General features: G+C 37.2%; 1 protein-coding gene across 1 annotated transcript; it reads right to left on the bottom strand.

Moving 5' to 3' along the window:
• Window positions 1-21,652: 21,652 nt before the first annotated feature.
• Window positions 21,653-29,748, bottom strand: LOC130871371 (mitochondrial import receptor subunit TOM20 homolog). Its single transcript, XM_057764739.1, has 2 exons — window positions 29,665-29,748; window positions 21,653-22,007 (listed from the first exon to the last, which is right to left on the bottom strand). The coding sequence occupies exons 1-2, from the start codon at window positions 29,746-29,748 to the stop codon at window positions 21,657-21,659; spliced, it is 435 nt and encodes a 144-aa protein (XP_057620722.1). The 3' UTR covers window positions 21,653-21,656.
• Window positions 29,749-72,089: the final 42,341 nt, after the last annotated feature.

Raw genomic sequence — 72,089 nt, 5'->3', positions numbered from 1 at the left:
AGCTACAGTAATGAAAACAGCATGGTACTGGCATAAAAACAGAGCAGTTGACCAATGGAATCATATAGAAGACCCGGATTTTAACCCACAAACCTATGAACAACTAATTTTCGATAAAGGAGCTAAAAGTATACAATGGAAGAAAGAAAGCATCTTCAACAAATGGTGCTGGCACAATTGGATGTCAACCTGTAGAAGAATGAAAATAGACCCATATCTATCACCATGCACAAAACTCAAGTCCAAATGGATCAAAGACCTCAATATCAATCTGAACACACTGAATTGATAGAAGAGAAAATGGGAAGTACCCTACAACATATGGGTACAGGAGATCGCTTCCTATGTATAACCCCAGCAGCACAGACATTAAGGGCAACATTGAATAAATGGGACCTCCTGAAACTGAGAAGCTTCTGTAAAGCAAAGGACACTGTCATTAAGACAAAAAGGCAGCCTACTGACTGGGAGAAGATCTTCACCAACCCCGCTACAGACAAAGGTCTGATCTCCAAAATATATAAAGAACTCAAGAAACTAGACTTTAAAAGGATAATTAACCCAATTAAAAAATGGGGCACTGAACTGAACAGAGAATTCTCACCAGAAGAAGTTCAAATGGCCAAAAGATACTTAAGGTCATGCTCAAACTCCTTAGCGATCAGAGAAATGCAAATCAAAACAACTTTGAGATATCATCTTACACCTGTCAGAATGGCTAAAATCAAAAACACCAAGGATAGCCTTTGCTGGAGAGGTTGTGGAGAAAGGGGTACCCTCATCCATTGCTGGTGGGACTGCAAACTTGTGCAATCACTTTGGAAATCAGTGTGGCGGTTTCTCAGAAAAATTGGGATCAACCTACCCCTGGACCCAGCAATACCACTCTTGGGAATATACCCAAGAGATGCCCTAGCATATGACAAAAGCATTTGTCCAACTATGTTCATAGCAGCATTATTTGTAATAGCCAGAACCTGGAAGCAACCTAGATGCCCTTCAATAGAAGAATGGATGAAGAAAGTGTGGAATATATATACATTAGAGTACTACTCTGCGGTAAAAAACAATGACTTCTCGAATTTTGCATGCAAATGGATGGAAATAGAAAATACGATCCTGAGCGAGGTAACCCAGACCCAAAAAGAAGATCATGGGATGTACTCACTCATAATTGGTTTCTAGCCATGGATAGGGGCCACTGAGTCTATAATTTGTGATCCTAAAGAAGCTAAACAAGAGGGTAAACCCAAGGAAAAACATATAGATATCCTCCCAGCTATGGGAAATAGACAAGATTGATGGGCAAAAAATGGGAATCTTGGGGGGTGGGGTGGGATGGGGATGAGGGGAGATGGGGAGAGAAAAGTGTGAAGGAGAGGATGAGGGGAACTGGGGGAATCGGGGTGATTGGAGGTAAAGGAAGGTTGGATGGGGGAGCAGGGAAACTCATACCTTAGTTAAGGGAGCCACCTAAGGGTTGGCAAGAGACTAGAACCTGGAATGGCTACCAGAAGCCCAGGGCAATGTCCCCAGTTAGTTCATTGGGGCACCTGAGGATAGGGAACCTGAAATGAACCTATCCTATAATCATACTGATGAATATCTTGCACATCGCCATAGGACCTTCATCTAGCGATGGATGGAGATAGAGACAGAGACCCACACTGGAGCACCGGACTGAGCTCCCAAGGTTATAATGAGGAGCAGAAGGAGAGAGAACATGAACAAGGAAGTCAGGACCATTAGGGGTGCACCCAACCACTGAGACAGGGGGGCCGATCTATTGGGAGCTCACCAAGGCCAGCTGGACTGCTACTGAAAAAATCATGGGATAAAACCGGACTCTCTTAATGTGGTGGACAATGAGAGCTGACGAGAGGCCAATGAGAATGGCACAGGAACTTTCATCTGGCGATGGATCGAGAGAGAGACAGAGACCCAATTTGGATCAACCGTATGAGCTCTTAAGGTCCAAATGAGGAGCAGAAGGAGGGAGAACATGAGCAAGGAAATCAGGACCACGAGGGGTGCACCTACCCACTGTGACAGTGGAACTGATCTATTGGGAGCTCTCCAAGGCCAGCTGGACTGGGACTGAATAAGCATGGGTTGAAACTGGACTCTCTGAACAAGGCGGACAATGAAGGCTGATGAGAAGCCAAGGACAATGGCACTAGGTTTCGATCCTAATACATGAACTGGCTTTGTGGGAGTGTAGCCTGTTTGGATGCTCACCTTCCTGGACCTAGATAGAAGTGGGAGGACCTTGATCTTCATGTAGAGCAGGGAATTTGGACTGCTCTTCAGTATCGAGAGGGAGGGGGAGTGGACTAGGGGGAGGAGAAGTGGAGTGGGGATAGGGGGAGGGGAGCAGGGGGAGGGGGCAATATGTGGGAGGAGGGGGAGGGAAATGGGAAACGGGGAGCAGTTGGAAATTTTAAGTAAAAAAGAATAAAAAAAATATTTAAGACAAAAAAAATGTTATAAAATAAAAAAATAAATAAAATAAAATAAATTGGGAGAGAATAACAACTTCCAGGGAAAAGCATTGTGGTACCTCTGTAATGACGAGCAATCTGTTCACTCTCTGAAGACTGTATTTTGACTAATATTTTGAGAAGTGTAGCATGAATCACCTGTTTAGAACCATTGAAGAGGAAATAAGGAAGCTCTGAGTGAATGGCAAAGCAATGAATAAGGATGTATTACACTGCAGGAAGCTATCAATATTTGTTTGTTATGTTGGTGTGAGGAATAAATTGGTTCGCTAATTTGTATTCTCCACAGTTAATTCCAGTGTTCCTGCATGAGCGTTTTTGTTCCACAATGAGGGTTGCACAGCTGCTTAATGTTGCCATCAAGAATTCAGAAAGTCATGGTTCCTTGGAGATGGAAAGGCAGTGTAAACTATGACGTCTACTTACAAATCATGAAAGCTTGCAAAGTCCTGCAAGACTTCCCTAAATTCTTTCTCTTCTTCACATCTCCTGATCTGGATTGAGTTAATATCTCTTCTATTAAAAACAAAGCTTGTGCAGTGTGGAATCCAAGTAATTACTAGCTTACGTGGTCAAAGTACTGTTTTCTTTGTAGGTTGCCTCCAACAGCTTTTGCTTAACTCAGTTTGTTCTAGGAGTGATTTTCAGCACAATTAAATGCAGAAGTAAAACAGGGTCCATATGAAGTAATCCTATGGATAGATCACTCTCAGATAACTCTCAGTGTTAACAATATAGTTTGTATATCTACATATGTTCATTATGTATTTTAAAAATATATATTTTACTTTGATCTTAAAAAGCAGTAAAAACTATCATCGATTTATTAGGGAAATGTCATACATTCTGCCTTCTGTTCTGATTTTGTACCTAATAGGTATGATCTCATCTTTCTGTCTCTAAATTTGAGAGGAAAATTCACTCATTACTCCTTTTGAAATTATGATAAGGAAGTCACAAACTGGATTTGATTTGCTGAACTCTCCTCAAATATGGTTGAAATTTTCCCAGTCTGGTATCATGGAAGGTTCCAGATGTGGTCTTCTTAAGTAATTGTAATCCTTTGTATTGATATTAGTTTAAAGTCTGAGCTTTATTGTTAAAGGTAAAATTCTTTGTGTCAATATGAATTTTCTTCTCTCAAACACATGTTAAGAGAAAAAATCCTTCCTTGAGTTCTGAGAGATTTTATCTTCTTAAATGTTACATTTATCCAATAAATTGCATGCTTTAAGAATATATTGTTTCTCACAATTGTGTTTAACCTACAAATAAGAATACATGTCTCCTAATAGTCACATCATTTTTAAGAGTATATAATTGCATTTAAAAATATCAGATATCAATTAGGAATATAAATGTAACCAAGTTGCATTTTTATTGCATTGCAACCTTGAAACATCTCATCATTTGACAACACCTAAATAAGTAGAAAGTACTTAAACATTTTGTGGGTTTGACATAACTACTAATATTTGCAGAAACATAAATACTGCATATATCAGAATTTGGATTCACTGGTTGTTTAATATTGCCACTGAAACTGTATATGAAAATTTTAAGATCTATAAAGAGAGGTCAAAGTTTAAGCATGCGTACTGATCTTTCGGAGGACCAAAATTGGTTTCCCAACACCCTTATTGGGTAGCTTACAATGTCTGTACATCCATCTCAAAGGGAACCACTGTGTGCTAGACTTTATGAGCACCTGAATTCACAGGCATACAGACACACAGACAGACTGATGCAGGAACACACATTTACATATACACGTGAAGATATTCATGCATGCACACACATTAAAATTCTTTAAGAAAGTGTGTCTGTACATTTTAGGACAGAAAGCATTTTTTCTTTGCCATATACTTTATTCAAAATATATATTTCAATCATCATTTTCCTTGAATTAACTTTATTAAAATACATAGCTCAACTCTCTTATCATTTGATTTTCAAGAGCGAGAGGTAATAAAAAGAGCATTTTGTTCTGTAAATTGAGTTAAAATTAGGGCACACTTTGTTTTGGTATTTTCTAAACTGTGCCATTAGGTTTTAAAACCACAAGTCTTATTTATTTCCTAGAGACTTAGTTTATTTTACATTCATGCTTATGAAAATAAGGAAGCATATATTTTTGTGCTGAATCAGGTTTCTAGTGCTTCAGTATCATTTCATCCTCTAATTTCTACTTTGCAGTACTAAGAATTTAATTCCTTATTTACTTTGAAGGACTAAAGTTACATGTCCTAGAGAATTAAACAGCAGATACAAATGATACTATATAATTAAATGAGAAATAACATTTTCTCTAGGAGAATGTCTATGATGAAAACTTGTTGGGCACACAAGAGATTTAATAATCCTTCTTTTCATTAATGTTAGTTAGAAATTTACATTGTAACAATATAACTTTAAAAAGTATTTTACATCCTGCATGATCATAAAATACAAATTGATTGTCCTTATGTTGCCCACTGTTAGCTTATGAACCAATACTGTAGTTGTTCATGAAAGAGACTGGCAAATGGTACAATTGTCCAGGCTGCATTCTGCCTGCATCCCTAGGTTTGCTTAGGCATTTTTTCAGTACTTCAGAGTTTCAGTTGTATACTCTGTAGGGAATGTTCCAAATGTTCATGAGCTTAAAGAGGAGAATGTGTTTAAAAGGGCATTGGATTTATATGTGTACATCAGCAACTCTGTGTCAGGAAGGCAGGGTTATGGGAGTTGAGGTCATGTTTAAATTTGGCATACATTTGAGATCCCAACAATAGAGGGATCATTTGCAGGTGTTGAAAGAAAGAATCTATGGTTCTTCAATCTTTAGCTTCTGTATATAATTTAGCAAAGTATGCCCACTTGCCTAAGAGTATAGTATACTTGCCAAAGGAAGTATAGAGAATCATTGTCTTAGTTAGGATTTCTATTCCTGTGAAGAGACTTCATGGCCATGGCAAGTCTTATAAAGGAAAACATTTCATTGGGCTGACTTAACAGTTTCAGATATAGTCCATTATTATCATGGAGGGAAACATGGTGGTAAACAGGCACTAATGGTGTTAGAGAAGGAGCTGAGAGGTATACATCTTTATCCTTAGGCAGCAGAATGAGACTGTGTACTTCACCAGTCATGGACATATAATACCTCAAAGCTCACCCCAACAGTGATACACTTCTTCCAACAAGACCATACCGATTACATCAGGGCCACACCTCCTAATAATGCAGCTCCTTATGGACCAAACAGTCAAACACATAAACACATTGGGGCCAATCTTATTCAAACCATCACAAGCACTCAATTTATTCTTGTAAAAAATGTAGTGTAAGACTAAAGACAGAGTTTTCAAAATGACAGAAACTAGGAATTATTTGGAAAATAGTGGATTATAAATTAAGAACCAGTTTTTCTTTCTTTTTTTTTTTTTTGCTATTGCAAATAAAGCTAAAATGAACACAGTTGAGAGAGTGCCATGTGGTAGAATGGGGAATCCTTTAGGTATGTGCCCAAGAGTAAAATATCTTGAGTTAGACCAATTCTCAATTGTCTAAGAAACTGCCTAAAAGACTTCTAAATTAGGTGTACAAGTTTGTACTACCTCCAGCAGTGGAGTATTCCCCTTGCTTTACATCCTCTCCAGCACGAACTGTCTCTTGTGTTTTTTTTTTAATCATATCCATTCTTACAGGTGTAAGATGGAATTTCAGAGTTATTTGAATTTATATTTTGCTAATGTCTATGGGTGTTGAACATTTCTTTAACTGTTTCTTGGCCATTTGTGATTGTTCTACTGAGAACTATCTGTTTAGATGTGTATTCAGTTTTTAACTGGATTATTAGGACTGTTGATTTCTAGTTTTTTTGAGTTCTATATATATTTTGGAAATTATCTTTCTGTCAAATGGTGTTGAAGAAGATATTTTCCCATTCTTTAGGCTACCACATTTTGCTATTGAATGTGTCCTTTACTTTATGGAAGGTTTTCAGTTTCATAAAGTTCCATTTATTAATTGTCAATTTGAGTGTCTACCCAATTGGTATTCTGTTCAGGAAGGTGTCTCCTATGCCAACTTCCCACTTTCTCTTCTATCAGGTTTGGTATATCTAGATTTATGTTGATGTCTTTGATCCATTTGGGTTTGAGTTTTGTGCAGAGATAAATAAAGATCTATTTGCATTCCTCTACATGCTAACATCTAGTTGTACCCACACCATTTGTTGAAGATTCTCTTTTTCTATTGTATAACTTTGGTTTCTTTGTCAAAATTCAAGTATCCACAGGTGTGTGGGTTTACATCTGCAATTTATATTCATTTCCATTGTTCCACCGGTCTGTTTGTATGTCAATATCATGTGGTTTTCTATTACTATAGCTCTGTAGGAGATCTTGAAATCAGGGATCATGATATCTCTGAAAGATCTTTTATTGCACAGGATTGTTTTAACTATCATATTGAAAGTTTATATGCCATCTTTTGTTGATATCCATGGGAGATATGGCTTTTTCTGAATATAAATGGAGGAGAAATTGATGGGATAAGAAGAATGGAGGTAGAGAAAGTGACTGAGAGGAGAGGGGGAAGGAGAAACTGCAGCTGAGAGAAGAAGAAGAAGAAGAAGAAGAAGAAGAAGAAGAAGAAGAAGAAGAAGAAGAAGAAGAAGAAGAAGAAGAAGAAGAAGTTGTCTAAAGTTTCCTGCCTGGTTCCCACAATTGTTAAGTTCCAAAGGAATCACATAGAGGTCTACATTAGTTATAAACTGATTGTCCCATTAGTTCAGACTTCTTATTAACTCTTATAACTTACATTAGCCCATTATTCTTGTCTATGCTAAACACATGCCTTAGTACCGTTTTTGGTGAGGCAGTCACATCTTACTTGTTGTGTGGCTGGATCAGGACTGCATCCTCTTTCCAGAATTCTCCTGTTCTCATTGACCTGCCTATATTTCCTACCTGGCCAATCAGCATTTATTTAAAATATAATTGACAGAATACAGACCATTGTCCCACACCAGAAGAAGTTAAGAACCACATATAATTTTTCATAAATTAATATCTCTTTTCACAACTCAAATGATTATAAATAGGTGATCTTGCTCAGAAAACTTACTTATGAAAGAAACTTACAATGAAAGAATAGTAAAAATATTAAAAGACATTTACCAAGTCCAACTAACATGTATATTACTATATTATTCTTGCTTTTCAAATTCATTGGCAAGATAGATTGATGTAGGAGGGTCTTCTGTCTATTTGTTACTTTCATTGGTCAAATAAAGAAACTGTCTTGGCCTTTTTATAGGCCAGCCCTTAGGTGGGTGGATTAGACCAAAGAGAATGCTGGGAGAAAGAAGCAGAGTCAGGCAGAGGCCGTTGAAGCTCTGGCCCGACATGAACATAGGTTAGAATATTCCCAGTAAGCCACAACCCCGTGGTGACATACATATTATAAGAAATGGGTTGAATCAATATATAAGAGCTAGCCAATAAGAGGTTGGATCTAATGGGCCAGGCAGTGTTTAAAAAAAATACAGTTTCTATGTAATTATTTTGGGTAAAATGAGCCAGGTGGTGAGATGCAGCTTGCTGCTCCTTATACAATAGATAGTTATTTAACACCTGTTGTATTCCAGACATTACGCTTGACCTGACATTAAAATAGTGGCTGAACTTATGGCTTATCTACTGAGGTCTAAGACAACAGAATTCCACATCTTGTAATAATCTGTGCATGAGGAAATTGTGTAATTATCTGGGGAATGAGGATTCTAAGGGAGGAAATAACAAACAAAGGTTTTGAAGCTAGGATAAACTGACATTTGCAGCAATATTTTAATCGAATATAATTATGTGAGCACAAAGATACAATAATAGAATAGAATGAAGTTACACAGAATCTTTCCAGTGTTAGAAATAAAATTATGTTCATTTTTCATTCTTCATTAATTTTGTAACTAATTTATTTTATTTTTTATTCTTCATCTTTCTATGGTTGCTTAATACTTTGTTTTAAATTTTCCTTATTTACTTACTATAGGCATTAGGGTAAGTTTCTTGTGATGTTGCATAAGCTATCCTCAAATTTCCCAGATAGTAGAATTACAGGTTTTTGCCACCACAAGTCTTTTATTATAGCACATCCATATTGAAATGAAATTAGATTTGCTTATAATTATAAAAATATATACATAGATGGGATGATTACTTTATTAGGAATTTTTCATTATACAATGATTTTGTATGTTTTTATCAGATGGCGTGCTATAAAATCTTTATTTAATATCTCTTATGTAACACATTTAGGCTGTGTTTTCTTCATAAGATTGATTTTATTTAAAATTTAAGTTGCATTCTGTGTATTTACAATATAGAATACTATTTTATGGGAAGTGTATAAATAATAAATCAGAAAATTGATGCTTGCACACAGTCACCTCTTTTTTATTTGTAAAGATTTATTTACCTTTAATTGTGTGTTCATGAGTGCACTCACATTTATGTGTATGTGTGATTGTGTGTGTGTGTATACCACATGAGTGCAATACCTATAAAGCCATAAAATGGTGTTAGACTTCACTGGAACTAGAGTTACGGGCAGCTTTGAGGCAAATAACCTCATATTGACAGGAGAGATAAGAGCACATCCCTACCATGAAAGCAGAGACAGTGTTCACTTGCAAAACTGTTGAAGGATCCCAAAAATAAGTTCTCCCTGAAGAAAGTACATTCTGTTGTAGTATTGAGAGGATTGTGTTAAATGGGCTTGTATAATTCTTCTATATTTAGGTGCTCATCTCACTTTATTACCTGTGTTTGTCTTTCAAATCGTTTACGTTTCCCTGCCTCAGGGTACATTTCGAGTGATCTTGACTTCACGTTTTCTAATTAAATAGTTCTGGGTTTTCTTCAGGAATTCTTTTCAGAGAGACTGCCACACCTATAGAACCCTAATGCTTTTTCAATTATATCTGTTGTATGCCCAGAAGGGTATTTTACCTGGAGACACGAAGGCTGTGTATCAGGACTATTAGTAAACAATCATTTCCACTAGATATCCTATGCTTGTTTGTTAATTTGAAACTGTATCATTGACCTTTCTGACTGTGTTACAAGTTGTCATATTTAAATTTCTTACTCTATTGCTCCTGTAGGGTGAAAATTGTAGGATCCTACACAATTCATTTAGATTAAAAAAAAAACTGAACTACTTTAATGTGATGTATATTTGTGTCCTCAAGCCTTTTTCCTTGAGTTTTTGTTCTCCCAACCACAACAACAAAGTGTCAGCAGGGCTTCCGGTCAGACTCTAACCTTTTCTGAGCACCCATCGGACTTCAAAAGCATGAAAAGGTATCTTTTGTTTTTGAAGTTGGGCAGAGAATGCACGCAAACACATTTTGGGAGAATGCCATTTACAAAGAGCCATTTGCTACTAAGCAGTTTCAAATTTTGCTTTATTTCTCTCTCTATTCTTTCTTTTCTTTTTTTTTTTTGCAGGATAAAGAAGTTATTTATTTGATTCAAAAATAAAATATGAAAGTCAGGTCAATTATTCTTTAGTAATTTGGTTTAAGCTGCCACATACGGGATAAAAATAAAAACAAGACAAAAATCAAGATTGTTATTAACAGTTATAATAGATCATTAATAATTCTCAAATTTCAAAATTTCTTAAATTAATATGTTGGCTTTCCTTTTTATATTCAGTTTCATCTTTATGGTCACTTTAATTATTTTTTTAAAATTATTTTTATTCTTTTTTTAATTAAAATTTCTACCTGTCCCCGTTCCCCATTTCCCTCCCCCTCCTCCCAAATATTGCCCCTCCCCCCACCCCCTTTCCCTATCCCCACTCCTCTTCTCCTCCCCCCACTCCATTCCCCTTTCCTCTCCATACTGAAGAGCAGTACAAATTCCCTGCCCTATGGGAAGACCAAGGTCCTCCCACTTCTATCTAGGTCCAGGAAAGTGAGCATCCAAACAGGCTAAGCTCCCACAAAGCCAGTTCATGTATTAGGATCAAAACCTAGTGCCATTGTCCTTGGCTTCTCATCAGCCTTCATTGACCGCCATGTTCAGAGAGTCCAGGTTCAACCCATGCTTATTCAGTCCCAGTCCAGCTGGCCTTGGTGGGCTCCCAATAAATCAGTTCCAATGTCACAGTGGGTGGGTGCACCCCTCGCGGTCCTGACTTCCTTGCTCATGTTCTCCCTCCTTCTGCTCCTCATTTGGACCTTAAGAGCTCAGACCCTTGCTCCAAATTGAGTCTCTGTCTCTATCTTGATCCATTGCCAGATGCAGGTTCTAAGGTGATATGTAAGATATTCATCAGTATTTTCTATTTCCGTCAGGCAAATGGACGGAAATAGAAAACACTATCCTGAGTGAGGTGAGCCAGACCCACAAAGAGGAACATGGGATGTACTCACTCATATTTGGTTTCTAGCCATGAATAGGGGACGTTGAGCCTATTATGCGTGGTCCTAGAGAAGCTAATTAAGAAGGTGAACCCAAAGAAAAACATTTAGTCGATGAAAGGAGACAGAGACAAAGACCCACATTGGAGCACCGGACTGAAATCTCAAGGTCCAAATCATGAGCAGGAGACAGAGCACGAGCAAGGACCGCGAGGCGTGCACCCACACACTGAGACAATGGGGATGTTCTGTCAGGAACTCACCAAGGCCAGCTGGCCTGGGTCTGAAAAAGCATGGGATAAAACCGGACATGCTGAACATAATGGACAATGAGGACTACTGAGAACTCAAGAACAATGGCAATGGGTTTTTGATCCTACTGCACATACTGGCTTTGTGGGAGCCTAGGCAGTTTGGATGCTCACCTTACTAGACCTGGATGGAGGTGGGTGGTCCTTGGACTTCCCACAGGGCAGGGAACCCGGATTACTCTTAGGGATGATGAGGGAGGAGGACTTGTTGAGGGAGGGGGAGGGAAATGGGAGGTGGTGGTGGGGAGAAGGCAGAAATCTTTAATAAATAAATAAACAATAAAAAGAAAAAAAATTAAAAAAAAATAAAAAGAAATAAAAAAAAAGAAAAGTGAAAAAAAAGATATTCATCAGTATAGGATAGGATCATTTCAGGTTCCCTCTTCTCAGTTGCCCAAGGTACCAGCTGGGGACATCTCCCTGGACACCTGCAAGCCCCTCTAGAGTCAAGTCTCTTGCCAACCCTAAGATGGCTCCCTTAGTTAGGATATATACTTCGCTGCTCCCGTATCCATACTTTCTTTTTTAACTAAAGGAAAAAATACGTGGTTTTAGTTTTCTCTTTCTGTATTCTTTTGTTTTTTTGTAAGCCATTACAGGGACTTTTAAAGTTTTGTTTTTGAGCATTTGTTGTGATATTTTTTAGTCTACCAGGTTTCCAAGCAGCAGCACTGCTGTGCTCCTAAGAGTGGTTGTAAATGAGACACACTCAGGAATGTTTGTTTAACTGTCCTGTCTTCATTTAGAATCTGTGTGGCAGCTCTCTGAGAAGCCTTCTGTAACGCATAAGGAAGCACACACATGAGGAAAAACAAACTTGCTACCAGGGAAGGTGACAGAGAAAAGAACAGCTGGCTAAGAAGAGTCCTGTGTTGTGGTGAAGACAGAACTATGGGAATAAAATGGCTTGAAGGGGAAGGAAGAAAATAATACTAACCTTTAATACCCTGGAGGTACACAGTGAAAGAGGCACCTGGAAACACCCTGTATACAGTCTCCCTAACAGGAACACAGTTTACAAAATCATAGAAAAGCAGAATTAAATGGAAATAGTAGGTTGACAAACATTTCTTGATTTCTTTTACAAATACTTAATGAAAGGGAAAGTATCAGTTCAGGACCCACAGGAAAGACCATATTCTCAGCACAAAGGAGATTTAATTTCTCCAGAGGAACAGAAGACAGGGCATAAGAGACAAACACAGAAGGTAGAGGACAAGGGAGAAGAGGAAGGGAACAAGAGAAAGGGAACAGGCATGCTTGTCCCAGAGGGAGAAAAGACTACCTCTGGATAGAGAGGAGACAGACATGGCCCACAGGAAAATGGCAGTTTATAAATGTACAAGAGGAAACCTCGTGTTAGGGTAAGGTGTTTAATTACAATTGGGAAGGTTAATTATGTGAGCCAAAGGAGATTTTGATTGCTGGACTTCAATCCTCAAATAACTGGAACTTGATAGTCTCAGGAGGAGAAAGTGAGCAATCAAGGGAATAGAGCTTGATGACTACCTTTTCGAATGTAATCTAACGGATTTTAGTAAGGCAGAGGAATTGGAAGATGGATAAGGCTTAATAGAATCATGCCTGCCATGCTTGTGGTGGCCAGAGTTACTTCATTCCAATCTTTTTGTTTTATTACTTGGTCATTGGGTGTTGGGTAAGTGGGCTTATTTATTTATTTATTTTTTCTGGATGCTCCTGGTTGACTCTGGGATGTCAATATTAGGGAACTCAAAGACGCTGGGTTGCTGGTCAAGGACAGCGGTTTCAGGCTTTGTCAGTCTAGTCGCAGATTATGTGGAACCATATGAAGCTAAGGCATTGTAGTCTGTGAAGCTGGAAGAAGATGTAGATTCTGAGGAAACAGTTGGGTTGGCTCTGGAATTGCTGGAGCAGGCTGTAGTTGATTTGAAATATATTGCAACATATAAATGAGGGACAGAAGTAGTTAAGGAGTTTAGAAAAATTACCTTGGATGTACATTTGAAACTCTCAGATTCATGATTCTGGTAGTTGGGAACAGGAGTCCCAAGGTTAGGGAAAGGGGAAGGAATCCCACCCTTAGAAATGGCCAATAGGAGAAATTGAACACCAAAAGATCACATAATCCAATTAAAAAAATGGAGTACAGACCTAAACAGAGAACTCTCGTCTGAGGAATCTAAAATGACTGAAAGACACTTAAGGAAATGTCCAACATCCTTAGTCATCAGAGAAATGCAAATCAAAATAACTCTGAGATTCCATCTTTTACCTGACAAATGGCCAAGATCAAAAACGCTGATGAAAACTTATGCTGGAGAGCTTGTAGGTAAAAGGGAACACTTCTGCATTGCTGTTGGAAATGCAAGCTGGTACAACCCCTTTGGAAGTCATTGTGGTGATTTCTCAGAAAAGTAGGAAACAACCTCCCTCAAGACTAATACCACTTTTGGGTATATATCCGAAGGATGCTCAATCGTGCCATAAGAATATATGCTCAACTATGTTCATAGCAGCTTTGTTTGTCATAACCAAACCTGGAAACAACCTAAATGCCCCTCGACCAAAGAATGGATAAGGAAAATGTGGTGCATTTATCCAATGGAGTACTACACAACAGAAAAAAAAATAATAACATCTTGAATTTTGCAGGAAAATGGATAGAGCTAGAAAACATCATTTTGGGTGGGGTTAGCCAGACCCAGAAAGACAATTATTACATGTACTCACTCATAGATGTTTTTTAAACATAAAGCAAAGTAAGCCAGCCTACAAACCACAATCCCAGAGAAATTAGACAAGAATGTGGAGACTAAGAGAGACATACATAGATCTAATCTACATGGGAAGTAGAAAGTAGAAAAAGAGAAGATCTCCTGAGTAAATAGGGAACATGGGGACCTTGGAGGATGATTGAAGAGGGGAGGGGAGAAGCAGGGAGGGAAGCAGAGAAAATGTAGAGCCCAATAAATATTAATAAAAAATGAACAAAAAAGAAATGGACAATAGGTTGGCCAAGCAGTGGTGGCACACACCTTTAATCTCAGCACATGAAAGGGAGCAGCAGGTGGACCTCTGTGAGTTTCTGGCCAACTTGGTTTACAAATTGTTCCATTGACAATTAGAACTACTACACAGAAAAACCGTGTCAAGAAGAAGAAGAAGAAGAAAAAGAAGAAGAAGAGGAGGAGGAGGAGGAGGAGGAGGGGGAGGAGGAGGAGGAGGAAGAGGAGGAGGAGGAGGAGGGGAGGAGGAGGAGAAGGAGAAAAAAGAAAGAAAGAAAGAAAGAAAGAAAGAAGAAAAAGAAAGGAAGGAAAGAAGGAAGAGAAAGAAGGAAAGAAAGAGAAAGAAAGAAAGAAAGAAAGAAAGAAAGAAAGAAAGAAAGAAAGAAAGAAAGAGACAATAGGACAATAGGCCATAAAATGAAAACTTAGGCTGTTGGTTGGCAGGTGTATTTATCTAGAGTCTGTATGAGAGTCCTTGAGAGAAGCCAGGATAATTGATATTGGCTATATAATATTAATTGAAAGTAGGATCAGGTTGTGGTGAGTAGAATATTTTATATTTGTAATTCATTTATATCAGAATAGTCTTTCTTTGGATGTTTATGTAGGTTATGAACTTGAAATACTTTAGGCACATGGATGACTAGGGTGCCTCTTGGAAAATAGTGAGAGGGACGTTCTATAACAGTGTCTGCTATGAACATAGTTGGTATTTAAGGGTTTATAAGTGAAGGAAATTGGTTATGAGGGTAGAGGTAAGGAGTAGAGATAGGCAAGGTGATTAAAATTCGATATTTTTGGATTAACATGAATTTAAAATAGGTGAATTGGAGAGGAGAGTTGAGATTTGGCAGATGAGAGCCAGTAAACATCTGAAGCTGAAAAAAATTAGGAATGAGACTGTGTCAGATTGGCTACAGAAATGGGAAGGATTATAAATGAGGAGGTTGTCTATATACTGAAGCAGACAGAAGAGCAAAGTTGGGGACATGGTGAGGCAGGCAATATCTGTAAGAGTGTCTGACAAAAAATGTGGAAAGACTCTCTGAATCCCTGGGGAAAAACAGTTCAGGTGAGTTGTCCAGATTTTTAAAGATCAGGATCCATCTATGTAAAGATAAAATGGTCCTGGGTGTGGACACACAGAAGTATAGAGAAGAAAGTGTTTTTAAGATTTAGGAAGGAAAAGTGAGTGGTGTTGTTAGGGATAATGGAAAGGATAACCTAAAGGAACAACAGTTAATGGGGCAAAGGCAAAGGTCCTGGATTAGGTGGACAGTTTCATTTGGTTTTTTGACTGTTTGTTTGGGTGTATTGTAGGATGAAGAGGTAGGACATATAAAAGATGGGTTTGAGGTCCAGGCAGTGAATAGTTAAGGGTAGAGAATATTGGGGTTTGGAAATGTAGGGAGAAGAGATTTTGTGTATGATAGAGAGGGTTTATGATGAGCAGGGAGAGAAAGGAAGATGATGTCACATACAGTGGGATGGACTAGAGAGGTGGGCAGGTAATAAGAGAGTGAGAGAGTGTACAAATGGAGTCTGAGGAGAGGCAGAGGAGGAACACAGGAATGTCCTGGGTGCTGTTGTTGGGGATATGTCAATTCTGGAGAGGCATAGGACATGAGGGAGAGAGGAGGATTAACCTTGAAAGGAGCAAGTTAAGGAAGGAGTCTGGAGGACTCTGGATGTCTAGTTGTGTATTCTGACTATTGGTGAGGGAGAAGGGTGGGTCAGACACCAACGGCAACACAGAAAGAAGGAAAGACATATAAAGTAACTTTTCATATAACTTAAATTGCTTTCTCATACCTACACATCATTTTCTTATACCTTCATGACTTACTTAAACTTTTATATCTTCAGAGCTTAACACATCCTGTCCTAACCTTTGATCTGTCTCAGATCTGCATGCCTGTTCTTGATTTACATGACTTACTTGTCTGTTTTCATTACTTTCGGCAACTTAATTCTTTCTTAGTGTGAAGCCTGTCAGCAAAGTAAACTGTACATATGAAGTGGATCGAGTGTTTGTTGTTGTTAAAGCTACACACCTCAGAGATCTGTGAAGGATACATTTGAGTAGTAAATATAATTTAAATGATTTTTGTGTCAATTAAAATGACAGAGGCTGGCCAGGCAGTGGTGGCACACGCCTTTAATCCCAGCACTTGGGAGGCAGAGGCAGGCGGATCTCTGTGAGTTCGAGACCAGCCTGATCTACAAGAGCTAGTTCCAGGACAGGCTCCAAAACCACAGAGAAACCCTGTCTCGAAAAACCAAAAAAAAAAAAAAAAAAAAAAAAATGACAGAGGCTTATCTAGATTGTCATTTGAGGTTAACTTGGTATACTGGAGAGGCAGTAGTCCATCTTCAGTCAGACAACAGCAGGCCTTTGGTTGCCAGACTTAGGCCTGAGGAATTTTTTCTATAAAGGAAGAACTTGGGATAACTGACATTGCTTTGATGAGGCCAAGTCCACAGTTTGTGCAGGTTCCTGGCAGCAGACGAGGCAAGGGGCAATTCCTCTCAGTGGTCAGCATTGCCGCAGTCCAGGCAGGGTTGTTGGTGCAGCATTTCATCTGTTTACTTTGGAGGCCATAAATATTCTTGTTAGGAGGCTGCCTCACTTTATTTGTGGAAAGTCTTACTGAGCATTTTAAAAGCCATATTAATCAGATCTCTGAGCAGTGTGAGGACCAAGTCTTTATTAAGTATACCTGATTTTAGGCATAACCTTAAAAACACATACAGGAGACAAAATAAATCTTATTTCTGTAATTAATCTAGACAACAAACACTTTCGTATTTTCAGAAACAATTGTATGTCCCTAAATGTGACTTGTATATGTCACATGCATAAGTTTTACCCAGTGTTGTGTGATGCCCCTGATTTCAAACTTTATTTCCCCTTTCTGATATCAAATGACAATACTGCATTAGGTGACAATAGTAACCCAGAATAGGCTCTCTTTATTGTAAAACTGTGTGTATATGTACATGTGTATGTGTGTTTGTGTGTATGTTTATGTGTGTACATGCATATATACTTACCTGTATGTCCATATTATAAAGCTATAATATGCGTACATTTGCTTACATATAAGAACAGGTCTGTGTTGACATACCCTTACATATGTATATTGTGTTAATGAGACAAATAAAATATATATGAGCATCCATATTTATATTTTTTAAATATTCATTTATACAGTTTTAAACATTTTAATATAATTTATCGTTTACAAAAAAATCTCAATCATTCAATTTTACCAGTAAAGACTCAGGAACCAAACACTGGGGCGAAAGTCTGCTACCTCAAAAGCAGAGAAAACACCCTGCCAATCTTCCTCCTAAGACAAAGTTCAAGCAACCTTCTTATCTTTCTCCACCATCTCCAAACCACCCTTCTAAACCTCAATGTCCCTCTTTGTACTTACTGTGCATATCTATAACTCCTCACTCCCTCTTATTCTCTACCTTTTTCTCATAGTAATCTTATGTTCACGTCCCGTCAACTAGTTTCTGCCTCTACCTCTTGTCCTATGATTGACTTTATTTAGTCCTGTTTTCAATATTCAAGCAGAAAGCTCTTGAATTAAAGGTGTGTACTAAGGCTTAGCCACACAGCTAGAAACAAGTTTTCCAGTAAATTATGCAATCTGGGGGATAGCGGTGTAATCAAATATCCTACACCAATATTTCTGTTTTGCTTTCTTATTAGTCAAACTTTTTAGTTCTATAAGTTATGAATATACCAGAGGACAGTAAGAAGGAAAATATTGCTGTATAGGCATGTTACCTGTGACATTATCGGTCTCATTTAGTATGTAGCTTGAACTGACTGACGGTTTTATTTGAAATATAAATCATAGACCTGTTATTTCCTTAAAAGGGTTGTATGTGTCTTAGTTTGAGACATACATGCTTTGTCTATTTGACACTGTGGCTGTTCTCTAGTCTTATTACAATGATTCTCTTTCATTTCCCCTTTCCTCTTCTTTCATGTCTTATCTAAAAACAGTTTGGGAGCCAGTAATAGGAATTTAAAAAATTGCCTTTGTCTTACTTTTAAAATTAATCTCCTGATGATTGCCTGGTATAATGCCTATCAAGAAGAAGGAAGACTTTCTATTGTTGCCAAAAACAACAGGGCAATCAAATCCCATCTTGCCTAAATGTTCTACTTTGAGGCATAGTCTTTTTCACTCCTATCACCTAGTAATTTCAGTCTCTGGTTATTAATGAGCCACAGCTCTGTTTCCTGATTTCATGGTCTCTCTTTGTGTGTGTGTGAGTGTGTGTGTGTGTTTATAGTTTAGCCTCTGAATGAATCTTTGCATTTTAGGATAGGTAATGAGTAAATACTGTCATAGTAGATCATGTATTAGGTATATTTTTGTTGTAATGATACAGCATAACATAAAGGAATTTAGGTATGAAATTTAATTTGGTCTTAAATTTTCAGAGTAAGAATCCATCATGGTGGTGATGCATGGCAGACAGTGGCAGGTACAGAGGCCAAATCAGAAAGCTCAGGACTCAAATGTAGTAACTATGAAGGAGATGGAGGGGGAAGGAGAGGAGGGGAGGGAGAAAGAGAGAACTAAAAGTGGGTGAAGTTTTTAATTTCAAAGTCCACCTGTTTGGTGTATTTCCTCCAACTGGTCTATACCACCTAAACCTCCCAAAAATCATCACCATCAGGTAAGGAAGTCTTTAAACACTTAAGCCTATAGATTCCCCATTCAACCCACCACAGGTTTCTTGACACATGAAGGAGTAGTGGAAATCATTGAATTCACTAGTAACATGTATTGTATAGCAAAGGTTTATGAGAATAAAGAGAACACAGACTCATAGTCAAAATATTTGAGTTTAATGGTTCTAAGATTTTCTAGTTCCTAAAAGAAGCTTCTGTTCTTTAACTGAATTATTGATTATATATGTACATATGCATTGGTACATATTAGATACACAATATATGTTGTATATCATAAGTCAATAGGGATAAAGTGATCTAAGATGACATAACAATATCTACGTTAGCTGTTTATTAGAATAGTGACTAAAATAATTGTTCTTTTCTTAATGTTTACTTTCCTTCATATAAAGATGATTTTCTAGGGATTTGTGTGTGCTGTCTCAAATATCATTTTACCTTTTACTAAGTTAGTGGATCCGACTGCTCTGTGGAATCTCATAAGAGAGTGAGTGACTTTGACCTCATTACCAGAATGACCCATGTCTAACTCTGCTGGTAACTGCTTTCACTATAGTTACTCAGTCTCATTATTCTGAGCTAATCTTCAGTGTAAGAAGATGAAAACCAGTTCCTATTTATATGACATCAGCATGGTATCATGCTACAACTTAAATTTATATGCCTGTTGTTTATGAGTGTCTCTTCAAATTGAGATCTGCTTGGTTTCATTTTCAGCCCTCTTGGTGTTCAGATTAGGCACAATGAGGCACTTTTTGAAAGTAGGACACATAAAAACATTTTTATGAATGGAAAAGTGAATGAGTTAGCATAAAAGGCAACTTCCTTCAGAGTTGAACACAATGAACAACCATTTGTTTCCTGTGTGTGCTGTTGACTGGACACCTTTTTGTTCTTGTTTTTAGAAACCAAAAGGTAAGAGAGAAAATAATGCATTGTGGAAAGTTCTCTGTCTATCCAACTGTGAGCTGCTGATAAGTCATGGTATTGTCATAAAGACAGAGGCATGACTGCACATGTGTGATTTACGCACCCCTTCTTATGCTTTTTTCTACCATCTGCACAGGAGCAGGAAGCTGAACCACATGCCTCGATTTATTTAACGACCATATTTAACTCCCATATTGTTCCCAGGATGCAATAAAAGTATATTAATGATTACAAGGAAAGCATTAATAAGGGAAGTAGTCAGAGCTTGTAGGTTCAGCCAAAATGAACTTCCTACCCATGCCTGCTTCTGTTAATACAGATTTGATTCAGGTTAAGTTTTCATTACCTTATTCCATTTGGAAGGTTGTAGGAATACTAATGAAAGCAAAGGAGTATGATAATGGGCCACATGCAAAATATAATGCTGAGAGGTTTTCAGTAGTTCCTCATGGAATTGTAATAATGCAATAAACACTGATCAGATATTAGTAATAAATATGCAGATGATTTATTCTCGAAAATACCCATTTTTTCACAGGTGAGGAGAGTTTATTTAATTATTTCTGCTGAGTGAGTTGTGTACAGAAATGCTGATTTCAGTGCTTATGTGCTCCATGGGAATGAGGCAGGCAGGTTCAAGTGCAAACAAAACAAATAATCACGCTGTAGGATTCTGTGGATGGTAGAGAGTTTCCTTTGTTTGCTTGAATGCTAATTTACATGCCTGAGCTTAAAGCTATTAGAACAGAACTTCCTTTTTCAAATAGAGCGCGATTATAATATATCATGTTGTACTGTCAGTGAGCCTCTGAAATGGAATTATGTCTCTTTGGGCTCATTCTCATGACTGAATTTTAGTGGATTATGTGAATTCTTGAGTTGGATTGCGAAGACTTGCATTCTAAAGAAATAAATGAATATTTAATGAGTCCAAGCCATGCATAAAGCATCCTGTTAGGCACTTTGGAACATTTAAAGGACACAGTAAGATGCTTAAGATTTAGATGACTGGAGATATAAACCCTCATCTGAAGAATTAGCAAAAATGAAATATTTGAAGTTGATTCTGTATTTGAATAGAGGGTTACCCATTCACATAGTGGCTTAGACAGTTGTCTAAATTATTTTGAACTTCAGTTTTCTGTATTCATTACAGGAAGACACATGAAGATGACAAACTTATGGGTTTAATAGCACAACAATACATTTTATGGTACAATCAGCTAAAATATATATTGTACTTAAAATTGCCCTTCCTGTTCTTGTGTGATTTTATGTGTGTGTGTGTGTGTGTGTGTGTGTGTGTGTGACATGGGAGGTATGTCATGTTACATGCGTGAAGATCAGAAGAGAGGTTGTAGGGGTCTGTTCTCTCTTCTAAAATGTGGGTGCCTGGGATTGAAATCAGATAATCTTGGGGGCAAGTGCCCCTCTTGTGATCTCTTGCTGTCCTACAGAAGATCTCATACAACCAATATTTACTCCTCTAAAGTGGATGTCTAAGGAAGGTAAGCAGACTTTGGAAAGTACCTCAAGAGCCTTAGCAGTGAGTCAGATCTTGTTCTCTTTATATCTGATTTCATTCCCATAAAATAGGAAACAGTGATAGCACAAGTCAAGCATTTTTCATGAAGAGAACTTCCAAGTTGATCATATTTGTTCTGCTGTATTACATCAGTGAGGATGTACTCCACTCTATCACACTTTCATATATGAATATTAACTAATTTTATATCTAACCCAATGTCAGGAGTAGGTTTTTAAAAAAGGACTTAGATATCTGGCTCATTCCACATCATCTTCAGCCAAGCTCTGAACACTTACAATTCTCTGACTAATGGTTGGAAGCTTGGTCAGAAGCATCTGGAACACTGGTGGTGGGAGAGTCTGCTGTAACACTTGCAGCAGCTTCTGAGGCTGCCCACACACAGCAATAGCATTTGTCAGGTGGTCTACACTGTTCTCGTAGTCACCTTGTGCTAATAACTCTTCACCATGCTGTATCTCCTCAAGGAAGAACTTCTGAACAGCTTCAGCATCCTTTAAGTCAGATAACTTTGAAAGCCCAGCTTTCTCCTTAGCAAGCTTTTGCTTCTTTCTTCGTTCTCGCAGCCTGTTCTTGAAGTTGGGGACTTCCTACGTATAACCCCAGCAGCACAGACATTAAGAACATCACTGAATAAATGGGACCTCCTGAGACTGAGAAGCTTCTGTAAAGCAAAGGACACTGTCACTAAGACAAAAATGGAACCCACTGACTGGGAGAAGATCTTCACCAACCCTGCAACTGACAAAGGTCTGATCTCCAAAATATATAAAGAACTCAAGAAACTAGACTGTAAAAGGCTAATCAACCCAATTATAAAATGGGGCACTGAGCTGAACAGAGAATTCTCAACAGAAGAATTTCAAATGGCCAAAAAACACTTAAGGTCATGCTTAACTTCCTTAGCAATCAGGGAAATGCAAATCAAGACAACTTTAAGATACCATCTTACACCTGTCAGAATGGCTAAAATAAAAAGCACCAATGATAGCCTTTGCTGGAGAGGTTGTGGAGAAAGGGGTACACTCATCCATTGCTGGTGGAAATGCAAACTTGTGCAACCACTTTGGAAAGCAGTGTGGCAGTTCCTCAGGAAATTCGGGATCAACCTACCTCTGGACCCAGCAATACCACTCTTGGGAATATACCCAAGAGATGCCTTATCATACAACAAAAGTATATGCTCAACTATGTTCATAGCACCATTGTTTGTAATAGCCAGAACCTGGAAACAACCGAGATGCCCTTCAATGGAAGAATGGATGAAGAAAGTATGGAATATATACATATTAGAGTACTACTCAGCAGTAAAAAACAATGACTTCTTTGAATTTTGCATGCAAATGGACGGAAATAGAAAACACTATCCTGAGTGAGGTGAGCCAGACCCAAAAAGAGGAACATGGGATGTACTCACTCATATTTGGTTTCTAGCCATAAATAAAGGACATTGAGCCTATAATTCGTGATCCTAGAGAAGCTAAATAAGAAGGTGAACCCAAAGAAAAACATATAGGCATCCTCCTGAACAGTAACCTTCATCAGGCAATGAAAGGAGACAGATACAAAGACCCACATTGGAGCACCGGACTGAAATCTCAAGGTCCAAATCAGGAGCAGAAGGAGAGAGAGCACGAGCAAGGAACTCAGGACCGCGAGGGGGGCACCCACACACTGAGACAATGGGGATGTTCTATCAGGAACTCTCCAAGGCCAGCTGGCCTGTGTCAGAAAAAGCATGGGATAAAACCAGACTTGCTGAACATAGCGAACAATGAGGACTACTGAGAACTCAAGAACAATGGCAATGGGTTTTTGATCCTACTGCATGTACTGGCTTTGTGGGAGCCTAGGCAGTTTGGATACTCCTGCTACTAGACCGGGATGGAGGTGGATGGTCTTTGGACTTCCCACAGGGCAGGGAACCCTGATTGCTCTTAGGGCTGACGAGGGAGGGGGACTTGATTGGGGGAGGGAAATGGGAGGTGGGGTTGGGGAGGAGGCAGAATTCTTTAATAAATAAATAAGAAAAAAATAAAAAAAAAAAATAAAAAAGGACTTAGAGCCGAGGGGTGGTGGCACATGCCTTTAATCCCAGCACTCGGGAGGTAGAGGCTGGCAGATCTCTGTGAGTTCAAGGCCAGCCTGGTCTACAAGAGCTAGTTCCAGCACAGGAACCAAAAAGCTACGGAGAGACCCTGTCTCGAAAATCCAAAAAAAAAAGAAAAAAAAAAGGACTTAGAGAATATTAGTTTTACACATTTGTTTTCCATTTATGAGTCAACATTGCTTAAATTTTGGTTTCTCTGTAGCTTTGGAACTTGTCCTGGAACTAGCACTTGTCGACCAGGTTGGCCTCAAACTCACAGAGATCCACCTGCCTCTGCCTCCTGAGTGTTGGATTGAAGGCATGTGCCAACACCACCCAGCCTAAATTTTGGATCTATATTTCAGCTTGTAGCTCACATCGACATTTATATTTTTGTGTTGCACCTCTTCTGAGTACCTTCCTAGTAAATCGTTCTGACAAGGTTGAATCCACCTCTTATGTAACTCTAAATTATTCTACTTACCAAACATCCCTCTTGTCTCTTGATCATTGTAAATCTGATCCTCTTCAGTGACTTCTTACATCATGGGCTGATGGAGGAAGGCCATTGGCTAATATAGAAACTGTCTTGGCCCATTTGATAGGCCAGCTTTAGGTGGGTGGAGTAAACAGAACAGAATGCTCAGAGGAAGAAGAAGTGAGCTCAGCCTCGATAGCTTTCCTCTCTGGGGCAGACATGATGAAGCTCCGACCCAGGATGGACATGGGCTAGAATCTTCCTGGTAAGCGCACCTTGGTGCTACACACATTAATAGAAATGGACCAGGCAGTGTTTAAATGAATACAGTTTCTGTGTTGTTATTTTGGGGCAGAACACAGCCCATTTCTCCTACAACAATGGGCAACTAGACAAGGCAGACACAAGGCTTTGCTATTCTCAATCTCTACTCACCTGTCTCCCAAGGTTAAGGGAACACCATGCCCTGAAATTGCTGTCCTTGTAATATGGGATAATTCCAGCTCCATCATTCACTTTCTGGTTATATCTATTCTATGTTATCTATCTTCTGCTAAGAGCTGTGAAGGTACCATATAGTGCTTATATTCTATTTTATCTATTAGCCTCTATACTATAACTAAATATAATGCTGCAAATGCACTTCTGTTCTATTTTCTACTGAGAAGAATTAATATTTCAAACCTACTTAGCCTTCCTCAGTAAATTACTAATGATTTTTTTTTGTTTTTTTGTTTTTGGTTTTTTAGACAGGGTTTCACTGTAGTTATCAAGCCTGCCCTGGAACTAGTTCTTGTAGACAAGGCTGGCCTCAAACTCTCAGGGATCCCCCTGCCTCTGCCTCCTAAGTGCTGCGATTAAAAGTATGTGCCACCATCACCCGGCTAATTTACCAAAGATTTTAAGGAAAGATAAAAGTAAAAATTTTAGTGGTGTTGATGAACTCCATATGCTCTGACCACATCTGTGTGTGTACACTGAATGCATGTTGTTTCCCCTGTTCTTCCACATTTCAGCCAAACTCATGTTTGGGCTCTGCATGAGCTGTTTTTATCTATTACTGAGTTTTCTCAGCTGTGCCCGTTTTCTACACTTGTTTTAATATCTTAGTATTTTCACCTAATTATCTCCTGGTTACTAAGTAGATTTCATTTTATTTCTTAATTTCTAAAAGAAACCCCTTGCCAGATGAACTTTTCATCTTTTATGATTTCAAAATACCAAAAGGATCATATTCAAATGAAACAACAACAGAAATGCAACAATTCATCTATTTAATTCAATTATGCATTCAGTTAAGTTCCATTAATGCATACTAACACATTTTTACTCATTATGGGATTCTGACAGATCATATATTAAGTCATTTGTAATCAACTTATATAAGCATCTTTGAAGAATTATTGGAGCATGAATTCTTTTTTTTTTATTGAAAAGAAAATTTCCGCCTCCTCCCCGCCTCCCATTTCCCTCCCCTTCCTCCCGCCCCTCTCCCCCTCCCCCCACTCCTCTTCTCCACCCTCTCCAGGCCCAGGAGCAGTCAGGGTTCCCTGCCCTGTGGAAAGTCCAAGGTCCTCCCCCCCTCCATCCAGATCTAGGAAGTTGAACATCCAAACTGTCTAGGCTCCCACAAAGCCAGAACCCGAAGTAGGATCAAAACCCCATGCCATTGTCCTTGGCCTCTGGTCAGCTCTCATTGTCTGCCATGTTCAGAGAGTCCGGTTTTATCCCATGCTTTTTCAGTCACAGTCCAGCTGGCCTTGGTGAGCTCTCAATAGATTGGCCCCACTGTCTCAGTGGGTGGGTGCACCCCTCGTGGTCCTGACTTCGTTGTACATGTTCTCCCTCCTTCTGCTCCTCATTAGGACCTTGGGAGCTCAGTCCGGTGCTCCAGTGTGGGTCTCTGTCTCTATCTCCATCCATTGCTAGATGAAGGTTCTATGGTGATATGCAAGATATTCATCAGTATGGCTATAGGATATGTTCATTTCAGGTTCCCTATCCTCAGGTGCCCAAGGAACTAACTGGGGACATTGCCCTGGGCATCTGGTAGCCACCCCAAGTTCAAGTCTCTTGCCAACCCTTAGGTGGTTCCCTTAACTAAGATATGAGTTTCCCTGCTCCCCTATCCAACATTCCTATATCCCCAATCATCCCGTTTCCCCAAGTTCCCCTCATCCTCTCCTTCACACTTTTCTCTCTCCATCTCCCCTTACCCCCATTACACCCTACCCCCAAGATTCCAATTTTTTGCCCTGCAATCTTGTCTATTTCCCATAGCCAGGAGGATAACTATATGTTTTTCCTTGGGTTTGCCCTCTTGTTTAGCTTCTTTAGGACCACAAATTATAGACTCAGTGGCCCCCTATCCATGGCTAGAAACCAATTATGAGTGAGTACATCCCATGATCTTCTTTTTGGGTCTGGGTTACCTCACTCAGGATAGTATTTTCTATTTCCATCCATTTGCATGCAAAATTCGAGAAGTCATTCTTTTTTACTGCAGAGTAGTACTCTAATGTGTATATATTCCACACTTTCTTCATCCATTCTTCCATTGAAGGACACCTAGGATGCTTCCAGGTTCTGGCTATTACAAATAATGCTGCTATGAACATAGTTGAACAAACGCTTTTGTCATATGATAAGGAATCTCTTGGGTATATTCCCAAGAGTGGTATTGCTGGGTCCAGGGATATGTTGATCCCAATTTTTCTGAGCAACCGCCACACTGATTTCCAAAGTGGTTGCACAAGTTTGCTCTCCCACCAGCAAGATTGGATACGAAAACAGGATCCAACATTCTGCTGTTTGCAAGAAACACACCTCAACCACAAAGACAGACACCTACTCAGAGTAAAGGGTTGGGATAAGGCTTATCAAGTAAATGGACCTAAGAAACAAGCAGGTGTGGCCATACTAATTTCTAACAAAGTTGACTTCAAACTTAAATCAATCAGAAGAGATGGAGAGGGACATTTTCTACTCATAACAGGAACAATTCATCAGGATGAAGTCTCAATCCTGAATATCTATGCCCCTAATATAAAAGCACCCACGTATGTAAAATGAATTCTTAAAAATCAAAATATTGCTATTTATTTCAAATTAGTAGTTAAAAACGGGTTTCTAATACATTAACGAATGATGAGAAAATAATCTAAAAATGAAAGTACAAAGCTTGTACTCAATAGGAAAAAGATTTCAAAGCATTTTTATAAAATAAACATATGTGAAAATTTCAGCAATGCAAAGTACAAAAGACATTATAAAGATAGTGTGCTACTGGTGATAGTAGCTCTAAAAGACTGATCAAGAATGAGAATAGCTTAAAAATTTAAGCCTCAATTTTCAGAAGCAAAATACTAAAAAACTGTTTTCAACATCCTAAAATTCTTTCAGTAGTTCTGTATCTATGTTAAAGCAGACATTTTTTGCATAACTGTTATGACAAAAATTTCAGTCCTGCATATTTTATTTTTCATCTTTTTACTGAAAATAGGTATCTTTCCTCACTTTCTCTACTCCTCCCAGTTTCTCCTCATATCACCTTCCATCTAGAAGACACCCTGTCTCTCTCTATTAGGAAAAAAAGCATGGTTCTATGGGATAATTAGCAGAAAATAAGATAAAAATATTAGCACATTGAATTGAGTGAAACAAGCAAACAGAAGGAAAAAAACCCAAGAGAGGCATAAGAAACAATGACCCACTAATTTGCATACTCAAGAATCCCACTAAAAACTAAACTGGAAGCCATAATACAGGCAAAAATGGAGTATATGATAAAAAGAAGAATAAAATTATGAAAAATAAAAATTAAAAGATAAAATTTTTAAAAAGTAGTCATTGTTTTTTACTGCTGAGTAGTACTCTAATATGTATATATTCCATACTTTCTTCATCCATTCTTCCATTGAAGGACATCTAGGTTGTTTCCAGGTTCTGGCTATTACAAACAATGCTGCTATGAACATAGTTGAGCATATACTTTTGTTGTATGATAAGGAGAGCTCTCTGTCCCTAAGTAGCCCCTTACTCTATACCTATCCTTTATGGTTCTGATTGTAGCTTAGTTATCAGTATCTCTTCAAAACTTAAATCTTACATATAAGCAAATACATCCCATATTTCTTTCTATATTACCTCACTAAGTATTATTTTTCTAATTACATCAATTTATCTGTGAATATCATTATTTCATTTTTAATGAGTGAGTCATAGTTCATTGTGTAAATGTAACATATATTTTATACAATTTTCTGTTTAGAGATATCTATTTGTTTCCAGTTTCTATTATGCTCAATTGTAAATAGAGCAGCAGTGAACATGCTTAAGTAAGTAAGTATCTCTGTTGTAGGATGAAGCAATCATTGAGTACATGCCCAAGAGTGATACAGCTCAGGGTTGAGGTAAATCGATTCCAATCTTCTAGAGGAACAGCAACAATGATTTACACAGTTATTGTATGTGCAAGGTTGCACTCCCACCAGAGATACATGAGTGTTCTTTTATTCTACCTCCTTGGTAGGATGAGCTGTCACTTCTTTTATTGATTTTGGCCATTGTAATAGGTGTAAGATAAAATCTCAAAGTAGTTTTTATATGAATTTCCCTGATGACTAAGATGTTGAACATTGCTGTAAGTGTTTCTCAGCCATTTGAGCTTCCTCTTTTGAGAATTCTCTGCTCTTGTTTTTCAAAGTGCCTCAAATTAGAAAGGTCAACAGCATGGAAGTGCAATATAGAAGTAGGTGATGCATATGGAAACATCTCCAGGGCTCAACCCCCCAAAACAAGACCTTTAAAGAAATCAATGAGGATGAGAGAAACAGAGAATTTAAAATTAATGACTCCAAAATATACTCGAACATCAGAGAGAGTATAATTTAAAGTAAAATTATGAAATGTATACTTAGAATGAGCTCCTGAGATAGTGAGTGATCATACATCCACTGCTGCAGACTTCTTTAAGATCTGATTCTGCTATAGAAGCCAGTCTGACTCTGGCCCTAGAATTTCAAGAGCAACTTACACATCATCTGACATCTGTAAACCTCTCACATCTCAGGCAGACACTAGAACAAAGCTGTACCACACATTCCATGCAAGTCAATGTCTGCTCAGTCTTTCTTCCTTCTCTTTGCTTTCCCAGGTGTTGATCTATAAAAACCAAACACCTTGTACCTCAACCCTATGTCAACATGTGTTTCCTAAGGTCTCCACCTGTGCTGTGAGAAGAAGGAAGTGTAGCTTCAAGAAGAAATTTAATAATAATAGCACAGACATAAATAAAGCTTTCTGATGAGCAGGTAGTATTTATATGAGTTCTATTTTGTATCTTCCATAGGTATAAAAATGTCATTTCAGGAAACAGTCTCAGCGAACACATTTCTTCTGTTGAGTGACTTCTCCAGGTGAAAGCACGTATCTGAAGATTTTTGATGAGTGATAAACTATAACTCTCTAGTGTTCCTGAGGATAAAGTCCTAGAAAATAATAAAAAGAAAACCACAATGTAAATGGATTTTTCTTTGGGCTGTCAGCTTGCAAAAATTGACATGGAGTCTTATTATTAATTATGAAAGCTCAACCTTAGCTTAAGGTTGTTTCTAAATAGCTCTTGCAACTGAAATTGACCCATATTTTTTTAGCCTGTGTTCTTCCATGTACTCTTTACCTCGTCTCCATTATTCCCATTCTGGTTATTCTGTATCTGAATGACAACTCTGCTTTTTTTCTTTCCAGAGTTCTCTGTCCACATGTCTCATTTGCACCTCCTGCCCAGTTATTGATCATTTAACTTTTTCTTTTTTTTTAAATTTATTTATTTATTTTTATTCTTTTTTAATTAAAATTTCCACCTGTTCCCCGTTTCCCATTTCCCTCTCCCTCCTCCCACATATTGCCCCCTCCCCCCACTCCCCTCCCCCTTTCCCCACTCCTCTTCTCCTCCCCCCACTCCATTCCCCCTCCCTCTCGATACTGAAGAGCAGTCCAAATTCCCTGCCCTGCGGGAAGACCAAGGTCCTCCCACTTCTATCTAGGTCCAGGAAGGTGAGCATCCAAACAGGTTAAGCTCCCACAAAGCCAGTTCATGTATTAGGATCGAAACCTAGTGCCATTGTCCTTGGCTTCTCATCAGCCTTCATTGACCGCCATGTTCAGAGAGTCCAGGTTCAACTCATGCTTATTCAGTCCCAGTCCAGCTGGCCTTGGTGGGCTGCCAATAGATCAGTTCCACTGTCACAGTGGGTGGGTGCACCTCTCGTGGTCCTGATTTCCTTGCTCATGTTCTCCCTCCTTCTGCTCCTCATTTGGACCTTAAGAGCTCAGACCGTTGCTCCAAATTGGGTCTCTGTCTCTATCTCGATCCATCGCCAGATGCAGGTTCTAAGGTGATATGCAAGATATTCATCAGTATAGGATAGGGTCATTTCAGGTTCCCTCTCCTCAGTTGCCCAAGGTACCAGCTGGGGACATCTCCCTGGACACCTGCGAGCCCCTCTAGAGTCAAGTCCTTGCCAACCCTAAGATGGCTCCCTTAGTTAGGATATATACTTCGCTGCTCCCGTATCCACCCTTCCTATATCCCAACCATATAATTTGTGATCCTAGAAAAGCTAAATAAGAAAGTGAACCCAAATAAAAACGTATAGTCATCTGCCTGGATAGGGGAAGTAGACAAAATTGCCGGGCAAAAACTGGGAACTTGCGGGTGAGGTGGCATGGGGCTAAGGGGAAATGGGGTGAGAAACATGAGAAGGGGAGGATGGGAGGAGCTTGGGGTAATGGGATGGTTGGGACATTTAGTTTTTTCTTAAACAGATAACAGTGACACAACTTTACACAGTGTAAAGCGATATTCTATAGCACAGAAGCATTGCCTTCTGTCTCTGAGCAAGGATTCCTTTCATGTTGTCTGCTTGCCAAATATGAACAGAGTTAAGGCCATGTCCCCAGTATTGGCTGATGCTTAAGTAAGGAAGATGGGTGGTGGTGGTGGCATAGCAAGTGTTCTGTTGAGACTACTTAGAAAAGGCCTGGGTATTGAATGTATTTGACTTGAAGATTCAGTATATAGCATATTAATAAAAGAAAATCAATTACTGCATTGATATATTTGATTCTTTGACTCTACTGTATAGTGCAACAAAGAAACATTTGAATATATTCTTAGCCTAGTTAAAAACAAAACCATGTTTAAAAGGAGCCAGTGACATGGTTGATTGGTAGTGTGCTTTCCTATGATAGCAAGGATCAAAAATCAATCAGTGCTGGAAAAACACAAAATAGATTTGCACTAATAAATCCCTAGTCAGTTGTGTTGGCTACTTCTGTGCGATCTTGAAACAAGATAGAGTCATTTTGAAGATGAACCTCAAATGAAAAAATGATGCTACAATATTAGCATATGGGAAAGAATGTGTTCTTTTCCTTTTTGATCATGAATGTGGACAGACCCAGCTCACTGTGGGCAGTGTTACTGTTATCATTGGGCTATGATTCTACATCACAAAAAATAGTAGGCTGAACAAGCCATGAGATGCAAGCCAGTAAGCAACATTCTTCCATGGCTTCTCAATTAGTTTCTATCCCCATGTTTCTACCTTGAGTTTCTGGCCTGACTTTCCTGGATGATGGAATATAAGCCATAAGATGAAATAAATTCTTTCCTCCCCAACTTGCTTTTGCTCATGGTGTTTTATCACAGCAATAAAAATTCCAACTAAGACATAGGCATACAATTCAATCCCTGTAGTGGTGATGACCATATGATCATTTATAAGAGGTTTATACTCATATTAAAACATCTGAGCAGATGGTTTATTTTACACTGTGTATTTGTATGCTTTATAGTATGAAATGAAGCTAAAACAACTTGAACAAGATATGCAGCCAAAGAATAAATAGCTATGTATGAAGATATATCTTTTGGTGGTATGATAATTGCATATATTATATGTATGTAGCATACATATATGTACATATATATGATTTTATTAATTTATGTGAGAGAAGTGATAAACATTTACAACTATTTTTTAAAAGCACATCCCTAAAAAGTACAGTTTTATTTTTAAAGGTAAAGTTGAAGAACAACAGATTGAATGTGTCAGAATGTGTCAAGTCTGCCTGAGTAGTAATGATTCTTCTGTCTTGTTTTTCATGTTCTGCCTTAGTTAGCCTTGGGTTCTGCTTAAATCTATTGTTCTCTAAATCTGAAGATGACTGTTTATACTCTTGGTACAATATGCTTTACTCTTTTATGCCATTCAGTAATAATACTTATTAAACATTTGAATAAACATTTCTTCAATTTTCACAAGTATCTTATTTACTTTTCTATTGTTGTGACATAACATTGTAACTAAGGCAACTTATTTAAAAAGCAATTAATTTGGGTATTATGGATTCAGGGTGTTAGCATCAATGACCATCATGGAAGCAGCCAGGCAAAAAGGCATGTTGCAGGAACAGTAGCTGAGAGTTTACATATGATCCATAAGCAACAAAGAGAATATGCTTACTAGGAATTGCCTGGACTTTTGGAAACCCAAAGCCTACCCCTAGTTAAATAACACTTACAACATGGACATATCTCCTAACCCTTTACAAATATTTCCACCAACTAGTGACCAAACATTTAAATATATAAGCATATGGTGTGTATTCTTGTTCAAACCAACACGAAATGTTCTAAAATTTTAATTTTATTCTGTAGGAATAGGAGGTTTCTATGGCTACCTTTCAATATCAATTCTTCTATTTCCCTATCTGGATGAAAAAGAATGTCTAGTAACCAATATGTATGCAATATTGATTTGAAGGTATATGTTAGGAAGTCAATAATAGCTATAAATATATATATATACATATATATGTGTGTATAATATACATAATACAATTATATTGTATATTAAAACCAATACATATGTATTTGTATTGGACCCAGACATTTTTTGTATGATAGTCCCTGGTTTTCCAATATGGAGGCATTGATCTTTCTTTGAACCCACTTAAAGAACCTTATTTCATCTCATTTATCTTAATTTACCCTTCTGGTCTTAGTAACAACCACTAAACACTATTTATCTTGCTTTGTTTCATATTTGCTCAACAGTTATCTTCTGCCATGAGTCTTCTCCATCCACTTCTTATTTATTAAGCAGTAGATGTATGACATTATTTGGTTTCATTCTTTCCAATTCAATTCAACAGTGTTAGCTTCAAATCATCCTTCTTCATAGAGTCTGAGCCATCTTCATCCTAGACCATTCCCTCTCTCTCTCACTTGTGTACATTAGCTGTGATCAAATAATAAGATTCAATTTCTTTTACCTTCTATGCATTCAGAAATCATCTGCTATTATTTGCTTCTGGTCCCTTTATAGTTATTTATCTTGATTTCATTTCTCTCCCTAGAAATCATGGTACTAATTACACATCCTACCCCTTAGAAATAAACCATTTCTCATCAAAATTTAGGCACCCATTAATGAATTCTCTAATTGATTATTAGTTTCATTTGATGTAACTGTATCTTTCAATCACAAAAGATAAATTTAAAAAATTCCCATATTATAAATTGGAGACCAAACAAAGAGACCAAGATTACACTTGGATTGGATATTGGTGTATTTTAAATGTATGCTTTTTCTGAACAATTCTCTGTAAGTGACTGAGTGACTGTCAACAATATTTTGTAGCATCTGATTAACACATAGCCCTTAAAAGAAACATGTCTGACTATTTAATGAGGGTCTTAAAAGGGATCCTATTTCTCATTTTAGCTGTTCCTTTCAATTAAAAGCACCTAAAAAACAAGATCCAGATTTGTGAATCCTGTCTGCCCCTCTGATAGTTTAGTATATTGTGCCCAATTCCAGGAACTGTTTAAATTTAAACCAATTATAGGTAAAAGGAGTGCTAGTGTTTTTGCTGAATGAAAATAAGTTGTATTCCTTTAATCAATAGTGTTTAGATTTCCTTGTTGGTAATTTATCCCCAAACCAGTTATAGCTCTAGTTCATCATAACATTTGGGGATTTACATTTTAAAGAATGTGTTTAGTACTAGCATTTCAAAGGGTTTATATATTTCATACAAAACAACATTTGCTTAAATCTTTTTCTCTCCTGGTGTTCTGCTTAAAATTCAGTTAGGTATTTAAATCATTTTTATGACTCAGTGTTTTCCAATAGTATCTTATAATTAGAACATCTTAGAATGTCGCTGGAGATTCTACCAAACAACCTAGGTTTTCTAAAGTAGATGCCAAATGTAAATAGATTCATTTATATAAACTCTAAATTTTGTTTTGCATGTAATATAGAACCACTTGGTTTAGATATTAGATGTCTACAATTCCCTTTCTGACTTTATACTTGATATTATCCGAGCTCTCACAAGTGTAATAGCATGTTACCATTCTCACTGTGTAGACATGGAAGTTGTGTTCACCGGAAATGGAGAGCCTCTGCTCATCTCTATGATTCTATAGGCAACCAGTTAACACTGCAGTGGTAAACATTTCTGACTCACAGAATTTTCTTGAATGCTTTTAATTTCATGACACAGGGAATGAATCATGAGCACAGCCTCTTCTGATGCCCCTTTACTTGACCAATACATAAAATTGCAGCGGTATCAACAATCACATATTAACATGAAAAAAAATCTTTCAAATGTCCTTGAAGTTATACTTCCATCCTTTTGTCTGACAACATCTGTCCTCTCCTGTCCTTTTTCATATAATATAACCAAGCAAAAAACACTAGAGGAAAGATAGCTGGCTTTCTTAGAGAAGTGTGTCATTTTTAATGATTCACAGTCCACTCTGCCTCTTATATGGTATTATTCAGAGTGTAGAGTGTGCTATATTTCATCAAAATCTTCAGTGGTGTCCACATTTATAACTATCATCTGTATATATTATGTTTCCCACAGGGACTGTATTCATAGAGAATACAATGCCAGGTTTACAGTGCCTTTCAAGGACCTGACTTGAAGGCCTAGGTGCATTCTCCCATCATATAGTTAATTGTGTATCTTATATGAAGAAATATATACCATGGTTCTCATAATGATATAAAATATGAAATATAGGAAAGGGGTTATGCAATATTGCAATTAAATTCAGCATCAGGACAATTCAAGATGTATGGCAGAAAGAACAAAATGAAGACCACACAGAGTGAAAATTTTCCAGTGATATTTAAACAACTCTCTTTGATTTTTCAGAGTATCTTGATATAGTTTATGAATAAAACTATGAAAAATCCAGTTTAAAATATTTTTTAAGATTCAAATACTTGTTGGGATGTTGGTGGAGAGTGCTTGCTCATTTTCTGGCTGCCCAGACACGAATAATCACACAAAAACTATATTAATTACAACACTTTTTGGTCAATGGCTTAAATGTCTTTCTATCTAGCTCTTATATCTTAAATTATCCCATTTCTACTATCTGTGTATCACCACAAGGATGTGACCTACCAGTAGGTTTCCAGCATCTGTCTCCTTCAGCAGCTGCATGGCATCTATTTTTACCCTGCCTACAACTCTATATATCTCTAGCCTGACTATATTCTGCTCTCCTACAGGCCAAAGTAGCTTTATTCATTAATCAGTAATAGCAATACATATACAGAACAAATCCCACATCATTTAAAGACTACTATTTTTTTAATATGCTAAGATGATTAAAACTGTCATCCCACATATAAATGTTAGTTCAGTCAACTTTATATCAACTCTTGGTATGAATGCAAGTGAGACCTCTGGTATATATTTGATGTTTTGTGGTATCTCTAATTTATTATAGTTTTCTTTTCATTGGAGTTCCTCACATATTTATGTTTGGCTTCTATTATTATATTATTGAATTAAATATTAATTACATATAACTTTTATTATGATACAATATTTCTCATATGAGCTATAATGATTGGTTATATAATATTTTTAATTCACATATCCTAAATCATATTATAACCATATTTTTAACCTGAACTATGGTAGTTTTAGTGGGTTTTATAAAATGTTTTGTAGAGATGAATGCCTATTATTCTAGTACAAATATTTACATTTATAAATCTTTGTTCATTGGATAGTGTGTGTTTAAGCAAGATTACCACAAAATATAACCATAGTGATATTTTTTGGTATGTTTTCTCAGTGTTCAGTTTTGTATTACATGACTTTAATTGTATTATATATGTAAATATAGGACAAGCTTCAGTTTATCTATGACAGATTTGATTGTACTTCTATTTCAAGCGAAGAATCTATTTAAGAGCAGTAAACACAATTGATACTTGAAAGGTCTCAAATACTATGGTTAGTATTATATTTATCTTTGAGAGACACTCATATTTTTATAATATTTAGCAGTCTTAACCTAGACTTCATAGGAAAATTATCAAAAATTATTTCTAAATGCTCATTTAGAAATGACTTAAACAGAGTGTATGAAAGTCAGTGATAGGGACATCAGTTTTAATATTTTGTCTTGTCCTTGATAAGTTAGGCACACACATCAAAGTTTTCCTATTCAATTTTGAAGCAATAGTCTATATTACTATTAGCCTTTGTTATGATTATATAATCATGATCATTGTTGTAATTATTATAATTATTGCTGACATTCTTATCAACAGGGGTATTACTGTTAAGTGATAGTATCACAAATAAGAGAAATTCTCACAATATAAGAGGATCAGTGCCACCTGAATTGTTACCCTTGTGTCATCTTAGTGAACCTGTCATATAAGATCACATGATGTTTCTATATGGTGACATATTTGATTGCTCAGAATTACTCTTTTGGTTTGTTCAAATATAGCCTTGTAGAAGAATACTTTTTCACTGAACTTTGGAAATAAGTGCATTGTCATAAAAAATAAGAGAGTCATGAACACATGTTGGGTAAATTCTAGCTAACAGAATGAAGAATTTTGTTAGAATAAGTATTTTCTATTTATTGTAGAAGGAACATTTGTAGTGCTTACTTGGCTTTTTAATAAACTAAGAAACTTTTAGTAAAAAAAATCACAGGAACTTCTTTAATTTCTAATTCTAGTTCTTTATCACTCCTAAATCAGCAGTTTCCTTTCTACAATTTAGCAACTCATGAAAACCTATAAACTTCTAATGAAGTATATTTTTTCCTAGTGAATTTCAGCTTTTTCTCCTTTATGAATTGTATTATCTTGTTAATTATCTTTAAAAATCTTGGTTCATTGATTATTTGAATAATTTCTCAATTTGTCCATTATCAATTCTTAATGCACAAATATTATTTCTGGTTTTCTAACTGAAGATTTTTCTAGTCAATGTCAGCAAGGATTTAACTTGCCAAATAGACTTACTTCCTTGAGACGGTGAAATGTATCTTTTTAGAAATAGCTAATTTTTAATTAATTAACTAATTAATCAGTCAACTAACTGTGTGTGTTTGTGTGTGTGTGTGATGTGCTGGTTACCAGAGTGGGTCAAATCTTTCTCTCAGAAATCTTGCTATCTAAAGTAGAGAAGTAACATCCTATGTACTGTAATTTTCTTTCAATTGCTTTTTACTTATCAATAAACTGGAATCCTAAAATAATACTTACTTTTCCAGCATCTAACGCAAAGGTAAATGCTTCACAGGCTGTAGTCAAAATGTAGCTGTGAGGGGCAGTCTCATCTGTAGGCTAGAGTAGGCTAAGTGCTCGGTTAGACTCAGTTCTTTGTTGATTGTCAGATTGAGGATATCAGTGTATCATTGGCTGTGGATGAAGGCTTCCATCTGTTGTTTTTTTCATGTGTCCATCCATAGAGAAAGAAAAAAATTGCAACCTATCTCACTCTAATAAGAGTGAACAGTGAGAAAGAACGAGTCAGAAATCCATAGGGAGGTCTGTGTCTATTCATGTCCTAATCTTGGAAGTCACCTTTGATCCTCTTTGATGTATTCTAGACTCCAGAGGAAATTCAAGTCTGACTTACTCTCAATGGAAAATTTACACAGGGCTTTCATCTCTTTGTATTTTACAGAAGTGTCAGTATGAGATCAACTAAAAATAAAAAGTAGAGAATAATTTGTGCCATGAATTTTGAAGAGGTAGAAGTAGTATTTCAGTTTATGTTGAGTGATGTGATTTCTTGAGTCAGTTAGGAAGACCAGACATTTCTCATTACATAATGTGCTTCTTGTGGCAATATGAATAAGTAGTGCATTTTCTGGGTGGTTTCATTGGTCAGTTTATCATCATATGGCATGAAGATAACCAGATTATTCTTGCTGATCCAGCTGGTATCATTTTAGAAATCTGGATATAAAGATTTATAACTTTTATAATGAAAAATTGACAAATCTATTGTGTTTTGTTCCAAAAGGTTACTACCTGTATCCTCCCAGTTTTTTCACTGTACAACCATCCTTGAAAAGGTAACATAGAACAAAAGGCAGTGTGTCTCATCAGTAAGACACATCGAAGATTAAAGATCAAGAAAGTACTTAGCAAGAGCGGCAGAACCCCGGCCCGCACGGACGGAAGCGGTGGATGGGTGATAGTCCAGGCATGAAATTGTGAAGCCCACACTGAGAGCAGTTCGCCCCAATACAATTAAATCAAGTAGGTTTTTTGGGGCCTGGCCTGTAGAGAGGGAGGCCTTTTATAGGCGAGGTCCACGGGCTAACGGGGAGCCGGGTCCTGTCCCCGAAGACCCTCCTGAGTGGGGAGAGTGTTCTGGGCCCTCACTGGGACACAGGAAAGGGAGCAGGAGAATTCTCAGACCCCCTTCACCCCCCTGGTAAGCCTGCGAAGGCTGATAACCTCTGCTGGGGCTGCTTCTCCTCTGCTGCGACCTCTCTGTTTCTGGCACATCCCAGCTTGTACCCAGGGCCCTCTTCCATTGCCCCTCCCTTCTTCGGGGCTGTGGGATCACCCAGTATAGCCTGTTTGGGCACTGGGTTGGGAGCTCGGGGCAGAGGACAGCGGGAGTTTCTCTGTTTTGGTGGCTGGCCTACAGAGGGGTAGCCTTTTTGTGAACGAGGTCCTGGGCAAACGGGGAGCCTGGTCCTGGTCCTGAAGATCCTTCTGACTGGTGAGAGTGATCTTGGCCCATGGTGGGAGCCAGGAAACAGAGCGAGGGCACTTTGTAAGCGGGGCCCTTGGCCAGCAGGGAAACCTGTTCTTGACTTAAAAGACCCATTAGATAACATTGTTAGGAGGAGATGGGCAGGCACCAAGGCAAGAATTCACCCAACAATATGAAAAACAACATGAAAACACCGGAACCCAATGATCTTACAACAGAAGGACTTGAATACCCTAACACAGAAGAAGTGGAAAAAATTGACTTTATGAAAGCAATAGAGTCCCTTAAACAACATGTAAAAAACACCCTTATAGAAATGGATGAGAAGTATAACAGAAAGTTTGATGAAATGAGTAAATACGTAAATAATGCCATGGGAAACCAAGAAAAAACGATCAAACAGGTAATGGAAACAGTTCAAGAATTGAAAATGGAAATTGAAGCAAGGAAGAAAACACAAAATGAGGACCAGTTGGATATGGAAAATCTAGGTCAACGAGCAGAGGCTACAGAAACAAGCATAATCAACAGACTACAAGAGATAGAAGAAAGAATCTCAGATTCTGAAGACAACATAGAGAAAATAAACGCACTGATCAAAGAAAACAGCAAAACCAACAAAGTTTTGTCGCAAAACATTCAGGAAATATGGGACACAATAAAAAGACCAAACCCAAGAATAATAGGGATACAAGAAGGAGAAGAGTCACAACTCAAAGGTCCAGAAAATATTTTTAACAAAATTATGGAAGTAAACTTTCCCAACATAAAGAAAGATTTCCTTTGAATATTCAAGAAGCATACAGAACACCAAACAGACTGGATCAAAGAAAAACATCCCCTCACCATATTATAATCAAAACACAAAATATACAGATTAAAGAAAGAATATTAAGAGCTGCAAAGGAAAAAGGGCAAGTTACTTATAAAGGTAAACCAATCAGACTTACACCTGACTTCTCTATGGAAACCATGAAAGCCAGAAGGTCCTGGATAGAGGTACTGCAGAAACTAAGAGACCTTGGATGCAAACCCAAACTACTATACCCAGCCAAGCTATCATTCACTATCAATGGAGAAAACAAGACATTCCAGGATAAGAACAAATTTAAACAAGACGTACCCACAAATCCATCCCTACAGAAAGTAATAGAAGGAAAATCACAACACAAGGAATCCAACATAGCCAACAATGCCTACAATAACTCAGGCATCTAGCGACCCTTCAACAGTACGACTCAAAGAAGGGAGACACACAAACTCTACTACAAAAAACAATAGGAATAACCAGAGTAATCAACCACTGGTCATTAATACCTCTTAATATTAATGGTCTCAATTCACCTATAAAAAGACACAGACTAAAAGATTGGATACAAAAACAGGATCCAACATTCTGCTGTTTACAAGAAACATATCTCAACCACAAAGACAGGCATCTACTCAGAGTAAAGGGATGGGAAAAGGTTTTTCAAGCAAATTGTCCTAAGAAAAAAGCAGGTGTGGCCATACTAATTTCTAACAAAATGGACTTCAAACTAAAATCAATCAGAAGATCGAGATGGACACTTTATACTCATAACAGGAACAATTCATCAGGATGAAGTCTCAATCCTGAATATCTACGCCCCTAATATAAAAGCACCCACTTATGTAAAAGAAATATTACTAAAACTCAAGGCAGACATCAAACCACACACACTAGTAGTAGGAGACTTCAACACACCTCTCTCACCAATGGACAGTTCAATCAGACAGAAACCTAATAGAGACTTAAGAGAATTGTTGGAGGTAATGAAGCAAATGGACTTAACAGACATCTATAGAACACTCCACCCAAATAGGAAAGAATATACCTTCTTCTCTGCAGCTCATGGAACCTTCTCGAAAATTGACCACATACTCGGTAACAAAGGAAACCTCCACAGATACAAAAAAATTTCAGTGTCCACCTGTGTCTTATCAGATCACCACGGATTAAAGTTAGAAGGCAACAACAATGCTACCCCCAAAAAGCTGACAAACTCATGGAAACTGAACAGTCAACTACTGAACCACACCTGGGTCAAGGAAGAAATTAAGAAATTAAAGTCTTCCTTGAATTTAATGAAAATAAAGAGACAACATACTCAAACCTATGGGACAAGATGAAAGCAGTGCACAGAGGAAAGTTCATAGCACTAAGTGCCCACTTAAAGAAAACGGAGAAAGCATACATTGGGGACTTAACAGCACACCTGAAAACTCTAGAAAAAAAAGAAGCAGAAGCACCCAGGAGGAGTAGAAGACTGGAAATATTCAAACTGAGGGCGGAAATCAACAAAATAGAAACACAGAAAACAGTCCAAAGAATCAATGAAACAAAAAGTTGGTTCTTAGAGAAAATCAACAAGATCGACAAACCCCTATCCAAACTAATCAAACGACAGAGAGAGAACACGCAAATAAATAAGATCAGAAATGAAAAGGGGGACATAATCACAGACACAGAGGAAATTCAGAGAATCATTAGCTCTTACTACAAAAGGCTGTATGCCACAAAACTGGAAAATGCAAAAGAAATGGACATTTTTTTTAAGATAAGTACCACATACCAAAGCTAAACCAAGAACAGGTGGACGATCTAAACAGACCAGTTAGTCGCGAAGAATTAGAAACGGTTATCAAAAATCTCCCTTCCAAAAAAAGCCCAGGACCAGATGGTTTCAATGCAGAATTCTACTAGACCTTCCAAGAAGAGCTAATACCTATACTTCTTAATGTATTTCACAATATAGAAACAGAAGAGTCATTGCCAGTTCCTTTTATGAAGCTGCAGTTACCCTGATACCAAAACCACACAAAGACCCAACCAAGAAAGAGAATTACAGGCCTATCTCACTCATGAACATTGATGCAAAAGTCCTCAATAAAATACTGGCAAACCGAATCCAAGAACACATCAGAAAAATTATTCATTATGATCAAGTAGGCTTCATCCCAGAGATGCAGGTCTGGTTCAACATATGCAAATCTATCAATGTAATCCACCATATAAATAAACTGAAAGAAAAAAACCATATGATCATTTCATTAGATGCTGAAAAAGCATTCAAAGAAATTCAACACCCCTTTATGATGAAGGTCTTGGAGAGATTAGGGATAAAAGGATCATACTTAAATATAATAAAAGCTATTTACAGCAAGCCAACAGCCAACATTAAATTAAACGGAGAAAAACTCAAAGCCATCCCACTAAAATCAGGAACACGACAAGGATGTCCACTCTCTCCATACCTCTTCAATATAGTGCTTGAAGTTCTAGCAATAGCGATAAGACAACATAAGGGGATCAAGGGGATTCATATTGGAAAGGAATAAGTTAAGCTTTTGTTATTTGCAGATGATATAATAGTATACATAAGCGACCCAAAAAACTCTACCAAAGAACTCCTACAGCTGATAAACACCTTTGGGAATGTGGCAGGATACAAGATCAACTCCAAAAAATCAATTGCCTTCCTATACACAAAGGATAAGAAAGCAGAGACGGAAATCAGAGAAGCATCACCTTTCACGATAGCCACAAATAGCATAAAATATCTTGGGGTAACTCTAACCAAGGAAGTGAAAGATCTATTTGACAATAACTTTAAGTCTTTGAAGAAAGAAATCGATGAGGACACCAGAAAATGGAAGGATCTCCCTTGTTCTTGGATTGGGAGGATCAACATAGTAAAAATGGCAATTCTATCAAAAGCAATCTATAGATTCAATGCAATCCCCATCAAAATCCCATCAAAATTCTTCACAGATCTGGAGAAGACAATAATCAACTTTATATGGAAAAATAAAAAACCCAGGATAGCCAAAACAATCTTATACAATAAAGGATTTTCTGGAGGCATTACCATCCCTGACTTCAAACTCTATTACAGAGCTACAGTATTGAAAACAGCTTGGTATTGGCATAGAAACAGAGAAGTCGACCAATGGAATCGAATAGAAGACCATAGCTTTAACCCACAAACCTATGAACACCTGATTTTTGATAAAGGAGCTAAACGTATACAATGGAAAAAAGAGAGCATCTTTAACAAATGGAGCTGGCAAAACTGGATGTCAGCCTGTAGAAGAATGAAAATAGATCCATATCTATCACCACACTCAAAACTCAAGTCCAAATGGATTAAATACCTCAATATCAGTCTGAACACACTGAACCTGATAGAAGAGAAAGTGGGAAGTACTCTACAACACATGGGCACAGGAGAACACTTCCTACTTACAACCCCAGCAGCACAGACATTAAGGGCATCATTGAATAAATGGGACCTCCTGAGACTGAGAAGCTTCTGTAAAGCAAAGGACACTGTCACTAAGACAAAAAAGCAACCCACTGACTGGGAGAAGATCTTCACCAACCCCGCAAATGACAAAGGTCTGATCTCCAAAATATATAGAGAACTCAAGAAAGTAGACCGTAAAGGGCTAATCAACCCAATTATAAAATGGGGCACTGAGCTGAACAGAGAATTCTCAACAGAAGAAGTTCAAATGGCCAAAAGACATTTAAGGTCATGCTCAACTTCCTTAGCAATCAGGGAAATGCAAATCAAGACAACTTTAAGATATCATCTTACACCTGTCAAAATGACTAAAATCAAAAACACCAATGATAGCCTTTGCTGGAGAGGTTGTGGAGAAAGGGGTACACTCATCCATTGCTGGTGGGAATGCAAACTTGTGCAACCACTTTGGAAAACAGTGTGGCGGTTTCTCAGGAATTTCGGGATCCACCTACCCCTGGACCCAGCAATACCACTCTTGGGAATATACCCTAGAGATGTCCTATCATACAACAAAAGTATATGCTCAACTATGTTCATAGCAGCATTGTTTGCAATAGCCAGAACCTCGAAACAACCTAGATGCCCTTCAATGGAAGAATGGATGCAGAAAGTATGGAATATATACATATTAGAGTACTACTCAGCAGTAAAAAACAATGACTTCCTGAACTTTGCAGTCAAATGGAAGGAAATAGAAAACACTATCCTGAGTGAGGTGAGCCAGACCCAAAAAGAGGAACATGGGATGTACTAACTCATATTTGGTTTCTAGCCATGAATAGGGTATGTTGAGCCTATTATGCGTGATACTAGAGAAGCTAATTAAGAAGGTGAACCCAAAGAAAAACATTTAGTCGATGAAAGGAGACAGAGACTAAGACCCACATTGGAGCACCGGACTGGAATATCAAGGTCCAAATCAAGAGCAGGAGACAGAGCACGAGCAAGTAACTTAGGACTGCGAGGGGTGCACCCACACACTGAGACAATGGGGATGTTCTATCAGGAACTCACCAAGGCCAGCTGGCCTGGGTCTGAAAAAGCATGGGATAAAACCGGACATGCTGAACATAATGGACAATGAGGACTACTGAGAACTCAAGAACAATGGCAATGGGTTTTTGATCCTACTGCACGTACTGGCTTTGTGGGAGCCTAGGCAGTTTGGATGCTCACCTTACTAGACCTGGATGGAGGTGGGTGGTCCTTGGACTTCCCACAGGGCAGGGAACCCGGATTACTCTTAGGGATGATGAGGGTGGGGGAGTTGATGGGGGAGGGGGAGGGAAATGGGTGGTGGGGAGAAGGCAGAAATCTTTAATAAATAAATAAATAAATAAAACATTACATAAAAAAGAAAGTACTTAGCAAAATAAAAGCTTCTTACCCCAGACAGTTTTCAAAGTAGATCTTAAAACTTTCATTTTTTCCACAAAATTTGCAACTTACAGATTTTAACATTGTATTTCATATGTCCCCCAGAAATGCATGGTTCACTGAAGTTACTATGACTTTTACTGTAATCAAGGGTACAGAGAAACTGAGGAACTGGACTGCTTTAGGGACTGAGAAATATTTATTGTGGAATCAATGTGACAATGCTATCTTTCTTTGTGGGTGGCATAAAATGATAGAAAAATCAAACAGATTTGTGTGGCAATCAACAGGGTAGAGATCTTTGAGATATCATGGCTGTCCAGATTGCTCATGATAGTTTGTAAATAAAGACCCACCTTTAGGTTTCTTTTTACCCAGTCTGCAGTGCTAAAAGAATAAAGTTCTTTTGTCAAGGACATTGTCCCTAGCAAGGCCTTTTTGTAGGAGGAGCGCTGCTTTGGACCTCACAGTTATCTTAAGAGAAAGTACTAAGAAAGAAATCTTTAATTGAACTTCTTTTGATCATATTTAAATATACTCTTAGCCTCTTCTAACCAGTTGTTTACCCTTATCATTTACCCTTGGTTCAACACCTCCAAAGCAATTCTCCAAGGCCTTTTATCCTTTTTTTTTTTTCCAAGACAGGGTTTCTCGGTTGCTTTGGAGCCTGTCCTGGAACTAGCTCCGTAGACCAGGCTGTTCTCGAACTCACAGAGATAAGGCCTTTTATCCTTGTTCAGATATTTCTCTTCAAGTTATAAGAAACATGATGTCAAACTTAAGAATCATTGTGTATCTTTCCTCCTTTTAAGTTATAATCTAAACTCATTTTTTGACATTGTAGTGTGCTTCTTGAGTTTTTGTATGTACACTTCTCTCACATAGCACACCCCAACAGTTGTTTCCCTTATTTCTTTGCCTCCCAATTGCTCTCTCTCCACCTCCCTCCTCTGCCATATCCACTACCTTTCCATTTCCCATCACAAAAGAGCAGACTTCTAAGGGATATCACCCAAACACAACATAAACAAGTTACAATAATACTAGGCACAAATCCACATTGATATGTTGGCTTGATAGTTTGGCTAAGGCAACCTAGTAGGAGAGAAAGCCTCCCAAAAACACACAACAGAATCAGCCACAGCCCCCATTCCCACCACTAGGAGTCCCACAAGAGCAACAAGGTAACAATCCTAACAAATGTGCAGAAGACTTAGCAGAGAGTCACACAAGCTCCATGATTGCCTATTCAATCTCCATGAGCCCCTATGAGTCTGTTTATTTGATTCTGTAGGCCATGTTCTCCAAGTGTCCTCAAGCCCTCTGATTCCCACAATTCCCCCTACTTCCATAGGGTTCCCTGAGCTCTAAGGAGAAGGACCCAATGAAGACACCAATTTGAGCTCTCTCTCTGCTTAATGGTTGGTTGTGAGTCTATTGTAGATAGAAGGTTTTGTGGCTGTGTTGGTATCCCAGTGTAACCACCAGAAGCTGCCTGGTTACAGAAGATGGCTGGTTTTGGTTCCAAATCCTTCATTATTTGATGTCCTTACTAAGGTTACCTTGTAGCATCCTGGTAGTTTCTACTGTGCCAGATTTCCACATTGTTCCCCAACACCTTGAAATTTGAGTTGTCTTTCTCGGTACTCTCTCTCTGCTCTGCTTCATCCCACCTGGCTCCTCCTGCTCTCATTCTTACCCAACAAAGTCCATCTACAAAATATATTCTATTTCCTACTTCCAGAAAATATGCATTGTTTACCTTACAGCCCTCCTTGTTACTTAAATTCTCTGCTCTGTGAATTGTAGCATTATTATCATCAATTTAAGAGCAAATATCCAATTATAGGTAAGAACATATGATGTCTATCTTTCTGGGTATGCATCAACTCAGTCAGTATTATTTTTTTCTAGTTCCACTTATTTGTTTGCATATTTCATGATTTCTTTTCTTTCTTTTTGTTTTTCTTTGACAGTTGAGTAAAAGTCCACTGTGACATGTAACACAATTTTTTTTTATCCATTATTTGGTTGATGAACTTGTGGGATATTTCCAGTTTCTGGCTATCATTAATAATACTATTATGAACATAGTTGAGCACATGTCTTAGTATTAGGATAGAGTGTCCTTTGGATACCCAAAGAGGTATATCTGGGTCTCAAGGTGGATTGATTCCAGTTTTCTGAGGAAACACTATACTAATTTCCACAGTAGTTGTATATGCTTACACTCCTACCAAGAATGGAGGAGTGTTATCCTTGCTCCACATCCTCTCCAGCTTGAGCTGTCACTTGTTTTACTAATCTTAGGTGTAGCAGACTTTCTTGGCCAGTAAATCCCCAAATCATGACTCGGAGACTTATTCTTAGTTATGAAAGCTCAGCCATATAGCTTAGGCTAGTTTTTCACTATAGTATAAATTAGCCCATTTATATTAATCTATGTTCTGCCAGGTGTCTCATTAGTATTACCTGCCCTTCTGCATATTCTGTTCCTTCAAGTCTGGCTCCTGACTCCCAACCCCCTCTTTCTTCTTCCCAGAGCTCTCTATACCCAGAAATTTTGCATATCTCTATTAGCAGTTTAGCTTTTCATTAAACTCAAAACAGAGACATATCTTTACACACATAACCAAATATCTCACATCTCTTAATCTTTCTGAAATGTGTAAGTTGGAATTCTAAAGTAGTTATGATTTCTATTTCCCTGATGCCTAAGGATGTTAAATATTTCTTTAATTTCTTAACCACTTGAGATTCTGCTATTGAGAATTGTCTGTTTACATCTATAACCCATTTTTATTTGTAATATTTTATTTTTTGATGTATAGTTTCCTGAGTTCTTTATATATTTTAGATATTGGCCTCCATTAGATGTGAAGTAAGTGAAAGTACATTCCCACTATATAGGCTCCTGTTTTGTCCTATTGACAGTGTCCTTTGCCTTACAGAAGATTTCCAGTATTATGCAATTCTGTTTATTAATCATTAATATTAGTGCCTGTACTATGGATGTTCTTTTCAGGAAGTTGTCTTCTGTGCCAATGTGTTCAAGGCTTCACCACTTTCTCTTCTATCAGTTTTAATGCATTTGATTTTCTCTTCATGTCTTTGATCCACTTGTGTAGAGTGATAAGTTTGGATCTCTTTGCATTTTTCTATGTACAGACATCCAGTTAGATTGGCATGATTTTGGGCATGTTTTTATCCAATTGCAACTTTCTGGCTTTTTTTAAAATCAGAAGTCAGCTTTACAGAGATGTGTGAATTTATGTCTGGGCCTTTGATTCAATTCCATGGATCGACATGTTGTGTACATGTCAAACCATGCAGTTTTGAATTACTGTAGCTCTGTAATACAGTTTGAAATTAGAGATGATAATACCTCTGGAAGTTCCTTTATTGTTCAGGATAGCTTTAAAAATGCTGTTGTTTTATATAAAATTTAATATTGTTCTTTCATGGTCTAAAAAGAACTGTGTTGGATTTTTAATGGAATTGTGTTGAATCTGTATATTCCTTTTGGTGGGATGGCCAAAATACTTTTTAGAATTTAATGAAAATGAATACACAACATACCCAAATTTATGGGACAAATGAAAGCAGTGCAAAGAAGAAAATTCATAGCACTGAGTACTTATATTAACACATTGGAGATCTCTCATATTAGCAACCTATCAAGCTCTAGAATAAAAAGAACTAAGGAGACCCAAGAGGTGTAGATGCGAGGAAATGATCAAACCAGGGAGGCAAATCAATTGATTAGAAATAAAGAGAACAATACAAAGAATTAATGAAACAAAGAATTGTTTGTTTGAGAAAATCAAGAGAATAAAACCCTATTCAAACTGAGAAACAGAGAGAAAATATCTAATTTAGCAAAATCAGAAATGAGTAAGACATAACAACAGACATCAATAAAATATGGGGAACCATTAGGACTGTGCTCCACAAACCTGTAAATCTGTAGGAAATGGATAATTTCCTCTTTAGACACTACTTACCAAAGATTGATCAAGATAAGATATGCAACATAAATAGACCTATGAGCTATAAGGAAATAGAAAGAGTCATTTAAGATTTCTTATTAAAAGAAAACTCAGGCCAGACAGTTTTAACTATAATTATTATCTACCAGACTTTTAATACAGAGCTAACACCAATACTCCTCAAATTATTTCACAAAACAGAAACAGAAGGAACATTGCCAAATTAATTTTATGGAGCCACAGTGATGCTGATACCCAAATCATTCAACAACTGAAGAAAAAAGAGAATTACAGACCAATTTCCATTAGGAGTATAGATACAAAAAATCTCAATAAAATTCTTGCAAATTGAAAATTAGAACAAATAAAAAAATCATCCCCCATGATCAAGTAGGTCCTTTTTGGTTGCAGTTATGGTTCAACATACAAAGTTATATCAATCCAACATATTAACAAACTGAAAGAAAAAAAAGCACATGATCATCTTATTATGTGCTTTTTCTTTTAAATCACACCCAAATCTCAAAATTCTTGAAAGAATTAAATGTATATTAGTTTAAGGCCTGAGTTTTCACAGAGAGGCATCTTGTAGAAAGAGGATTAGAAAATTGGAAATTATGGATTGTATTTTTTAATCCTCTTTTTTATTTTGTAAACTAGGTATAATCTTTCAAATATATTTTAAATAGTTATGTCTTACATTAAATCAATCGTAGCCTCTTCCATTGCTTCTGATCATACATATTTTAGATATTTATTATGTGATCATTTAAGACATACTTTCCAAACAAAATATCTCCATGTGAATTATTTTATATTTTAAACAAATAATACATGTTTAGTTTATTTTAACACCCGATTCTGTGTTACACCCTTGGTACAGTTCGCGCGCCACTGTACCGTATGCGGGTCGGGCAAGGGCCTGGAGATTGAAAGAGCACACAAAGAGACCTGGGTCATTCGAAAGGAGATCAGCCAAATGACATTTATTCAGACTTGGGGAAGTCCTTAAGTGCCTAACTGCTGCACAAGGACCTCTGCCCAGGCAGGTGGGAAATTACCATACCAACAATGGAGTCAATGCCCTACAGCTAATCACCAGGCAGGGCAGGGAGAGCACAGGAACAAACAAGATGCTTAGTTAGCTGACCAGAAACTGTCCTCAAGATGCACCCCAGGAACAAGGGTAGACCTGGGCCCTACAGTTTATCATTGTATACTAATCACTAAACTTCAGCAAATATAAGAACTTTGGCTACAGGCATTGCAATAGGTTAACTCACTATAAAACTTTTTGTCAGTGCACACACAATGCATTAGGTTTATGAAATTTATTCTTTAAAGTATCATGTTAATTCAATTTTGATATTAACAAAATAGATTCTATCAAATTTAGTAGAATCTATGTAATTTTGTAAATTCAAATATGTAATTCTCCATTGGTGTACTGATACAATAGGAATATTTGTATGCATTTTTGTATACACATACTTTTCTTGAAGGCTGGATATTTAGGTAATACATAATTGTTATAATATAGATTCTAGAAAAATGATTAAAATTCATTTAACTTCATAAATGAATTGATTATGAAATAATAGATTCACATTACATGAACTTTTAGAAATGCTTATTTTAGCCAATTTTTAAGCACTGTAGGTAATAAATAAGAAGTATAAAGTGAACTGGCACAAGAAATATGCTAAAGAATAACATATTTTCAAAGGTGAATCATGCTTCTGAAGAAATGGGATGAAAATAGCACACTTTTTTAACCTGTTCACAAAGATTTTATCCACAAAATGTCAAAGCACATATTTCAAGAATATATATTAACCATGCTCCAATAATTTAATGATTATCACAAGAAAAAATTGGACACATGTGTGTTAATCTAATGCAATAGGGTTCAAATTATGAGGTGTCTCAAAATTACTGACACATTCATTAAATCACATATTGCTAGGATTCACACCTAGAATTCTTGATGTAGATGGTGTGATAGCTTATAGATATTCTAACCTTAACAAAACTAAATTTCATTGTTTACAATTCGTTTTCTAATATGTTCATTTAGGACTGATCGCATGGAAAATAGAATGAAGGACTGCCATTTTTCATTACCCCTTCCCAATTTTAAAGAATCAATGAAGCATTAATAGGATTGCTTTTGCCTTAGAGTGTTAAAAGGGTAGAATTTCAGTATTTCTTCTTTAAATTTGTTGGATAAATAAGGACAATGCCAAATAGTTATACTAGAGGATGACTTTATAGAACCATGGGAGCAAATGAACACCTAAGACTCCAGATTTGTATAGCGGTGATGAGAAATTAATAAGTGTGATACGAAATCCACAAAGATTCAATAAAACAGTTTTAAAAACATAAAAGATCAAAAAATTTAAAAATGTTTTAGAAAATAAGGTGTCCGTTATTTGGTTAAATGATAATTTCACAAGAATACCTTCATTAGACACACAGCTTATGGTTCACTTTCTCTTGGACATTCCAATTTCATTAAATACTACAAATGAAATGTTAGTCAAGTCTGATGGTGCATACCTGAAGTCCAAATACTCAGGCACATCTCAGTCAGTTTGAGGCCATACTACTCAAAATAGTGAGATTCTCTCTCTCTCTCTCTCTCTCTCTCTCTCTCCCCCTCATGTGTGTGTGTGTGTGTGTGTATACGCGTGCACGCACACACACACACATATACACCAACAAAGAAAAGAAGAAAGAAAAGAAGAAAATGTGTATAAATAAGAATATCATATCGATGGGCTTGCCTCAACTCATTTGAAGACCTTTAATTCCTTAGAGATAAAATCAAAAGTGTGAGAAAGAGAGATAAAGACAGGGACAAGAGAGAGGGAGGAAGCATCTCACTGTGGACAGTTTCTTCAGCTCAGGTCTATAAAGATGTAGATCTTTATTACAACTTTTCTATCTATCTATCTATCTATCTATCTATCTATCTATCTATCTATCTATCTATCTATCTATCTATCTATCTATCTATCTGTGTGTACCAGAGATTGCTTAGCTACTCTAATAATAGTGTAAGCTAATATCTTATAAAAACCAATAATGCATTTCTCTCTCATTCCCGCTTTCTTTTTTTCTTTTTCTCTGAGTGTCTGTTTTATTTCCAGGTGGTGTAGCTCTGAAATCATAGAGGTTTCTAGGGCCTGCTCCCAAGGTGTCTGCATGCATGAGTCTGCTACTACACTGCTGACTCAGGCCTATTCCCATAGGCTTGGGCCTACTCCCACTGAGATCTCTGGCTCAGGCCTGCTCCTTTGCCCTTTGCTCCCTCATACCTGCTCCAGTGGAAGATGCTGGCTTGGGCCTTGATGCTCTGTTTTAATCCTGACTCATACTGTAATCTGATAATTTATATCCTAAGTGAGTCTTGAAATTTTTAGGTGACTAAATGCTGAACACGGTCTGGAACCATCCTTTGAAAATTACCAAATTAAAGAATATAACAAGTGTGGGGGCATAGGGGAGAAGGCTTAACAGGTAAGTGCACTTGCTACTCTTGCAGAAGATCCAGGTTTGTTGCTCAGCATTGTGCAAGACAGCATACAAGCACCTGCATCTGTAGCTCCAGGGAGCCAGTGGCATCTTCTGGGCATCATGGGTACCTGCACATACACATAAACAGAAACAGAGAATCACATATATCAAAGTTATGTATGTTTGGATCCTGAGACAGTGTTCACTGGTTAAAATAGTTGCTGCTTTTTAACAGCACCAGAGTTCAATTCCCTTCTTTTTACAACAGGCAACACACAATCACCTTTATTCCAGCTACAGGGAATCCAGGGTCCTCTTGTAACCTCTAAAGGTACTGATACATACACTCATGTGTGCATATACACACAGTTAAATGCACATTGCACTTGAATACACATATACATTAATAGACATTAGAGAATTCAAAATATATAAATGACTTAGAAATAGTATAAAACACAACAATTTTAGAAATAGCCTAAGACAAAGATATGTAACAATCTAAAAGTTTTAGTAATGAAAAATCTGCTTTGGACAAATGTGTAGATTTCTCTTTTATTTTTTAATTTACATTTGGGTAATGATAGCAAAAACTGAGTATATTCCATATTCTGTGTAATTTTATCAGTACACATAACAATATACACATAACTGCTCTGTATATTTATGTGGCAAGATAGGGAGTACATGCATACAAATTCCCCAAAGTCAAAGGAGAGATGGTAAAGATAGATTAGGTTGAAAATGCCCAGATATCCTTCAATAATGAGTAATTCCTAATGTGGTGTCTTTAATGAAAAATGTTCCTCAGAGACTTACATGTATTTGAAGACTTTCCCCCTAGTTAGTGGTGCTCTTTGAAGAGCTTGTGAAACTTTTAGAAAAGAGAGCATTGTTGGAGGTAGTATGCCACTGGGTTTGGGGACTTTATAGCCTCACCCCTTTTCCAGTTTGCTTTCTTGGTTTCCTGGTGATGAGATACAACCAATTAGCTTCTTCTTCTGCCTCCCCACTGCCATGCTTTCCACACCTTATGAACCATCCCTCTGGAAACATAAGCCAAACTGCAACCTGTCATCTGTATTTCACTTTGGGTCATCAGAGAAACTGACAAGTTATGTGTATTTCACACTTATTTAAGTGTGTATGGGTTACCATGTACTTCTCAAAAAATACATTTAAAAATTATTTTAGTGGGAATTGTTTACATTAGACTATTTGAAATTGTGTTTCTCATATCTCCTTTCTTAGACATAGAGAAACAGTTGACATTTCTAATATTTCATCTTCTTTCATCTCACACCCAGAATTTTCTCTTTTGATTATTTATTTTTATAAAGAGTCATGGTTTTATAAACATGAATACTCAACCCCCTGTTGACTTGGATAAGTGTTAAGTTTTAATTTTTGTAATAACACAGACTGTAATTTTTTCTATCAAGGGACAACTCAAGTAGAGAATTGATGTAATCAAATAATTTAGATGTCAGTTATTTTCTTTATGTTTTAGTATTTGCATTTTGCAAACACTTGAAGATATGCATATAGTTATGCCTAATGTAGCATCTACTATATGATCCCTGTGTGTAGATTTGTGGATAGAGAAGACAAAGGGTTTCTAGGACATAAAATATATTTAGCGAATTATAACAGCTTTATTATTAATCATCAGCTTTGTATCATGTTTGCTTTCCATCTAGTTTCATATCAGGTATGATGTAAAATAGTTTCAGTACATTAAATCCCAACTTTTTGCTGGTAGCAAGCAGATTAGGTTAGTCTGTGACTGTTTATTAACTCTGTTAATTGTTTGACAAATCATTATTGACTTCCATTCACCAACTGACAGATGGCCAATAAGGTGTTAACTAGAATTCTGTCTACTGTTATAAACTTCTGATAAGTCTATGTTTAAAAAATATTTAAAATAATAAGTACTCTTTCTTAGGACTAGATGAATTAAGCTATAAAATCAAGGTACAAATAATTTTAGTAGGAAAATGAATTCTAATTTAAAATAGAGTAATGGAGACCAAATTAGCCTCAGATACTCACACAACTAAGGTTTGTTTTCAGAATCTTTTGAGCTTCTCTGATAATGAGTGTATTAGGAGAGTGTTCTCCTAATCAATATTGTAACAGTTAGAGAAAAAAAAAAAAAAACTGGGAAAGAACCCAGAATGAGTGAAACAGTCACCAATAAAAAAGCTTCTTTGTTGCAATAATATAAGTTAGAAAAGTATAAATTAATGTTATTTTCTAACCTTTTATGCATGTGGAATTTCAAAGGGAGATCAACAACAAAAATTCAATAATTTAATATGGTTTATATTTTAACATCTAAAACTGGTGAAACGAGTTTATATCTATCAAATGGCCTAATTTAGAAATTTTCAGATAGAAAAAAATAGGAAGTGATCTAGACACTGGCAAAGCAATCTAAGGAAAGAAAAATCAGTGTCATATAAGAAATCCCAAATAAAATGTGGAATGTGTTACTTTATTTCCCATTTCCTCATTTCTTTTTGACTGTCTGATTGTCAGGTCTTGACATACCACTGGTATGACTCTATACGAAATAGACTTCAACTAAGCTTCAAGGTATCTGCAACTTAACCAAACCTTGTTCGGTTGAAATCTTCATACAAGGACATCAGTTACTTTTAGATCTGAGGGAAACATATGTAGGAAAATGGATGGAGCTAGAAAACATCATTTTTAGTGAGGTAACCCAGACCCAGAAAGACAATTATCTCATGTATTCATTCATAAGTGGTTTTTAAACATAAAACAAAGAAAACCAGCCAACAAATCACAATCCCAGAGAGCATAGACAACAATGAGGACTCTAAGAGAGACATACGTAGATCTAATCTACATGGGAAGTAGAAAAAGAGAAGATCTCCTGAGGAAATTGGGAGCATGGGGACCTTGGGAGAGGGTTGAAGGGTGGGGAAGGCAGGGAATGAGGCAGGAAAAAATGTAGAGCTCAATAAAAATAAAAAGAAAGAAAGGAAAGAAAGAAAGAAAGAAAGAAAGAAAGAAAGAAAGAAAGAAAGAAAGAAAGAAAGAAAGAAGAAAGAGTTTTTTCTTGTCTCAGAGTTTCAATAGTCACAGGCTGCTGGAACAACTTGAGTGGTTCATGGAGACAGAAGCCTAATCTATAAATTACTCATATCTGAGAAAAGGGATAAAAATTTTCTCTCTTTTTGTTTTTTTTTTTTTTTTCGTTTTTCGAGACAGGGTTTCTCTGTAGCTTTGGAGCCTGGCCTGGAAGTAGCTCTTGTAGACCAGGCTGGCCTCGAACTCCCAGAGATCCGCCTGCCTCTGCCTCCTGAGTGCTGGGATTAAAGGCATGCGCCACCACTGCCTGGCTGGGATAAAAATTTTCTACCTATTGAGTTACTTCACATGGCTTCCTAAAGACCACACAGCTGAAGAGCCAAGGATTCAAATGTAGTACCTGTAGGGCACATCTTATTTTCAAATCAAAGCATTTTACCCATAACCTATACGCTTACTACTGTCTCCACGTGCATAATGTACTCACTTCAGCTTCACAGCCTCATCACTATTCCATAGGTCAAAATTTGTGCTTAATCTCATTGGGGCATCTTACCAGTTACTACCTTCAACCCAATGAACAAGGCATATATTTCCAATATACATACACACAGAGCAAAATAAACATTCCCATTCCAAAAAGAGAAAAGGGGGCACACAGAAAGAAAAGAACAAATCAAAGCTAATCTAAGGTTTATCAGAGACCCAGAAAACCCTGTATATGTACATGCAACCTTTTAGGTTCATTGTGGTCTTATCAAAGTCTAACACAGTCGAAAAGCAGCACTATCAACTTCTGATGTATTCCAACCCTCCTCCCTCTTCACTAGGTATCTATATTTTTCTTCAGCAATGTTCCTATTCTTAGCATTTGCAATTTGCTGGGGTCTCCATTTAACTTCCACTTCACTATCAGCACATCACAAAAAAATCATCTCATGAGCTCCATCCAGGAAACTGACCCATCCATACTTATTATCTGCCTTTAAAGGTGTTGCAGTGTGACTATAGGAAAGTCTTCACTAGCACTATTAGAAACGGGTCTGCTTTCTCAGAAAAATGACCACACAATACAAAGAATCAAATCTGTTTAGTGAAGTGTAGTTTTGTGAATGTAATATAACTTTGAGCACATACTTTTATCATAGACAAATGTTAACATTGGGATTGTGGAAAGATTTTGCTAGATGTTATCCTTAGGGGAAAAAATTATGAGGCTATATGGATGTTAGCATCCTGAAAAAACATGGCTGGCTCTTTGCTAATTCTGACAGGACCCTACTGGGAATAAAGCCACCTGGAGAAAGAGCAAATCCCAAACTCATGCAATGATGATGTAGATTGCATATGATGCATCTATATAACATTTCAATGAAGAAACTTTCTTTATTATTTAACTTCTTCGTAGAAAAGACAGCACTTTTCATTTATTTTTCCACTGACTCCACTACTTGTCTTCTACATGCCTACAAAACCAGCACCATGTAAACTATGCTATGTTCTGCTGCCAGCCTACATGTAGCTGTGTGCCTTACCGCACAGCTTCTACAATCTCTGAGAGTCTGTGTGTCAACTAACCTGGAGAAAATCTTTCCTAAGTGATTGTGTCAGACACCACCTGGCCAGACACTGCCTTCTCAAATGAAATTTTTTTCAATGTGTTTTCAGTTTTAAACCAGGCAGTCTTTGCTGTGTCCTGCCCTCCAGGCAGGCAAATTGTTAAAGTTTGTTTTCTAATGAGCCTAATCCTTTTAAAAATTTCAGACTCTTTGTCTACACCCACCTTGTTCCATTTCTTTCCTCCTCAATGTCCAGCTTCCCTTACTCAAAATTCTTTATTTTTCTGTTGTAGACTTACGTCTTACTTCTTAAATAACCACAGTGGATTGCTCTTCATTTCTATATGACGAACAATTACTAAATGCTTATTTGAAATTATCCTTAAGATTTTTCATCTGCTTGATATCACTCTGCTATAGCAGTTTCTCCTCTTTCCATATTAAATAAGATATTCTTCTGAGTTAAGTGCCATAGTTGAAGTATATTTGGAGTAGAGAGTTAAATACATTTAATGTTTACTGGTAAAATGAAATGTTAATACCAGTGATAGAATGAAGATAATGTGGTCAGATCACTTGCTAAGATTTTTGTTTTATTTTGTATTATAACTACATTTGTGAGTCTGTGTATGGGACTGAAAACCCGAGTGCAGGTGGCCTCAGCCATAAAATGTCAGAGCCTCCTGGAGCTGGAGTTGTATGAGGGTATGAGCAATTTGACATTGAGGCTTAATTTGAATTTAAATCTCGGTAAGAGTAGTATGTGTTTTTAAATAATGAATCATTTCTCCATTTTCCTGGACTTCTAATTTTGAGTTTTACTTTTATGAGGCATCAATTGAAATGTTTTATTAGCCCAATGAAGAAATAGACAATTCTGGGCCTAATTATCTAGATTGAAAACAAAAACTTAGCTTTGAACTTAATAAATATTTATTTCTCTAGTAGTCCATGACTGTATTTGACATGTAATTTTAGACTTATATTTTGACTATTTCATTTATTCAGTATATAAGATGCTACACACTTTGATGATAGTAAACATGACCCCACTCTTTAGTAATTAAAATTAGAAAGAAACAGACATGTGCATATACTTGCATTATTTAGTATGCTGTTATATTAAGAACAACATGAATAGTTCCTTGAGCAAGCACAGTGCTACTGATTATCATGAGAGAGGTGAGTAGGAAGTTAATTGGGGCCTTGTAGATTTAAACTTAGAGATCAAATATGAACCTTAAGATGTAAAGTGAGAACAGCAGGAAGTATGTGAAAAGACAGAAAACTAGATGTTAATCAAAGCAGATTATGTCAAAGCTGTTTTACCAGTCACTACAGTCTATATGAGATACTGGGTGGAAAACCGAATGTAAATTTGTGTAGCAGAGGAATAAAGGAATAGGTTCTTGGGGTTGAGGAGATGATTCAGCAGTTAAAAGAATATGTTCTTCTTGCGAGGGACCCAGCTTCAGTTTCCAGCTCCCACATGATGGCTCACAACCATCGGTAACTACAATTCCTTGATAGCCAACACTTTCTCCTAGCCATTATAAGCACCACATACAGTAAACTTACATGCAGGCAAAACAGTCACACAAATAAATAAATAAAAATAAATAAATCTATTAAAAAAATAAAATTTTTGGAAATTCTCATTTTTCTCTTTCCAAGAAATTCTCATTTTTTGAACTCTGAATGTTAAAGTAGTATTGCATACTTAATTAATGACACCGACTCATGAGCTTTCCTAATTAGCTTCTTTTTGACTTTTGTTGCAGGACAGGAATCAAACTTAGGGTCTTGCAAATGATGTAAGTTACCCCTATTGCATTGTAGGAATATTTGATTGTATTAAAGTGAACATTTAAGATTTAGTCTTTAATATCAGTTTGACAGCAGGATCTAGTTAGATTAAAAATTGTGTGTTCCCTGCATTTCAGACATATTTTCCATGCAATTCCATGCAATAAAATACCCTTTATTCTTTGAAAAAAATACAGAGCATATTCACCATACTCCAGTGTCTCCCTTCACTTCCTCCAGTGTCCTGTGACAAGTCTTCCTCCCAATTTCACATTCTGACTTTAAAAATAATAATCTATTGAGTTTAGTTTGTGCTGTCATTTGCATATGGTTTATTGCATAGAGTCATCCTCAGGAGCTTTGGCAAGCAAAGAGTAGCCATCCAGCAAAGAAAAATGACTCTCCTTCCCCCAGAAGTCATCAGCTTCCAGTAGCTCCTCATGTATGTGTGGAGTCTCTGTGAGCTTTCTTTCTGAATTCTTAATTTTTTTAAAAACTGTTTACTATTCTATAACATTCCATGTCACATTTTTCAAAAGTCATAATCAGATTTATTGAAGTATTGTTTATATAATATTGGTACACAATTTTATAGGCATAATCTGATGAGTTTGACTAATGTCTATTTATATAAAAAATGCTGTAATCCAAATTTTTATAGCCTTGAAAGCTTTCTATTGCTCCTTTTAATTAATCTGATATACATGATGGGATATATTTACAATTCCTATTTTCTGAAATTAATCTATTTGTTCTGTTCCTGAATTCTCTACAATTAGAATCATATAAAAAGTGGATTTTGTATTAATATCTAATTGGCATTCAAAATGGCATGTAGATTATTATACTATTCTTTTATTCAATATTTTTATCCTCTCTTGCTTCTTTTCCTTGTTCCATTGGTATTGATATATGGCTATACTAAAAATATTTTATCTTTTCAAATGTGTATAGGCAGATATTTGAACTCATTCCCTGAGTGTTGATTAAGAATGAAGTTATTCTGGATCTGTGGTTTTCTGGGTTTAACCTTGAAACAGATTATATTGTTATAAAAAAGCAGGAGAAAGTGAATATTAATGATGTTATTTTATTGTTGGAGAAATGAGATCACAAAGCAAACAGTTACCCCCAAATTAGGAACACTAGATGCATCAGAGCCATAGAGGTCAGATCTACCTGCCAGGAAGAGATACCTCTATAGTAAGAAAGATAAGATACTCTGGGACTTTTGCTAAGCAACACATAATCACTGCAAAATACACCAAGATCATTGTTTCTCAACCTTCTGAATGCTGTGACCTTTTGATACAAGTCCTCAGGTTGTAGTGACAGCTATGGAATAATGCTTTTGTATACTGTAAAGATTTGTCACTTGTATTGGTTTAGTAAAATGCTGATTGACCAATATCCAGGAAGGAAGTATAGGTGGGGCACCCAGACTAAGAGAATTTTGGAAAGAGGAAAGGAAGAGAAGTATTCGCTACCCATAAGCAAAGGAAACAAGATGAGAATGTCTCAATGAGGAAAGGTACCAAGTCATATGGCTAAATATAGACAAGAATTATAGATTAATTTAAGTTCTAAGTGCTATCAAATAATAAGCTTGAGCTAATAGGCCATTTAGTTTATAATTAAGATAAGTCCTTATGTGTTTCTTTGGGACTGAATGATTGCAGGACTGGATGGGATAGAAACAGCTGTCTACAAAAGGAGACTAAATGTTTTGCAGAAATTTCAACATAAAGCCTGAGAAAACTTTTTAAAAAGGATTCTAGACAGACAAGATGAGAATAAAACATGGCTTCTTGGTAACTGTCTCTTCTTAATTATGCTCTGTTTGTTATTAGCAAACAGAGTTATGGTTCCTTTAAGAGAGACTTCCTGACTCAGCCTTAGAGGCAAAAACCTTGCAGCACTTTTAAGAGGCTCTGCCATGAAACACTTAAATGGTGTTGATGAGCAGCTAACATTAGGCTTCTTGATGGTCATGTAGACCTAGAAACTCCTCTGTCACCACTCAGACACAGAGGAAGCAAGATGAGAATTTCTCAATGAGAAAAGGTAACAAGTTTCATGGCTAAACATAGACAAGTATTATGGGTTCATTTAAGTTGTACGTGATAGTTAATAATAAGCTTGAGCTAATAGGCCAAGCAATTTATTATTAAGATAAAGCTCTGTGTGTTTCTTTGAGACTGAATGGCTGCAAGACCGCCTGTCTACAAGTTATTCCCAAGAGATTGTTCCTAGTACCATTAGATAAGCAGTCTAGTCACTGGAGCAGGAGCCAGAACCAAGCACCTAAACCAAGAGAGTGAGCTGAGGCTCGCTACTGCTGCTCTTTTTTAATGATAAATAGACCATGCCCCAGTGGGCTGGTATTTCAGCAGCTATTGGCTGAAGGAGCAGAAGGTCCTCAAGCAGCAACAAGTGATCCTCAACCATTAAACTACTTGCTACTTCATAACTTTTGTTTTGCTATTTTTATGAATTCTAATGTAAATAAATATGCAGGATACCTGAACTGTCATCAACAATGAGGTCACAATCCACAGGTTGAAATAATTTTGCTGTGCATATATAGGATTATACTACCTTTCAGTAACTTCAAGTATGATACTTTATTCACCTGTTCTGCAGCAATCTTTTGCTGTATTTGCTGTCATTTTTTCTAAACTTCTCCTTATTTATTCTTTGTGTCTTTCACATCATGTGTCTTGATCCCATTCATTTCACTATCCTTTTATATCTGCCTTCTGCCCTTGCAGGTCCCCACCCCAAATGGAATATAATTTAGGAGAAAAAAAATGAAAAAAAAATAAAAGGAAAAATCTCATCATGGAAGCTGTAGTGTGATACAGTGGGCCACAAAGTAAACATTTTTGTACATACATCCTTATTTACAAGAGTTCATTGCAAAGAATCATTGGTTTGGTTCGAGACCTCTCATTTCTGCTACACTACTAGACCCTTACTGGAGCTCCTCTTGTTGTTGCTCTGCATTGTGAAGATCCTGCAGACTCAGAGCTTCAGGATCAGAGTCTTTACATGCTCCACTCTGGTAAACCACAGATGAGGTAGATGTTGGGGTGGGGCAAGTCTTATCCCTGCTTCTGAGCATTGGTGGTTACAGGATTAGTCAGTCCACCAGATCTCCTACATCTTCATAACTAGGGTGAGCTCTCCAGGTTTACCCCAGTTAGTTCACCTTTTGCATCTGTGAGCATTGGGTAGGACCATTCTTCTGCTTTCACTCCCTCATGGTAGGTTTTTTCATACCTGGGTTATCATGGCCAGGTCTATTGTGTTACCTAGGCAAGATGCAGGAGCCACTCTCCCAAGTGTTACAGATAGTGAGGGAGACGCACAGTTCTCTCACTCTAATCACTTCAGGGCCATCTCTCCCATCTGCCCACTCCTCCATACAGCAGAAGAGGGGCAGGGCCAGACCTTCCATGGTCTTATTTTCCAGCAGATTCAGCCATACTACTTGCTACCCAGATGAGATGTGGGACCCACTTTCCCAAGTGTTGCATCTGGTAAGAGGGAGGTTCAGCTCCCTATCCCATCATAGATGCAGTGACAAAGGCAAGCATCTTTAACTCACTCTCACCACCATATAGCAGACAAGGTGGGGTTAGTCAGCTATCCCACTCTCATATCCTCAGGGCCAGATCACCTGCACCTCTGCCCAACAGGGTTAAATTTACTGTGCTGCCCAGGCAAGGTGCAGACTTGTTCTCCTGAATGGTGTACCTGGTGATGAGCAGCGGCAGCTCTTCTGCTCTTATGACCTCAGGGCCTGGACACACACCTACCTCAGACCTAGAGGGGTTGGGGAGGAGGGCGTCTCTTTCCTGTCCATACCAATATATGGCAGATGATGGGTGGGGCCAGACCTCTCATGTTCACATTCTCCAGCCAGTTCTCTCATATCCCCATCAATAGGGTCAGCTCTGCTGTGCTGCTCAGATGAGGTGCAGGGTCAAGTGTTGTAACTGGTAGTGGGAGGGTCAGCCCCTTTGCCAGCTGAAAGTGGGGGGTACATCTTTCTCTTGCTCTTAGTACCATGTCAAAGATGAGGGAGGCAGGTGGTACTAGCTTTGCCTCTCTCATGGCCTCAGGGCTGTCTCACCAGTGCCCCTGTCTACAGGGTCAACTCTGTGCTGCACAACTCTTCATGACCTACAGGGTCAACACAGGTCCTATACAGTTCAGACAAGGCACAGGGTCTGTTCTCCCAAGTGCTTCAACTGGTGAGGGCTTGTCCTGTCATTCTCACATTTGTTTTTTTGAAGGTATGCCTACATATGGCTTAAGATTGTCTTTTAGTTCTGGATATACTATTTCAGGGCCTAGGAGTTGTTGCTCTTAGTCAGAGCTTCTTAAATATTTGTCTAGTATTTTTAATGAAACATTTGCCCTGGGAATGCTGAAGGATGCACAGGCAGTCCTTATTTGGAGGTTCTGTTGAACTTGTCCATATCGGGTTTCACGTTCTAAGTTGATGAGGATGACTGCCTAGTTCTCTTCCTCAAGAGAGCACCAGATCTCATTACAAATGGTTGTGAGCCACCATGTGGTTACTGGGAATTGAACTCAGGACCTTAGAAAGAGCAGCCAGTGTTCTTAACCACTAAGCTATCTAGGAAAATTCTTAGCTTTTGTTTCTTGAGACATTTCTATTACTTTCTTCTTTACTGATGTTTCAGTAAAGAATAAATACGTTTCCCACATTCGATATTTATTCACAGTTCTTAAATTTTTGTTCTCTTTGCATGCATTTTGTGAAGACCATTTTGATTTGTCATCAAGTTCAGTGTTGGTTTCTTTATTTGTTTGTTTTTCCTGCTAGATAAGTCAACTCTGATGAGTTTGTCAAATATATTTGCTATGTCTAGTTATTTTTCTATTGCAATATTCTTTTGTGTTTCTGAATTTTTCTTCACTTTCCTCTCTGTTCCCATATATCTGCCTTCATTATTTCTCTTTTCTTGCAGGTTCTAACAGAGACCAAAAATATGTAATCTCAGTTATTTCAAATTTTGTTGTTTAATAACTTTACCAGCAGAGTCATATCTGAACAGATTCTAGTGCTTGATTTGTCCTTTTAAATTGGACCTCCCACCTTCTTCTGTGTCTTTAAAGTTTTGTTGGATACCAGATCTGGAGTTGTGTCATGGGAACTGAAGTGTATGGAGTTAGGTGATGTGTAAGGAATTACATGGATGTACTTGAAACGAGCTGTTTATTAATGTTTGTTGCAGCTTTGGTATTGGAGGCTACAAAATACTTCCCTCTGCTTGGTTTGCTCTCCTCTCCTCTTTTTTTACATGAAAATGAGAGTGAATGTCATGAATATTCACCTGCCATCCAGTATTTTGCTAGAACCTTATTTAGCAATGTGGAACATTTGATCATTTGGGGATTAAATCCTGAGCATATCCAAGTCTTGACACTTTCTATCATCTTTACAGAGTTTTCAGAGGTGTAATTGACACCTTAAGTGTCATCTTCCAACTCAGCTACTCAGTGATTTTCCTACCTGATTGCTGCATTCTCTCTGTGTTTGAATCAATGCTTGCTTCAGATGGAGTAAGACAGGAGCCCCAGAGAGGCTGGAGGAGACTGTTTCCTTCGCTCAGCTGAGGTTCTGCAATTGTCTTCTTCCCTAGAAAATTTGACTTGGAAGAGGCTCTATATCAGTGGTTTTCAACGTGCTCGAAGTTGTACAAGGCTTAACTTTATTCAGGTCTCATGGGGACAAACACAACTGCTGTGAATCATTGCGAGCAAACAGCTTGGTCATATCCAGAACAAAAGATTTCACAGCATTCATCACCATTTTCCATTTTTTACATCCTTTCTAACCTCTGGTTTATATTTCTTGAGCTTTGGTAGGTGTATAGTTGACACAGATGTTCCCATTTTTTGATTGATACTCACTTTTCCATAGCTTGACCAGCTATAAGTCTCTGCATTAACTGCATTTTCCAGTTTTTACATCCTTTCTAACCTCTGGTTTATATATCTTGAGCTTTGGTAGGTGCATAGTTGACACAGATGTTCCCATTTTTGATTGATACTCACTTTTCCATAGCTTGACCAGCTATAAGTCTCTGCATTAACTATAACCCTCTGTAATAAGGAGTTTCTTAGACAATATACAGAAGCAGCACCAATATAATATGTTAATATAATAAATACTATACTATTTAACTGACAATTTGACAACATGACCACTTAGCAAAACAAAATTAATAACTTCTATTCTTGGGCCTATAACTTCCTTACATGGTTTTGATCGTATTTACTATATCAGACTTGAATTTTCTCTCATGGAGCAGGTCTATAATCAAATCAAGAGAGGAATTGTTAGTTCCTTAAACAATATTGCCACTTTTGCATCAATAAACACATTTTTCCTGTTAGGTTGTATTGTAGCATATGAAGTTCTGGGCTGGTTAAGATCATTGATGCCGTTTGTCTTTCCAGTATTCATAACACCTTCCAGTACTATGGACATATTGCAACTCGGAAAAATATTCCTAGTCAGTTCAGTATAAATTTCTATATGTGTTTCACTGAAAATGAATGGTGTTTTCTGTAACAAGGTCTTGCCATCTGTCCTGGTTTGCCTGTAGGAAAGTCTGTAGAACATATTCTTGATGGATGATTGATTTAGGAGGGCCCACCTCACAGTGGTCAGTGTCATCTTTGGTGATACTAGGTCAAGACCTCTGCTTAATTTTCTGCTTCTAGATTCCTTCCTTGGTTTCTAAAACTGATTTCTTGTCATGATACATGTGAATTTTAGTATGAAATAAAATCTCTCTCCTTGACATGCTTTTGTTCATGGTCTTTATCATCATGATAGAAATCAAACTAAGTCACCACCAAGTGATAGTAGGCAACAAAGAACAATGACAATGGCCTGCATTGTTTAGGTACCTCTGCAGCCTTCCTGGGCAATAAGTCAGAGAGATAATCTGAGACTGGAAATGAGATTTTTATTTTATAGCTCACATCTTTTAAATTAAGCATTATACATGTATGTGGGATACTGTGCTCAAACTTCTTTAAGTTACCTTTTATTAATCTTACAAATTCTTGGGATTTCATAAAACCTCTTTATATGCCATCACTTTGGGTAAATCCAACCCTATGGCTTTTTCTTCCACCTTGCTAATCTCAGCCATGCTTAAAACTTCAGTTCTTAGCATCCCACCCACATCCATTCATATCATATGTGTTAAATTCCTCCCTTTTCTTATATTTTCATTTTAGTTGCAAGACTGCAAGTAATATGACTAGGGAAACAAAGGGTCAGTGGAAGCATTAAAATTCTCATTTTTTCATTAAATTGCATATTTTGTGTAGACATTTTATTTAAAATTTTATTCCAAAGTAACTTTGTCTGTGGCAGCTTGAATTATGTCTCTCCAAATGATATATGTTGAATGCTAATATCCAGTATCCTTATGTAACCTATTTGGGCATAGGTTCTTCAGAGTAGGTAAATAAATTAAAGGTAGTCCTGAGTAATGTCCTCAGAATAGGAAAAACTAAACAGACAAACAAAAACACTGAAGGAAGATACTATGAATACACAGTGTAGAAGTTTGAATTAGTATGTTCCCTAGAGGCTTAAATATTTGAACAAATTATCCTTAGTTGAAGGTGCTCTTTGGGGTGGCTTAGTAGGTGTAGCTTTGCTTGAAGAATATCTTACTGGGGTCACCTTTGAATGTATATACCTTTGTGCCACATCCAATTTACACTGTGGATTGTTCTTGTGGTTTAAAATGTTAATTCTCAGCTTTCTGCCTCTGGAGACACACCTGCCTCTTGCTATTATACTGACTACTTGCCACCAGTGCTCCAGTCCTCAGAGACTATACGTCCAAATAAATTAGTCTTTATATAAATTTCTTCTGCGTATTTGTTACATCAGAGCAGCAGAGAAGTAACAAATGCACACATGAAGAAATGAACCTTTTTTAAGTCAATGAAAAGAAATGCTGATCTTTCTCGACCTTCAACACACAAGCTACTGTCAAAACCTTTCAGTCTCCTGTATTGTAAGACTGATATATCCTCTAATTAGACTTTGTAACCCTGGTAAAATTATTTAATTATACAAAATGACACCAAATTTTCTAGGACATAGGTGTGTAAAATCTTCATGCATGTTTGATTTCGCCATTTACATTGAAAGGCAGTGGAAGACCTGAACCTTGGCTGATGAGTAGCTAAAATGTCACCAGGTGCCTTCCCATATCTAATATAACTCATGTTTATGAAGAAATTTTGTAAATACCTGTAAAGGTTATTTTTCAAGCAATTGCCAGTTGTCAGTCATCTCTCAATTACTCATCTATGAATTATTCAGAGATGTTTTAATCTCAGACTGATTTCTTTTTGCCTCCAAGCATGTATTTTATTTCACTCTCTGTTCCAGAACTGAGTATCTGCTTAGGGAGTGCACACTAATTTTAATAGTAGCTCAAATGCACACTTAAAAAGCTAGTTCTGTTTCTAAGAGAGATTAATGCATTTCCTAAGATAAGCATGCATCCTCTTTGCATTATCAGCTACTTTGGATTATTTAATACCATGGCTCATTTTCTTGATAACCAAGAGGAAAATAATCCCGGTGCTTACAGTGTTTATTACTTTAGGTTATAGATACTTAATCATCTGTAAGGTGATTTTAATTGGATTGTCTGAAGTATTAAGGGAATCATTAGAATACCTGCTAGAAAGATTGGTACACAAAACCGAGTTCCTAAAACTACGTGGTTTGTGTTTTCAAATGTTAGTAAGCCCTCCTATTGATAACTGCTCATCCATCTCCTATTTACAAGTCAAATAAAAGGTGCTGCATCATGGTACATATCTTCTATTCTCCCAGACTTCTTTGTCAGTCCATGTTTGGATAACTGGTTCAAGATAGATAAATGACTGTAAGATCTTAAAGAATTTGGCATTGATATTCTGCAGATGAATCCATCTCATTAGGTATTTGAATAATATTATAGGAATGAACTGTTTGTGAGTGGCCAGGTTCTCTGACTTATAAATTGGAACACAGAGAAACATACAAGTGAGAGAAGAGCAAACTAATATTCTATAGGAAGAGACTACTTGCTAAGCTTTTCCAACTTAACTGTCTCTCATATAACCTTTTACAATTCACTTGCAAGAATTCTGTTTCCTTACAAATATTATCAGTTAGATAAAACTATCCTAGTTAACACTTTGGTAATATCTTCTAAAACTAATACGAAAGTCATGATCACATGCTCTTTTTTCACAAATAAATATTCTGAGGTACAGGGAAGTTAAATTGTAGGTTCGAGTTCACAGTAAGTTTGTATTGGAAGTAGGATAACTTACACAAACATAAAGGTTAATTTAGGGATAAGTAGGTATTCATTGTCTTTGAAAGTAGCAATGTCAGATCTTAATATCTAATAATCTTATGGTTTAGAAAACAATTGTCTGCTTTGGGATAATGCTCTTGTACACTGTAAAGATTTGTCACTAGTATAAGTTTAATAAAGCATTGATTGGTCAGTTGCCAGACAGGAAGTACAGATGGGGCAACAAGACTAGGAAAATTCTGGGAAGAAGAAAGACAGAGATGTAGTCATCATCCAGAAGCAGAGGAAGCAAGAGAAGAATGCCTTACTAAGAAGAGGTGCCAAACCATATGATCAAAGATAGACAAGAATTATGGGTTAATTTAAGTTGTGAGAAATAGTTACTAATAAACCTGAGCAATAGGCCAAACAGTTTTTAATTAATAAAAGCCTCTAAGTGTTTCTTTGAGACTGTGGGACCAGGCAGGTCAGAAACGTCTGTCTACGGTACCCAAAGTTTGAGAACTACAGCCACATAAAACTTGAGAGAGCTTGGAAAGGGATTCTAGACACAAAAGAACAGAGCTAACCTCGACTTTTTGGTAGCAGCATTTTCTTGGGTGAACTGTGTTTGCTAGAGGCAAGTAGAGGCAGGGCTCCTTTAAGAGAGGCTTCTTGACTAAGGTGACAAAAAAACACAACTACTTAAGAGGCCCTGCCACCAAAACTTAAATGGTGTTTATGAACAGGCAGCGGCATGCTTCTTGGTGGTGACATGGACATAAAACCACCTCTGAGTTGTGGCAATGAGCATGGCTCTCGCTTGTAACTCTGCAAAAACTCAGGAAAGTTTATGTTCTGGAATTCAGCTTTATATGCATATATATGTGTTTGTTTGTGTGTATATATATATATATATGTATGTGTGTGTATGTGTGTTGTGTGTGTGTATGAATTTGATAAGGTCTAGGCTTATGAATATAAATATAACACAAATGTTTTTAACAGGGCAGAACTAAAGTACACAGAAAAATACCTATTCTTCTTCTTTTCTGCTTTACCTATAGACCAGAGACAATTAGTGTAAATTTCCTATAAGCATCTTTCTTTTTCGCTATGGAGGTCACATCAGTCTCAAAGAGCCCCATTTTATCCCCATGATGTTCAGTTATGAAGCTCCAGGGTGAAACAAACCCCAAGACTTCCTGCTGCATGGGGAAAATCAATATATACTTCACACCGTTATTCCCCTTGTGATTTTGACCTTTGCTCCAAACACTTATGAATGGATATAGATTATTGCAGGTCTTGAGTTGTGTTTGTGAATGTCTCATATAAAAATTATTTATTACCAGAAGTCATTATATTGTACTTTATGGATAACAAAAATGTTCCTGTTACCGTAGTAGTCAAAATTAAGTCAGAAGTAAAAGCAGCATAATTTAAACATAGTTGGCATAGGGCACAATTATCTTTAAGCTCACAGTCTTCTTTGGGTATGGCTTCTCTTGTATCGTTAGTCGTTAAATATTAGTCAGTTCTTAACAGCGCTATGTCCTTCTTTTATTCAAGAAAATGTTTGATAGATTATTTCACAGTGTGTAAATAAGTCTGATGAGGGTTTTCTTGTTATAGAAGAAACCATACATTCTAGAAGAACATTCAAAATATGCCTCAGAATTCACAAGAGGCAGTATAGCCCCATCATTATAGTTACACTTTTACTGTGGTCACTATGAGTCCAATCCAAGTTTCATATTCTTGATTTATAAGGTAATAGCAAAAGTTGGGACTTTTTTGTTGTTGTTGAAATCCAATCTATTTGCAAAGTGCTTTTCATGTAAGCCCTTATTTTAACAAATGATTTTGAAATTTGAGATACTGAAACTTAGGGGGAAGTAGTAAAAAAATTTTGCTCTTGCAGAGGACCTGGTTTCTTCTCTTCCAGCACCATCTGTAATTGCAATTCCAAGATACCCTAACTCTTTTCTGATCTCTTTGGGCACAAACAAGTCATTAATGCACAAATATATCTCATAGCAAAACACACATACGTAAAAAAACAAATACACCTTTAAAAGGCTTTTTAAAAAATTATTCTTCTTAATCCTAGAATTTTATATAAAATGCACAATGTTTCAAATCTATATTTTTCAAAATGTATTTTAAAATCAATGCTATGTTAAATAGTATAGCATTTTTTTTCATTTGCACTAGTATCTACTAGTGTTTATACATGTACAAAATGTGAGTAATTGATAGGGGAGTTCCCCATAGAATAAATTGTTATTGTATTATTTCTCACCTGGATTTCCGTATGTAAAGAAATATAGTAAAAGTAGGATGTTTCTTTTGAAAGATTTATGGGTTATTTTAAATCATGCGTGTGTGTGTGTGTGTGTTGCTAAAAATCCTTTTCTGAACAAGGCATAAACAAACCTCTATACTGTGGCACGATTCTGCCAGTGTTTCACTATGAGAACCGACGAGCTTGTTGGCTTCCCATAAGAGCGTAAGTGAGGAGTTACTTAGAGGTGTTGATGTTCCTCTTCTGTCAGTTACAACAGGTAAACCTTTACCCCAAGGGGATGGGGGTTTCCCTGTAGTCACTTAGATAGATACACTGTTCTAGGCTTTCCCATCATATATGAACTCTAGCCAGTCCTGCAGAATATATATAACCAAGTCAGAGGTGAAGAAAAAAATGGTGGAGAATCTCAGGTGAGACTCTCATTCCTCCATCCACCTCTCTACGCAGACTGCGTAAACAATCTAAAAGCTCACCATGGATAATTCTCTGCAAGGGGCACATCCAAATGCCACAAGATGATAGTTGCTTGATTCTGAGAATATTCACAGTGCTTTCTGTTTCTGGGTGGGTTATTCAGCACAGGTGACTATGAAAGTCAGAAGAAGACTTTGGATACCATGAAGTTGGAATTACAGGCAGTTGTGAGTTGGAACTTGGATGCCGAGAATCAAATTCAGACCCTCATTTTAACCACTGAGCCATCTATTCAGTTCTAAGAATGTATTTTGCTGGACCCATAATGTTATAATACAGGAGTCTTAACTGGGATTTTGGTTCTATAAAAAATGTCTGAGTCATCACAAGATAATTTTTCACTACCTAATCCTGTAGGTTTAATTTTAAATTTTCTCTCCATCGTCAACTTCTAGTTTATCCTGGCAGATATATTTGCTTCATCTCTTTTCTGCTCTTCTCCTCCTTTTTAGGTGGCTACATTTACATTCAGGATCTTATTTGCTCAACGAGACACAAGAATCCAGACTTTTTTCCCCAAGGAAAAAAAAAAGCAAATTAAAAAGTTATTAAAGCAAGCGTTACCACTTGACAAGCCCCTCTGGATCCATTTGAGCTTATGACCATGGTGAGTCTTCGGGAAGGTTTTTATTTCACAAGCCACTGAGCCCTTCCAAGCCACATGCTGTTTGATAATTAGGGGGTATATTATCTGTGATAGAAACGCAGTGTTGAAGCAAACAGTGAAAGAGACTAATACAGACAACCAGCTGTTGTTTTTCTACCACAGTGCCACTTGAATTTAACTGTGTTTCCCTCCAAATTCATTTATTGGTAAGCCCCCTTTCTCACAAGAGTGTGAGGCCAAATATAATAGTGTGTTATCCTGTCTATATTGCCATAAAAGTTGTTGATATCTGTGTGGACTTTGTAATTTACAGTGAATACTCTACAGGATTTTGAATATATATTTTTAACTTGCTCCATATTCAAAATCCTGTAGAGCAAGTTAAAAATGACTCCATTTTAGAGGCGATTTCGTGTGTCTTTTCTAGGGCTCAGTATCAAGGCCAGGACTATATAATTTCTCTTCAGACATTTATTGCTGTCATAATTTATCTTGCTTCAGAATTTCAGCAATGAATGAGATATCTTGATAGAGGAAGCCATTATGAGGCTACGGAAGAACTTGGTGCTAGGGAAATACCAGGAATTTGCAAGGGTAAACCCAGCTAAGAC

The sequence above is a fragment of the Chionomys nivalis genome, chromosome 1, assembly GCF_950005125.1.
Source record: "Chionomys nivalis chromosome 1, mChiNiv1.1, whole genome shotgun sequence".
In the NCBI taxonomy this organism is placed as follows: domain Eukaryota; kingdom Metazoa; phylum Chordata; class Mammalia; order Rodentia; family Cricetidae; genus Chionomys; species Chionomys nivalis.
Note: the sequence above shows the minus strand (reverse complement) of the source record. Positions and strands in the feature narration are given on the sequence as shown.

Bases quoted from the DNA above. Each gene is read 5' to 3' on its own strand.
- LOC130871371 (XM_057764739.1), bottom strand. From the start codon at position 29,748: ATGTGGACAGAGAACTCTGGAAAGAAAAAAAGCAGAGTTGTCATTCAG. The intron at 22,008-29,664 runs GTAAAGAGTACA...GGTTATACGTAG, and splicing joins ATGGGAATAATGGAGACGAG to GAAGTCCCCAACTTCAAGAA.